At 45.4% G+C, this 72089-nt stretch overlaps 2 protein-coding genes across 3 annotated transcripts; one reads left to right on the plus strand and one right to left on the minus strand.

Annotated features, from left to right (window-relative positions):
- Positions 1-3701: 3701 nt before the first annotated feature.
- On the minus strand, positions 3702-38156 carry LOC139835571 (uncharacterized). Its single transcript, XM_071825434.1, has 5 exons — positions 37937-38156; positions 35227-35459; positions 4424-4738; positions 4223-4295; positions 3702-4144 (listed from the first exon to the last, which is right to left on the minus strand). The coding sequence occupies exons 1-5, from the start codon at positions 38154-38156 to the stop codon at positions 3702-3704; spliced, it is 1284 nt and encodes a 427-aa protein (XP_071681535.1).
- Positions 37955-57166, plus strand: LOC127333612 (mediator of RNA polymerase II transcription subunit 14). 2 transcript variants are annotated; one of them, XR_007871410.1, is made up of 9 exons: positions 37955-38453; positions 42104-43183; positions 43429-43526; positions 44128-44302; positions 48472-49138; positions 49383-50329; positions 51178-52184; positions 55451-56639; positions 56744-57166. XR_007871410.1 is itself a non-coding variant. In XM_051360003.1 (8 exons), exons 1-8 carry the CDS (start codon positions 38217-38219, stop codon positions 56244-56246), a joined length of 5007 nt encoding a protein of 1668 aa, XP_051215963.1. In that variant the 5' UTR covers positions 37955-38216; the 3' UTR covers positions 56247-57166. The 2 variants fall into 2 exon arrangements, 1 of the variants encoding a protein (XP_051215963.1); XM_051360003.1 differs by having other exon boundaries at positions 55451-57166.
- Positions 57167-72089: the final 14923 nt, after the last annotated feature.

Here is a 72089-nt window from a genome sequence, read left to right on the forward strand (position 1 = left end):
CAACCGCGACGCAATCGCCGGATCGCCAAGTGGGCGCCGAGCTCGGCGTCCACAACATCACCTACGAGTCACGCCACGCCATCAAATCTCAAGCACTCGCCGACTTCCTCGCCGATCGGGAAGAGGCCCGGCAGCCAAGCTCCCCGCGGACCTCAAACATTGGACGTTGCACTTCGACGGTTCTAAAAACCTCGAAGGAGCAGGCGCGGGAGTCGTCCTCACATCACCAAAGGGCGACACGGTGAAGTACGTCCTGCAACTCAGATTCGAGCCATGCACCAACAACATGGCCGAGTACGAGGCGCTCACGCACGGCATGCGAGTCGCAAAAGAGATGGGCGCAACACGGCTGCGCTGCCTCGGCGATTCCGACCTAGTCGCCAGCCAAACTTCCGGCACTGCGACGCCACAGACGCCAACATGATCGCATACAAACGCGCCGTCGACCAAGCCGGCGCTAGCTTCGCCGGTCACGTCGTCGAGTGGGTTGACAGGCGCAAGAACGAAGAAGCCGACGCGCTAGCCAGAATCGGGTCCAAGCGACTTCAACCTCCTCCGGGCGTCGTCCTGGACATCCTCGCCCACCCCTCGGTGCGCGCACCGCGCGAGCTGGACATTGCCGAGCCACCTGCTCCCGACTCCGCCTTAGTCGCACTCGCCGTCGACAGCACCGATTGGACCGAGCCATACATAAGCTACCTCGAGAGCCGAGCACCGCCGATGGATGAAACCAAAGCACGCGCCATCGTGCGCAGATGCAAGTCCTTCACCATCGTCAACAATGAGCTATACAAGCGCGGTGTCTCGGGAGTGTTCCAACGATGCGTCACCACGGCGGAAGGGCGCAACATTCTCACGCGACATCCACGCAGGGATCGCGGCCACCACGCAGGCGCGCGGTCAATCGTCGCCAAGGCCTTTCGTCACGGCTTCTACCGCCAACAGCCCACGAAGACGCAATCGCCCTTGTCCGTTCATGCGCCGGGTGCCAAAAGCATGCAAGCGCCGCACATGCCAGGATCGGCATTGAAGACCATCCCCCTCACCTGGCCCTTCGCCGTATGGGGCATGGACATGGTGGGAAAATTCAAAACGGCCCCGGCGGATATACTCACCTCCTGGTAGCGGTGGACAAGTTCACCAAATGGGTAGAAGCAAAGCCCATAAAGAAGTGCGACGGGAAGACGGCCACAAAGTTCCTACGCGAGCTCATCTATCGGTACGGCTACCCTCACGGTATCATAACCGACAACGGCACCAACTTCGCCAAAGGGGAGATGGCTGACTTTTGCGAAGAAAAGGGCATCCGACTCGATCTCGCCTCGCCGCCCACCCCGAGTCGAACGGCCAAGCAGAAAGGGCAAACCAGAGCATCCCGCACGGACTCAAACCACGCCCGGTCGTGCCCCTAGAGCGCGCAGCCGGCTGCTGGGCGAGGAGCTCTCTTCGATACTATGGGGCATCCGCACAACGCCTAACAGTCAACCGGCTTCACGCCTTTCTTCCTGGTATATGGCGCCGAAGCCGTCATGCCCACGGACATCGCCTACGACTCACCTCGGGTCGCCAATTACGCCGAAGAAGACAACGAGCGAGCTCGCCAAGATGACATCGATCTCCTCGACGAGGCCGGAGACCTCGCACTCTCCGTAACCGCCATTTACCAAGCGGGACCTCCGTCGCTACCACAGCCGCCGCGTTCGGAGTCGCTCCTTCCAAGTCGGCGATCTGGTACTCCGGCTAATCCAGGACAAGAAAGGGATGCACAAGCTGTCCCCGCCCGGGAAGGACCATTCGCCGTCAGCCGCGTACTCGGCAACGACTCCTACTACCTCATCGACGTCCGCAAGGACGACAAAGGCGAGCCGCTCACTAAAGAGGTGGAGCGCCTGGAACATCAACCTCCTCCGGCGGTTCTATACCTAAGGGAAAAATGTAATCCGAAAATTCAGAGGGTAATAAAAATCGCCGACCATTTTTTGATCTCAAGCTCCGACTACCTCTCCCTCACCCGCCAAATATCGTCATCTCTCATCCCGGGACATACCGGCTTAGTCGCCGCGACAAGCGACTAGGAACCGAGAGACCTCCGGTCGCCGCTGCCGGAAGAGAGAAGTCCACGATCGGCCAAGTAGCCGGGCTAACACGGGATGGCGGCGTGACCGAGGCGCAACACCAGGCCCGGTCACCCACCATCTCTCACGCCATCGGGTGAAAACGGCGACGGAACCCACAAAGAGGGCCGCACGCTCGGCCAGCCCCACGGGCCTCGGCGACCGCCTTGTGCTACGTTATAAAGCACACCAATGCCCTCCTCTACCTTAGGTTGGCGAATTGCGTGGCTAAGTACTTCGACTAGGGACCCCGCAAAACGGACCCGCGGCTCGCCAAGGAAAATACGCCCGCAATGATCCCCTTTGGAGTCGCCTAGCGATCGCTCACCGAGCCACGACGAGTGGCGCGCTACATCCGAACAGCGCAAACTACACCACACCACTACTCCACCCATGAGGCTGCTATTCGTACTATAATGACTACGTCATCGCGATCGGGGACGCCCAGCTCGAAAGGAAAACAGTCAAGTCGATAGCCTTCATTGGGGTCGCAAGGCGACCGACCCGAAGGCCATGGATAGTCGGAACCAACTCCAATGCATCGCCGTCTCAAATAATGCAAAAGCAACCACCGAATCACATTTAAGCAAAAGTCATCATTCTATTTACAACTAACACCCGCTCGCGAAAATCTAACTACTTCTTACACAGGTACTCAGAAACTACGAGGACGACCCGGAGCCCCCTCTACGACAGGCTCGACGCCGTCATCGCCGTGACGAAATTTCGGCGTGTACACCACGACCGGATATGTAGACAGCGAGCCGGCGGCGGCATGGAAGAGGCGCTCCGCGGGGTAGTCCACCGGGCCCGGCTCCTTCTCCGCGTCACCAGGAGCCGCTTGGCTGGGGATATGAGTCTCCAAGTCCGCGGTCGCCAGTACTCGGTCGGCGAAGGGGCGCACCGCATCCATCAGCCGCAGCACTTCGGCAACATCGAACTCCCCAGTCTCCGAGGGGAAGCCAGCGGTGACCTCCTCCACGTCGAACCCTTCGTAGTAATGCGCCAAGCACCATGCTCGTAGCCATGGTAATGCCAACGCGGCAGAAGAGCGACGAAGCCAGCCAACAACAGCCGGAATGTTGGACACGGCCTTGAAGACGGATGGCGTGTCCCGCGGAATCACCTCCCGCGGGCTCAGTGCGGAGCGCGGCAAGTATCTCCCCGCGCAGCGATGATACGCGCGGTCGCGGTCGGCGACAGCATTCCCGTGGAGTCGCCGTCTCCACGAAGTCGCACGTACCTGCAGTCAACAACACAAGGAAAAGGGAAAAATGAGAACTTCCCCTTCAACGCCGACTCGCCACGCTCGGGGACTGGCCCCCGAGGCCGACTCGCCACGCTCGGGGACTGGCCCCCGAGGCCGACTCGCCACGCTCGGGGACTGGCCCCCGAGGCCGACTCGCCACGCTCGGGGACTGGCCCCCGAGACCGACTCGCCACGCTCAGGGACCGACCTCGAGGCCGACTCGCCACGCTCGGGGACCGGCCCCGAGGCCGACTCGCCACGCTCGTGGACTGGCCCCCGAGGCCAACTCGCCACGCTCGGGGACTGACCCCCGAGGCCGACTCGCCGTGTTCAGATGCTCAAACCCCCGGCAAATAAAACAAGCAGTGCGACAACAAGAACTTACCAAGAATCTGCCGCGACATCTCCCTGACGAAAGCCTCGAAGTTGGTCTTCTCGGCCTGCACCGCCAGGACGATGCCCTCGGACGCCTCCTTCTCCGCAGCAAGTTCTTTGGCGTGCTGCTGCTTCAAGGCCGCCACCTCCTCCCGCAGAGACGCGGCAGCCCCACGTGCAGAGTCCCGCGCATCAGTCGCGGCCTCCAGCTTCACCTTGTATTCGGTGATGACGTCCTCCAGCTCCCGGCCCTTCTGCTCCAGGACCTTCGTCAATTCCGCCACCTCCGCTTTCGCCCTTTTCCGGGCCTCTTCGGCCTGCTGCGCCCGGAACTCGGCTTCACGGTAGAAGGACTCCTTGACGAACCCTTCCCGAGCCTCGGCAAGAGCCTTTGCCTGCGCCTCTGCTACAAGAAAAGGAAACGGTGAGAACGAACGCCCGGGCCAGTGACACTGAATGAGGACGGCGAGCGGGCATGACTTACTGCCCAGGGCAATCAGCTTCCGGTTCTTCTGCGCCGCCTCCTCCACAAGCGCGGTCAGCCGCTTAATCTCCGCCTACGGAAACCAAACAAAAATGCCAAGGTCAAACAAACAAAAAGCAACAGAGACTCGACTCGCCCTTTCAGACCAAGTCGACCCTCGGGGACTGGGGGTGACTAGGCCACGTGTTCAGCGACACTTACCACATGCGCCTCGCCAAGCGCCGTGTGGAGCTCAGTGAAGGTCAATGAAGACGGCGGCGGATGACGCGACTCGGTCGCCCCGTCCGCTCGCATCACCGCCTCAGTCGACGGAACCTCGCCCGTCCGCGTGTCGGTGTCACTGGGCGGGGCGCGGTCCCTGGCGGCCTTGGACCGGCGCTCTTTCAGTGGCTCCGACAGGCCGCCCTCCTCGACGATGTCCTCTTCAACTTCGGGTGCCTTCTGCCCCTCGGTCGATCCAATGTCGCCGACTCCTCCTCCACCACAGGCGGAGCAACGTCCGGACCCGTCGCCGCACTCGCCATGCCCCCGCGAGCCATGCTGGGTAGAGGAAAAACGTTGGCGGTGGGCTCGACGTGGCTAGTGCTCTCCTTCTCCGCTTGACTCCCGGCGGCGGGCTCTTCTGGAGCCGACCCCGCACCCCCAAGGTCGGACGGCGCCGCCTTCCTCTCCGCGGCCTTCTTCTTTGCCTCGGCCGCCCTCGTGGCCGCCACCCTGGCCGCGGGCGGCTTCGCCAAGGTCTTCTTCTTGGACCTACAGAGAGGCGAGGTGAGTCGACAATCAGTCCGCCGCAGAAGGATAAATTCGACAAGAAATACTTACTTCACCGTGGGAATCGCTTTTACGCCCGGACCGGCCCGAGCTCCCGCATCGATCGCGTCCTTCAAGGGACACCGAAGCCTCATGGACCCTTCCAGAGAGTGGGGCGCAGCCGCTTCGATAGCGGCTCGGCCCCTTCCTTGGAGGGCTCCGCCTTGGCCTCCGGACGGGAGGTCGCCTCCTCTTCCGCCGCGCCCTGGGACGAGGACTCGGCACCCCTCTTCGACCCGCGCGGGAGTCTGATGAAGTCCCGCGCCTCCGAGTCCGACTCGGTGCGCTCCTCCTCCTCGTCGACCTCTTCCTCCTCGCCTTCGGTCATCTCCGGTGGTTCCTTTCCGGCGAGAGGAGGGAGGTGGTCCGCGATCTTCTGCCAACGCTGCAATCGAATCAAAGGAACAAGTCAGAAAGGAAGAAGCGCGGCTAAGCCGTGCGAAGTCGCCATGCGAAGCATTACCTGAGGCGCTGGGGTGTCTTCGGTGTAGGGCTGCAAGCCGTCCTCGAAGGAGGTAAAGGTGGCAGTGGTGATCTTAGCGAGCGCCTTCCGGTACTCGCCCTCGTCCCACTCGGTCGCCGTCGACCGGGTGCGGTCGTTTGTCCCCAGTACTCCCACATGGGGTGAGCTCGGCACCGCAGGGGGATCAGCCGCCGGCCGAGCCAACAGTTGTACATATCGACCGCCGTCAAAGCCGTCATCTTTTAGCGCCTGGATCGCTTGGCGCATATCCTTCACCACCTTCTCACCTTTCGCTGCAGCGGCAGCTGGACATTGAGGCGCCGCGGGACGCTCGGCTCGGGACTGTATTGGGGAATGCATACCTCGCCCGGGGGAGTGTACTCCTTGGCGTAGAACCAGAACGACGCCACGGCGATCGCGCCTTCTTGGGGAGCGCCATGTCGATGAAGCTTTCCCCGGACTTCACCTCGGAAGGTGATCCCCCGTTCGGGATGAGTGCTTCGCTGTTCTTGCTGGCTCGAGTCGCCCGCCCGTGGAAGATGGACACCCACAGCGGGAAGTAGGGCGGACAGCCCAAGTAGCATTCGCACAGCGCCACGAACAGAGAAATCTGCCGGACGCCGTGCGGCCCGAGGTCGGAAACCTTGATGCTGTAGAAGGCCAGCAACTGCCGGAGGAAATCGGAGGTGGGGAGAGCGAACCCGCGATCGAGGAAGCTCATGAAGATCACGAACTCCCCGGGCCGTGGGAGGGGCTCCGTCTCGTTCGCCGGCGGAACCCGCCATCGCTCTTGGTTGAACTCCGGGATGACTCCGGAGGCGACGTACGGGAGGAGAGACTCCCGCGTGACCTTCGACTTGCCCCAACCCTTCGCCGCCATGGATGCGTGTGGAGTGTGGAATGAAGATGAGATGAAGAGAAGATGGGGGATGAATGCGGAGGAGTGTTGAACCCTAATCCTAGGGGCGACCCTTTATACCGCCCGCACTCGCTCAGATTGAGGATGAGATCTGTTCGTTGAATTGTCCCGGAATCGCCGCCCCGCAATCAACGGTCGAGATCTGCGCCGTCACCGGCTGAATAGCCGTTAAACTAGCCGTTAGCGGTCACGTCGAGCCCAACGGTCAACAACATGCAAACGGTGTGCGCCTCGGTCAACGTGAAATCTAGCCGTTGGCCTCTCCACGTGTCTCTATGGTGACTACGCGTCGACTGGCAAACGGCGACTGGCTAGAGCCGACTGTCACACGCCGACCGACTGATCAAATTATGGCGACTGAGACTGCCACCGCACCCGCGACGTTATCTTTGGAAGCCCGGCGGCGACTCATCTTGATCCATCACCGCGCCTCTCCAAGACTTGTTCCAGATCCGCGCTTCTTCACCACCGCGCTTGGGGACTACTGATGGGGATATGCCCATAGGGGGTGGGTCGCCAGTCCCAGTCGCCATGAAGATAGAGGCTTGGGTGGATCGCCAGTCGCCTAAGCGACTGGGCCCTAAGGCGACTGGGCCGTGATCCCAAGGAGGAGGTCCACACGGCTGGACAAGAAGATTACTTGCGAGAGGGATAGCGGATCCCGGATTAGTAGCAACTGATATGATTCGGAGTTATCTCCATGTAACCCTAGGCCGGGGGTGCTTATATAAACCCCCGAGCTTAAACCCTAGAGGACACCTTACTCAAGATCCAATCTCCCCCTGTAAGCTCTCGGCGTAGCCGCCGACTGAGCCCCCCCATTGTAATTCTCCACTGAGCAATAAAGATCTAGCAGGACGTAGGCCTTTTACTCTCCGGAGGGGCTGAACCTGGGTAAAACCCTTGCGTCTCTTGCACCTCGACCCGTAGATGGCAATGTTCCCTTCCCCTCGCATCAATGAAGTGCTACCCCCTGTAGCATCTGCCGTGGTTACATCCACGACAATGCATGAAGCTTGCAACTTGTAAGATATAATTTACATGATACATATGCTTTATTACTACCGTTGACAAAATTGTTTCATGTTTTCAAAATCAAAGCTCTAGCACAAATATAGCAATCGATGCTTTTCCTCTATGGAGGACCATTCTTTTACTTTTATGTTGAGTCAGTTCACCTATTTCTCTCCACCTCAAGAAGCAAACACTTGTGTGAACTATGCATTGATTCCTACTGAAGGAGATATGCCCTAGAGGCAATAATAAAGTGGTTATTATTTATATCTTTATGTTTATGATAAATGTTTATATATCATGCTAGAATTGTATTAACCGAAACATTAGTACATGTGTGATATGTAGACAAACAAGAAGTCCCTAGTATGCCTCTTAAACTAGCTTGTTGATTAATGGATGATTAGTTTCATAATCATGAACATTGGATGTTATTAATAACAAGGTTATGTCATTGTGTGAATGATATAATGGACACACCCAATTAAGCGTAGCATAAGATCTCGTCATTAAGTTATTTGCTATAAGCTTTCGATACATAGTTACCTAGTCCTTATGACCATGAGATCATGTAAATCACTTATACCGGAAAGGTACTTTGATTACACCAAACACCACTGCGTAAATGGGTGGCTATAAAGGTGGGATTAAGTATCCGGAAAGTATGAGTTGAGGCATATGGATCAACAGTGGGATTTGTCCATCCCGATGACGGATAGATATACTCTGGGCCCTCTCGGTGGAATGTCGTCTAATGTCTTGCAAGCATATGAATGAGTTCATAAGAGACCACATACCACGGTACGAGTAAAGAGTACTTGTCAGGAGACGAGGTTGAACAAGGTATAGAGTGATACCGAAGATCAAACCTCGGACAAGTAAAATATCGCGAGACAAAGGGAATTGGTAATATATGTGTATGGTTCATTCGATCACTAAAGTCATCGTTGAATATGTGGGAGCCATTATGGATCTCCAGATCCCGCTGTTGGTTATTGGTCGGAGTGAGTACTCAACCATGTCCGCATAGTTCTCGAACCGTAGGGTGACACACTTAAAGTTGGATGTTGAAATGGTAGCACTTGAATTATGGAATGGAGTTCGAATATTTGTTCGGAGTCCCGGATGAGATCCCGGACATCACGAGGAGTTCCGGAATGGTCCGGAGAATAAGATTCATATATAGGATGTCATTTTATGTGAAATAAAATGTCGCGGAAGGTTCTATGGAAGGTTCTAGAAGGTTCTAGAAAAGTCCGGAAGAAACCACCAAGGAAGGTGGAGTCCACAAGGGACTCCACCTCCATGGCCGGCCAGCCCTAGATGGGGTGGAGTCCCAAGTGGACTCCACCATAGGGGCCGGCCACCCCCCACATGGGAGGTGGGAATCCCACCTTTGGGTGGGAGTCCTAGTTGGGCTAGGTTTCCCCCTCCTATGGAAGGTTTTGGTTTCGGGTCTTATTCGAAGACTTGGACACCAACACTTGGGATCCACCTATATAATGAGGGGCCAAGGGAGGGGCCGGCCAACCCCAAGACCATAGCTTGGCCGCCCCCTTGAGTGGCCGGCCACCCCCTCCCAAACCCTAGCTTTGCTCCTCCACTTCATATTGCCCGCGTAGCTTAGCGAAGCTCCGCCGGACTTCTACACCGCCACCGACACCACGCCGTCGTGTTGTCGGATTCAAGAGGAGCTACTACTTCCGCTGCCCGCTGGAACGGGGAGGTGGACGTCGTCTTCATCAACAACCGAACGTGTGACCGAGTACGGAGGTGCTGCCCGTTCGTGGCGCCGGAACCGATCGTGATCAAGATCTTCTACGCGCTTTTGCAAGCGGCAAGTGATCGTCTACCGCAGCAACAAGAGCCTCATCTTGTAGGCTTTGGAATCTCTTCAAGGGTGAGACTCGATACCCCCTCGTTGCTACCGTCTTCTAGATTGCATCTTGGCTTGGATTGCGTGTTCGCCGTAGGAAATTTTTTGTTTTCTATGCAACGTTATCCTACAAAGTGGTATCGAGCCGTGTCTATGCATAGATGGTTGCACGAGTAGAACACAATGGTTTGTGGGCGTTGATGCTCTTGTTATCTTTAGTTTGAGTACTTTGCATCTTTATGGCATAGTGGGATGAAGCGGCTCGGACTAACTTTACATGACCGCGTTCATGAGACTTGTTCCTCGTTCGACATGCAACTTGTATTGCATAAGAGGCTTTGCGGGTGTCTGTCTCTCCTACTATAGTAAAGATTCAATTTACTCTTCTATTGAAAACATTAGTATCAACGTTGTGGTTCATGTTCGTAGGTAGATTAGATCTCTCTCGAAAACCCTAAACCACGTAAAATATGCAAACCAAATTAGAGACGTCTAACTTGTTTTTGCAGGGTTTGGTGATGTGATATGGCCATAATGTGATGATGAATATGTATGAGATGATCATTATTGTATTGTGGCAACCGGCGGGAGCCTTATGGTTGTCTTTAAATTTCATGTTGAGTAGTATTTCAAAGTAGTTGTAATAGTTGCTACATGGAGGACAATCATGAAGACGGCGCCATTGACCTTGACGCTACGCCGACGATGATGGAGATCATGCCCGAAGATGATGGAGATCATATCCGTGCTTTGGATATGAAGATCAAAGGCGCAAGAACAAAAGGGCCATATCATATCACATATGAACTGCATGTGATGTTAATCCTTTTTATGCATCTTATTTTGCTTAGATCGCGACGGTAGCATTATAAGATGATCCCTCACTAAAATATCAAGATAATAAAGTGTTCATCCTTAGTAGCACCGTTGCCAAGTCTTGTCGTTTCGAAGCACCTCGTGATGATCGGGTGTGATAGATTCAATAAGTACATATAACGGGTGCAAGACAGTTTTGCACATGCGGATACTAAGGTGGCCTTGACGAGCCTAGCATGTACAGACATGGTCTCGGAACACGTGATACCGAAAGGTAGAGCATGAATCATATGGTTGATATGATGAACACTTTGAGTGTTCGCCATTGAAATCACACCTTTTCTCGTGATGATCGGGTTTAGGTACGGTGGATTTGGTTCGTGTGATCACTAAGACAATGCGAGGGATATTGTTTTGAGTGGGAGTTCACTTAGGTTTTTAATTATGTTGAATTAAAATTTGAACTCAATTTGTCATAAACTTAGTCTAAACTATTGCAAATATATGTTGTAGAGATGGCGTCCCCAATCAATTTTAATCAGTTCCTAGAGAAAGAGAAACTTAAGAGCAACGGTAGCAACTTCACCGACTGGTTCCGTCATGTGAGGATCTTCCTCTCTGGCGGAAATCTGCAATTTGTGCTTGATGCACCGCTAGGTGACCCTCCTGCAGAAAATGAATCCGATGAAGTAAAAGCTGTTTACGCGACTCGGAAAACTCGGTACTCTCAAGTTCAGTGTGCCATCCTGTGCAGTCTGGAATCCGATCTTCAAAAACGTTTTGAGCACCATGATCCTCATGAGTTGATGAATGAGCTGAAAGCTATATTCGAGACTCATGCGGCAGTGGAATGCTATGAAGCATCGAAACATTTCTTCAGCTGTATGATGGAAGAAGGCAGCTCCGTTAGTGAGTGTCAACACCCGGATTTTTAAGTCCAGATGCCTATTATGCCATTCATCGCAATCCCAGGAATATTGTTTTTGCGAGACATAATAGATTAATATCACAACACATCATTTATTACAACTCATAATTGTCTTACAACACGGGATCACATGATCCAGTCTCATTACAATAGTAGATGATCTATTGATCAATTACAAAACACATAGCGGAAGCGAAGTAGCGTAGTAGTAGTCCATCTATTCCACAGGCAACTGTTGACGTCAGGAGTGATCCTAGTTGTCGTAGACGTCCTGCTGTCCTTCTTCCGGGTTCTGGTACTCCTCTTCATAGTCTGGCCATTTGAATAGCCAGGGACAAAGCCATGAGTACTTTAAAGTACTCGCAAACTAATACTAAGATAAACACTATCAACCATAGAAGGGGATGCTAAGCTCTAGTTTCATTTGCAGAAAGCCAGTTTTATTTCATAAACACTTTAATAATCAAAAACCTTCATTTGCTCAACTAACTCAAGTGGGAACATTAGTGTCATTCCCACAACTCAGTTGTGATTCAAAGTCAAGTTCACCATTCACCTTTCAAGTTCAAAACTCAAGTCACCCTTCACATGTCACATTTTGAAAATGGTCTGATGATGGAAACAGTATGGCCTTTCCAACCGTCCATAACCGAGGACGCGGCTATTCGAATAGATCTACACTCTGCAGAGGTCGTACACTTGTGCCACAACATTTGCAATAATCCGTCAGGGTTAACTGGCCCTGATTTACCACACTCCGTGTGCGGACTACCAACCATAACCTTTCACTTACATATCCTAGTATAGGCATCTCTCCCCATGAGCTTGGCCTCCCGGTGAAAACCAACTGTTAACCCGGGAACTGCACAGGGCTTGGGCCGGACATTCACCTCATATTCACGTCATATCACATCATTCCACTTTGGTAGAGGCAGCCTCCAGCATAACCCCGATGACGCTTGTTTAGAGGGAACCCATACTAAGATACATAAACTTCTAGTTAAGCCCTACCCATATCAGGTATTGTGGGGGTACTTGCAAAATTGGAATGGTATCGCATCCAACTCAATCATCAGTTTTTGGTAAAATTCACCAAGTCATTCACCAGTCACATTCACCTTCAAAATCTTTCAATAGAATGACTCATCATTCCAAGGTTTTCAAAGTCATTTCAAATCACAAGTTCCCATCTAGAGTAGCCACTTTTGATATTGAGCACTAGCAACTAATCATGAGGGGTGCTAACTAGCTTATAGCCTTCTAGGCTAAGTTTGATACTCTTGTAGTATTCTATCTCTAGACCAAAGTTAACTATAAAAGCAAGTTATAAATAATCAAAAACAAAAGCTTGTAAGAGTAAAACTGGGAAATAGGATCATTAAGCATAAAGTAACAAGTAATGGTGCCTTGCTCTTGTGGAGCTTTGCACTTGGGTAGTCTTGCAAGAATATTTGCGGGCCATAATATGGTTTGCAAGGATGTTAGCTTGCATTGGTAAAAGCATGCAAGAATACTAGCTTGCCTTGAGTGGTGTACTGATCAAAATGGTCTTCTTCTCCTTCTTCTTGGTAGAAAACCTCCTCCTCTTGATAGTCCCCGGTACTAGCGTCTAAAATACGAATACGAGGATACAATCACCAAACAATTCATTGGCTATTCCAAACATCACATATATTCACACAACTATTCTATGCACACAATTAATACGATTTGGTGCATTGGTGGTATTGCTTTGAGGAAGAATAATTTCCTCTCATTTTATATGTAAAAGATAGTTTCCATATAGTTCTCGAGGAATAATTTCCTCTCATTGAATTTTTTTTAAGATTTAATTTCTCAAACCATCACACATGAATTTAGGTTGACCCAAGTCAACCATTCATCATCATTATTTGAGAAAATGATTTAAATGAGGTAGGGATACCTCATACCATTTAATAAGGCCTATTATGATTTAAAATCTCCAAGTATTTCATGTGAGAGTATTTGACCAGGGGTTCAAACTTCATATGAAAGTACTTGGGACAAGATTTAAATGAAGTGAAACACCTCATATAATTTACACAAGTAAACTAGTATCACTCATTACTATTAAGTGGTTAAAGGTGTTGTTTTCTTATTTAGGAAAAATAATTTCCTCTCATACTACATAAGGTGTTACTTTTAATTACTTAGAGAAATAACTTCTTCTCATTGTCTCATTAAGATTTAATTTCTCTTATGAATAATATATGACCTAGGTTGACCCAAGTCAACCTCTTCATACTTATCATTTGAGAAAATGATTTAAATGAGGTGAACACCTCATACCATTTAATACCAACATAGTAAAGATTTAATATCATCAAATAATTCACTATGAGAGTTAATAGACCATGGTCTCTACCTCATGTAGAATTAATTGAGACAAAGATTTAAATGAGACCAAAGCATCTCATATGATTCAATGAGTAGTTTTGAACAATTCAAAACTACTATGAAAGGTTTAATATTTTCAAACAAGAACCTATGGGTCATTAATACATGTGTCATCAGCTCTCATTGAATCACTTGGATTAATGATTTAAATGAGGTGCTATACCTCATACAATTTAAATACTATTTTTGAAAAAGTTTAAATGAGCTAGAAATGGCCAGATAGCCATTATTTGAATCTAGCCCATGATCATATGAAACAACTATAGTATTTTATTACATAGTAAATTAGACCACATCAAATGTGATTTTTGAGAGGTGGAACCACCTCAAAATAGTTTATGGTTGATTTTTAATAATTATTTGAAGTTTGAAAAGTTACTGATTTGTTATTTTTACTATTCAAAAACTATAACAGATATTGGTTCGAATCCAGTGGGGTTGGATGGGGCCTTTCATGAGCTTTCTAAAGATATAAAATTTGTTGAAATTGGCTCAGTAGAATTGGATCTATTGAATTTTGAAGCTAGCTTCAGATTGTAAAATAAATGGAAAAGAATTAAACTATTTTGAATTTAAACGGGGGCGGGAAATTTAATGGGCCGGCCCAGCTGTGCTGGCGAGGCGAGCGGGCCGCCTGACAGTGGGGTCCACTGTCAGGGCGTTTTAAAACGCCGAAGCGGTACGCCGCGCTGTGGGCCGTCGGATTAAAGGAGATCGGACGGCAGCGGTTCATCCTCGTCGGAGACGAGCTCCGGCGGGAGCAAACCCTACCGGCGGCCAGGAGGGTCCAGGGAGGGGCCTTACCGTGGTCCAGCGGGGTCAGCGAGGCGGGCTATTGGCGTTGGAGACGACGGCGGTGCCGATGGTGGTCGCAGCAGCTCCAATGGTGGCCGCAATCGATGGCGCCGTTGCTGGGGTACGGCGGGGCACCGGCGAGCAATTGGGGCTAGCTAGGGCACAATGTGAGGAGGGAGATGGTCGAGGAGCGTCAGAGGAGGTAGGGGAGGTGACTGGTGTGGAGTTTGGAGGCGGGAGCGTCGGCTTTTATAGAGGCGAGGCAAGGCCGAGGCGGAGCGGGCAGGTTGAGGGTGGCGTCGCCGTTCCAGGGCGTTGAAGGGGCAAGGAATGGGCGAGGTGTGTTCCTGGGGTCACGGTGATCACGACGCGCATCCAGGCGAGGCAGGGGAAGGAATGGTCGCGTCGTTATCGTCATCGGACGCCAGGGTACTGCGGCGGATGGTCGTCGTCCATGACGACGGCTACAGGGCGTGCGCGTCCAAGCGGCGTTGTCCGTGAGGTAGCTGACGTCGAGGTGAGGCTGTAGGTGAAAGGAGAGGTCGAGGGGAGCACTGAGTCGACGGGGCGAAGCGGTGTCCTGGCGCGCTCCGGGGCGTCACCATGCGCGTCCTGTCGCGCATGGGCGTTTTCTGGGCGCGTCGGTTCACGTCAGTTCCTGGTCAATGCCGATGTCTTCTCGGTCAGCGGCGTGCATGAGCAGCATCAGGAGGGTCAGGGGAGAGCAGATGACATGGTGGAGTGAGATGGATGTGAGAGGAGGAAGGGATGGCATGGGGTGTGACATGAGGACCGGCATGGTGGCGTTCTGGTCAAAACTGGTCCAAGGCAAGTGGTGGCAATGCTTGACACTGGTCCTGAGGGGTGGGGTGAAGTGCCAGGGCAGCAGAGAGGGGCAGAGATGGACTTGGTCCAAGGTAAAATCCAGTATGGGCTTCAATTTCTACACTGCCTGCAAGGTGTTTGTGGTAATGCCCGAAAGAGAAAAGTTTTCGAAATTTTGAAATTCCTTTGGTGGATCTCAAACATATATTCATAGAAGTGGAAAGGTGGTGGTGGTGGTCAATTTGGTGAAGAATTGCAAAATGGCAAAAGTGAGATGATCTTCTCTTTATTTCAAGGTCTCCTCTTGTCTCCTCTATTCTGGTCAACCTGGTCAACATGAGATATGGTGGTCAACATGGAAGTTGTTGACCTTGACATGGTCTTGGATGACATGGAGAGAGTTGACTAAGTTTGGTTTGGGAAAGGTCAAAACCAGGGGTGCAAAGTGGTGAAGAAAATATAAAAGTGACATATGACCATTATCATATGTGAATTGAATTTGAGATTTCCTTTGATTGGATTCTTGTTTCTTTGATGCAATTGTGTTTGTTTATCCTATATAAGAGTTTTACAAGCAAGAGATCAAGCAAAGGTGGCCTTGGTTGAAGATTTGCAAATTTGGCTCTATGTGTATTTGAGTGAAAATGGGATTTTCTCACCAATTGATTTCTCTCCATTTACTTTGACTTTGGTTGACTCTAATGTGATTCTTATGAGTTTAGAAACATTTCCAAACCATTGAATCCATTCAAAAAGGTCTTGATCCAAGATTTGCAAAATTGGCCATAACACATAAGAGGTGATGTGTTAAGTTTTATTATTTTTGAAAAGGGTTCACCTTGCTTCACTTGGACATGGGTTAGGGTCAATTTGGTGTTATATTAGGTTGAGAGATGGTTTCACACCATTTGGTCAAGGTAGAAAAGCATAGGTCAAGATTTGGTGAAATGGCTATGTGTCTCATATGCCTCTATGCATATGTTGCATTGATTTTTGATTTGAGTGTTCTTGGCCCAAAGGGGGTGTTGAGGGTTGAAATGGTATATGGAAGTGATCCATCCATTCACAACAAGTCCTAGGGTCAAACTTCTCAAATTCACAAATTTGCATTTTTCTCACATATGCCTCTATGGCATTTTTAGTTTCTTTTTAAATTCTTTTGGAAAACACTTGGAATTGGTTTGGTAGGTACTAGGTAAGGTGTATGAAGGTTTTCCAAACCTCTAAGCAAAGTAGAAATGCTTAGGGTAAAGTTTTATAAAAATAGCCATAGGCACCTATACCTCTTTCTTATTTAATTCTCTTTTTATTTCATTTTAACTAGGGTGGTGAGAAGAGGGGTGAGGTTTAGGGTTTTGTGGGGTTCTCAAAGGTTCACCACCATTTAGCATAATTAATAAAGATAGGGTTCAAGGTTTACCTATTAGGGCTATATGTCCCCCTAGGTCTTTTATTTTATTTTGGGTTTCTCAAAAATAGATCCAATTGATTTAAGGAGAAGCTTAGGGTTTAAGGTTTTTCTTATTTGAATTATTTTTCTTGTATTTTATCTGATTGGTGATCTTCACTTGATCACTTTGGGGTTTTAGGGTTTAGCACATAAGCATAATAACACTCATCATGGCAAAACACAAGATTTAAACAAGGTCTATATGTATCAATCTTATTTTAATAAAAGTTTTTGTTGGTTCCAAAATTTGGAACTAGGGAAAATTCAATTTGTTTGTTTTGAAATTTTTGGGTTGTTACAAACCCTTCCCCCTTAAACAAATCTCGTCCCGAGATTTTAAGAAAAGTTAGGTTCCTAAGAGAGATTGAGCATTTTAAACACAGGAGGACATACTTGGCATTGTATGCAGGGTGCTTCTGAGCTTCGATGGCGATCATGTGGTAGAAACGTCCGTTGTTGTTGTTCGGTTCCTTCTTCCGGCAAAGCGGCGCTGTTGTTGAGCAGGTCTTTGCGGTATTGGCGGCAATCCTGGCAAGCTTCTTGGGGCACTCCTTGGAGAAGTGACCCACAACTCCACATTCATAGCGATTGACGGTGGATTTGTCTTTGGGGTTGACGGGGTAGCATTGCTTCCAGTCCTTGGGGCGGTATTGGGGTTGTTGTTGTTTCCATTGTTGTTCTTGTTGTTGGGGCGGTTGTTGTTGTTGTTGTTGTTCCCTCCGTGCTTCGGGGTCCTCCGTTGTTGTTGGTGTAGTTGGGGCGATAATTACGGGCGGGGGCTTGTTGTATCTTGGGGTGAATCCTCCAGAGGAGTTATTTCGATACTTACGGTTATGGTGGGGTCCACTCGGTTCATCATTCTGCGTTTCTTTGTTCTCACCGGCTTTGATGCGGCTTTCCTTCCATCTGTATGGCTGAGTCTACCAGGGCTTCTAAGTCGTGAACGGAATGTTCACTAACACGGTTGCATCTCGTCGTGCGATCCGTTCAGAAATCTTTCCTTTCGCTTCTCATTGGTGTCGGTCTCATCCGGGCGTACCTTGACAGAGTAAGAAACACTGTCGCGGTATTCCACCACGGACATTCTTCCTTGCTTGAGTTCACGGAACTCGTCTCTCATCTTTTTGATCGGTCCTTGGGGCACATGGTATTTGCTAAACTTAATCTTGAAGTCTTCCCGGGTCATCATCATCCTGCATTCATGGCACGGGTCTTTGGTCCACCAAGCTACGGCTGGTCTGCTAAGTAGTGCGTGGCGAACAGCACTTTCTCTGCGGCTTCAACTTGGGCAACTTCGAGGTTATTTTCCATGGTTTGGAGCCAGTCATCAGCATCGAGGGGCTCTTCAGTCTTGTTGAATACCGGAGGGTTGGTGTTCTGGAAGTTCTTTAGCTTTGATCCTGGGTGATCATGATGGCCTTGATTGTTCTGAGCTATCTGTTGCAGTGCCGCAAGGTTGGCTTGGCGTTCGGCTCTTTCGACTTCTCGATCTGCCATCATTGTCTGCAGCGATTGCATCATCGCGTCGTTGGTGCGATTGGGAGGGGCCATCTGAACATGGATGTCGATGATAAGATAAGAGGGAATTTTCTATGGTTTGTTTTGTTAAGTTTAAAAGTTCATAAAATTGAAAACTTGAGTAGTGTTGCGGGGGTAAAAACCAACAACACTTTTTCATTCATACCAAGCATCATACATTACAAATCTAACACACCGTTGGTTTGAAGAACCATTCATCGCTCTACGATACAAGGGGGATCCTGATACAACTCACACCTACTTAAGTGCTTGGGTGATACTACTCTTCAGGGGGGGTTTCTTCGTCTTCACGGGTGAGGTGCTTGGCGAGAGGCGAGGGCGTTGTCCAAATCCCTGCGGGTTTTGTACTGCCTGAAGTCCTGAGGGGCTTCATAGGGGTTCATCTTTGGTTGTGGTGGGGGCATGGTCATCGGTCTTCCCATGGAGTCATGTCTTGGGTAGTAGATGAAGCGAGTGTTCTTGATCTTGTCCTCATTTTGTCCACACAGACGGGAAATTGCTTCTTGCATAGCTTTGTCTAGTCCTTCCTTCCAAGTGTTTCCCGTTACGAGAAAACCATATGGTTTCCCATCTTTGGGGCATCAAGCTTCCTTCGTAGATCGGTAGAGACGTCCCACCGAGGTGGTTCTCCCTGGCGAGCCTTGAGGGGTATTCCGAAGAACTCGGGATACGGATGTCCCAGATAGTCCACCAGTTGCTTCAATTCCTTTTCGAAACTTTTGTCGTCTCCGGATCCAAGCTTATAGGACTCCCATTGGTACTTCATCTGTGAGCAAAGAGGAGGAGTAAATTTAAAGAAGTATTCAAGTGTGCAAAATTTTAGATAGTGCTACAAAGAAAGTAGAGTATGAATTTCTCATTTTGAAAAAGATTTCAAGGATAAGAGTGAGAATAAGTTTTTCACAATTATTCACTTCTTTGGTTTTTGAAGCTAAGTTTTGCAGACGTCCATTCTAACTAGGGTCTCCTAAGGTCAAACAATGGCTCTGATACCAACTTGTCAACACCCGGATTTTTAAGTCCAGATGCCTATTATGCCATTCATCGCAATCCCAGGAATATTGTTTTTGCGAGACATAATAGATTAATATCACAACACATCATTTATTACAACTCATAATTGTCTTACAACACGGGATCACATGATCCAGTCTCATTACAATAGTAGATGATCTATTGATCAATTACAAAACACATAGCGGAAGCGAAGTAGCGTAGTAGTAGTCCATCTATTCCACAGGCAACTGTTGACGTCAGGAGTGATCCTAGTTGTCGTAGACGTCCTGCTGTCCTTCTTAGGGTTCTGGTACTCCTCTTCATAGTCTGGCCATTTGAATAGCCAGGGACAAAGCCATGAGTACTTTAAAGTACTCGCAAACTAATACTAAGATAAACACTATCAACCATAGAAGGGGATGCTAAGCTCTAGTTTCATTTGCAGAAAGCCAGTTTTATTTCATAAACACTTTAATAATCACAAACCTTCATTTGCTCAACTAACTCAAGTGGGAACATTAGTGTCATTCCCACAACTCAGTTGTGATTCAAAGTCAAGTTCACCATTCACCTTTCAAGTTCAAAACTCAAGTCACCCTTCACATGTCACATTTTGAAAATGGTCTGATGATGGAAACAGTATGGCCTTTCCAACCGTCCATAACCGAGGACGCGGCTATTCGAATAGATCTACACTCTGCAGAGGTCGTACACTTGTGCCACAACATTTGCAATAATCCGTCAGGGTTAACTGGCCCTGATTTACCACACTCCGTGTGCGGACTACCAACCATAACCTTTCACTTACATATCCTAGTATAGGCATCTCTCCCCATGAGCTTGGCCTCCCGGTGAAAACCAACTGTTAACCCGGGAACTGCACAGGGCTTGGGCCGGACATTCACCTCATATTCACGTCATATCACATCATTCCACTTTGGTAGAGGCAGCCTCCAGCATAACCCCGATGACGCTTGTTTAGAGGGAACCCATACTAAGATACATAAACTTCTAGTTAAGCCCTACCCATATCAGGTATTGTGGGGGTACTTGCAAAATTGGAATGGTATCGCATCCAACTCAATCATCGCTTTTGGTAAAATTCACCAAGTCATTCACCGAGTCACATTCACCTTCAAAATCTTTCAATAGAATGACTCATCATTCCAAGGTTTTCAAAGTCATTTCAAATCACAAGTTCCCATCTAGAGTAGCCACTTTTGATATTGAGCACTAGCAACTAATCATGAGGGGTGCTAACTAGCTTATAGCCTTCTAGGCTAAGTTTGATACTCTTGTAGTATTCTATCTCTAGACCAAAGTTAACTATAAAAGCAAGTTATAAATAATCAAAAACAAAAGCTTGTAAGAGTAAAACTGGGAAATAGGATCATTAAGCATAAAGTAAAAAGTAATGGTGCCTTGCTCTTGTGGAGCTTTGCACTTGGGTAGTCTTGCAAGAATATTTGCGGGCCATAATATGGTTTGCAAGGATGTTAGCTTGCATTGGTAAAAGCATGCAAGAATACTAGCTTGCCTTGAGTGGTGTACTGATCAAAATGGTCTTCTTCTCCTTCTTCTTGGTAGAAAACCTCCTCCTCTTGATAGTCCCCGGTACTAGCGTCTAAAATACGAATACGAGGATACAATCACCAAACAATTCATTGGCTATTCCAAACATCACATATATTCACACAACTATTCTATGCACACAATTAATACGATTTGGTGCATTGGTGGTATTGCTTTGAGGAAGAATAATTTCCTCTCATTTTATATGTAAAAGATAGTTTCCATATAGTTCTCGAGGAATAATTTCCTCTCATTGAATTTTTTTTAAGATTTAATTTCTCAAACCATCACACATGAATTTAGGTTGACCCAAGTCAACCATTCATCATCATTATTTGAGAAAATGATTTAAATGAGGTAGGGATACCTCATACCATTTAATAAGGCCTATTATGATTTAAAATCTCCAAGTATTTCATGTGAGAGTATTTGACCAGGGGTTCAAACTTCATATGAAAGTACTTGGGACAAGATTTAAATGAAGTGAAACACCTCATATAATTTACACAAGTAAACTAGTATCACTCATTACTATTAAGTGGTTAAAGGTGTTGTTTTCTTATTTAGGAAAAATAATTTCCTCTCATACTACATAAGGTGTTACTTTTAATTACTTAGAGAAATAACTTCTTCTCATTGTCTCATTAAGATTTAATTTCTCTTATGAATAATATATGACCTAGGTTGACCCAAGTCAACCTCTTCATACTTATCATTTGAGAAAATGATTTAAATGAGGTGAACACCTCATACCATTTAATACCAACATAGTAAAGATTTAATATCATCAAATAATTCACTATGAGAGTTAATAGACCATGGTCTCTACCTCATGTAGAATTAATTGAGACAAAGATTTAAATGAGACCAAAGCATCTCATATGATTCAATGAGTAGTTTTGAACAATTCAAAACTACTATGAAAGGTTTAATATTTTCAAACAAGAACCTATGGGTCATTAATACATGTGTCATCAGCTCTCATTGAATCACTTGGATTAATGATTTAAATGAGGTGCTATACCTCATACAATTTAAATACTATTTTTGAAAAAGTTTAAATGAGCTAGAAATGGCCAGATAGCCATTATTTGAATCTAGCCCATGATCATATGAAACAACTATAGTATTTTATTACATAGTAAATTAGACCACATCAAATGTGATTTTTGAGAGGTGGAACCACCTCAAAATAGTTTATGGTTGATTTTTAATAATTATTTGAAGTTTGAAAAGTTACTGATTTGTTATTTTTACTATTCAAAAACTATAACAGATATTGGTTCGAATCCAGTGGGGTTGGATGGGGCCTTTCATGAGCTTTCTAAAGATATAAAATTTGTTGAAATTGGCTCAGTAGAATTGGATCTATTGAATTTTGAAGCTAGCTTCAGATTGTAAAATAAATGGAAAAGAATTAAACTATTTTGAATTTAAACGGGGGCGGGAAATTTAATGGGCCGGCCCAGCTGTGCTGGCGAGGCGAGCGGGCCGCCTGACAGTGGGGTCCACTGTCAGGGCGTTTTAAAACGCCGAAGCGGTACGCCGCGCTGTGGGCCGTCGGATTAAAGGAGATCGGACGGCAGCGGTTCATCCTCGTCGGAGACGAGCTCCGGCGGGAGCAAACCCTACCGGCGGCCAGGAGGGTCCAGGGAGGGGCCTTACCGTGGTCCAGCGGGGTCAGCGAGGCGGGCTATTGGCGTTGGAGACGACGGCGGTGCCGATGGTGGTCGCAGCAGCTCCAATGGTGGCCGCAATCGATGGCGCCGTTGCTGGGGTACGGCGGGGCACCGGCGAGCAATTGGGGCTAGCTAGGGCACAATGTGAGGAGGGAGATGGTCGAGGAGCGTCAGAGGAGGTAGGGGAGGTGACTGGTGTGGAGTTTGGAGGCGGGAGCGTCGGCTTTTATAGAGGCGAGGCAAGGCCGAGGCGGAGCGGGCAGGTTGAGGGTGGCGTCGCCGTTCCAGGGCGTTGAAGGGGCAAGGAATGGGCGAGGTGTGTTCCTGGGGTCACGGTGATCACGACGCGCATCCAGGCGAGGCAGGGGAAGGAATGGTCGCGTCGTTATCGTCATCGGACGCCAGGGTACTGCGGCGGATGGTCGTCGTCCATGACGACGGCTACAGGGCGTGCGCGTCCAAGCGGCGTTGTCCGTGAGGTAGCTGACGTCGAGGTGAGGCTGTAGGTGAAAGGAGAGGTCGAGGGGAGCACTGAGTCGACGGGGCGAAGCGGTGTCCTGGCGCGCTCCGGGGCGTCACCATGCGCGTCCTGTCGCGCATGGGCGTTTTCTGGGCGCGTCGGTTCACGTCAGTTCCTGGTCAATGCCGATGTCTTCTCGGTCAGCGGCGTGCATGAGCAGCATCAGGAGGGTCAGGGGAGAGCAGATGACATGGTGGAGTGAGATGGATGTGAGAGGAGGAAGGGATGGCATGGGGTGTGACATGAGGACCGGCATGGTGGCGTTCTGGTCAAAACTGGTCCAAGGCAAGTGGTGGCAATGCTTGACACTGGTCCTGAGGGGTGGGGTGAAGTGCCAGGGCAGCAGAGAGGGGCAGAGATGGACTTGGTCCAAGGTAAAATCCAGTATGGGCTTCAATTTCTACACTGCCTGCAAGGTGTTTGTGGTAATGCCCGAAAGAGAAAAGTTTTCGAAATTTTGAAATTCCTTTGGTGGATCTCAAACATATATTCATAGAAGTGGAAAGGTGGTGGTGGTGGTCAATTTGGTGAAGAATTGCAAAATGGCAAAAGTGAGATGATCTTCTCTTTATTTCAAGGTCTCCTCTTGTCTCCTCTATTCTGGTCAACCTGGTCAACATGAGATATGGTGGTCAACATGGAAGTTGTTGACCTTGACATGGTCTTGGATGACATGGAGAGAGTTGACTAAGTTTGGTTTGGGAAAGGTCAAAACCAGGGGTGCAAAGTGGTGAAGAAAATATAAAAGTGACATATGACCATTATCATATGTGAATTGAATTTGAGATTTCCTTTGATTGGATTCTTGTTTCTTTGATGCAATTGTGTTTGTTTATCCTATATAAGAGTTTTACAAGCAAGAGATCAAGCAAAGGTGGCCTTGGTTGAAGATTTGCAAATTTGGCTCTATGTGTATTTGAGTGAAAATGGGATTTTCTCACCAATTGATTTCTCTCCATTTACTTTGACTTTGGTTGACTCTAATGTGATTCTTATGAGTTTAGAAACATTTCCAAACCATTGAATCCATTCAAAAAGGTCTTGATCCAAGATTTGCAAAATTGGCCATAACACATAAGAGGTGATGTGTTAAGTTTTATTATTTTTGAAAAGGGTTCACCTTGCTTCACTTGGACATGGGTTAGGGTCAATTTGGTGTTATATTAGGTTGAGAGATGGTTTCACACCATTTGGTCAAGGTAGAAAAGCATAGGTCAAGATTTGGTGAAATGGCTATGTGTCTCATATGCCTCTATGCATATGTTGCATTGATTTTTGATTTGAGTGTTCTTGGCCCAAAGGGGGTGTTGAGGGTTGAAATGGTATATGGAAGTGATCCATCCATTCACAACAAGTCCTAGGGTCAAACTTCTCAAATTCACAAATTTGCATTTTTCTCACATATGCCTCTATGGCATTTTTAGTTTCTTTTTAAATTCTTTTGGAAAACACTTGGAATTGGTTTGGTAGGTACTAGGTAAGGTGTATGAAGGTTTTCCAAACCTCTAAGCAAAGTAGAAATGCTTAGGGTAAAGTTTTATAAAAATAGCCATAGGCACCTATACCTCTTTCTTATTTAATTCTCTTTTTATTTCATTTTAACTAGGGTGGTGAGAAGAGGGGTGAGGTTTAGGGTTTTGTGGGGTTCTCAAAGGTTCACCACCATTTAGCATAATTAATAAAGATAGGGTTCAAGGTTTACCTATTAGGGCTATATGTCCCCCTAGGTCTTTTATTTTATTTTGGGTTTCTCAAAAATAGATCCAATTGATTTAAGGAGAAGCTTAGGGTTTAAGGTTTTTCTTATTTGAATTATTTTTCTTGTATTTTATCTGATTGGTGATCTTCACTTGATCACTTTGGGGTTTTAGGGTTTAGCACATAAGCATAATAACACTCATCATGGCAAAACACAAGATTTAAACAAGGTCTATATGTATCAATCTTATTTTAATAAAAGTTTTTGTTGGTTCCAAAATTTGGAACTAGGGAAAATTCAATTTGTTTGTTTTGAAATTTTTGGGTTGTTACAGTGAGCACATGCTCGCCATGACCGGGCATGCGAAGAAACTCAGTGACTTGGGAATAGTGATTCCTAACAGACTGGGGATTAATCGTGTCCTTCAATCACTGCCACCAAGTTACAAGAACTTTGTGATGAACTACAATATGCAGAACAAGAACAAGGAGTTACCTGAACTTTTTGGCATGCTAAAAGCTGCTGAGATTGAGATCAAGAAAGAGCATCAAGTGTTGATGGTCAACAAGACCACCAGTTTCAAGAAACAGGGCAAGTCTAAGGGAAAATTCAAGAAGGGTGGCAAGAAAGCTGCCACGCCTCCTATGAAACCTAAGAACGGCCCTAAGCCCGATCTTTGAGTGCTATTACCGCAAGGAGAAGGGACAACTTTGGAAGCGTAATTGCTCCAAGTATCTCGGCTGATCTGAAGAGCGGCCTTGTCAAGAAGAAGAAAGAAGGTATATTTGATATACATGTTATAGATGTTCATTTCACCGGTTCTCGTTCTAGTACACGGGTATTTGATCTTGGTTCGGTTGCTCATATTTGTAACTCGAAAGCAGGAACTAAAGAATAAACGACAAGCTTGAAAGATGAAGTAACGATGCGCGTTGGAAACGGATCCAAGGTCAATGTGATCGCGGTCGGCACACTTCCTCTACATCTACCTTCGGGATTAGTTTTAAGCCTAAATAATTGCTATTATGTACTGCGTTGAGCATGAACATTATATCCTGGATCTTGTTTAATGCAAGACGGTTATTCATTCAAGTCTGAGAATAATGGTTGTTCTATTTTTATGAATAATATCTTTTATGGTCGAGCACCACAAAAGAATGGCTTATTTCTATTAGATCTCGATAGTAGTGATACGCATATACATAACATTGATGCTAAGCGAATTAAACTTAATGATAATTCTACTTATATGTGGCACTGTCGTCTTGGTCATATTGGAGTGAAACGCATGAAGAAACTCAATCCTGATGGATTACTTGAATCACTTGACTTTGAGTCACTTGATAGATGCGAAGCATGTCTAATGGGTAAAATGACAAAGACTCCATTTTCTGGTATGATGGAGCGAGCTCTTGACTTATTGGAAATCATACATACGAGATGTATGTGGACCAATGAGCGTAGCATCGCGCGGTGGTTATCGTTATGTTCTAACCTTCACGAGATGATCTGAGTAGATATGGGTATATCTATTTCATGAAACATAAATCCGAAACTTTCGAGAAGTTTAAGGAATTTCAAAGTGAAGTAGAAAATCAACGTAACAAGAAGATCAAATTTCTACGATCTGATCGTGGAGGTGAATATCTGAGTTATGAGTTTGGCATGCATTTAAAGAAATGCGGAATACTTTCACAATTGACACCGCCGGGAACACCTCAACGAAACGGTGTGTCCGAACGTCGTAATCGAACTCTCTTAGATATGGTTCGTAGTATGATGTCTCTTACAGATTTGCCGTTATCATTTTGGAGTTATGCATTAGAGACAGCCGCATTCACTTTAAATAGAGCACCATCAAAATCCGTAGAAACGACACCGTATGAATTATGGTTTAATAAGAAACCTAAGTCACGTTCTGAAAGTTTGGGGTTGCGAAGCCTATGTAAAGAAGTTACAACCGGACAAGCTAGAACCCAAAGCGGAGAAATGCGTCTTCATAGGATACCCTAAGGAAACTATAGGGTACACTTTCTATCACAAATCCGAAGGCAAAATCTTTGTTGCTAAGAACGGAACCTTTCTTGAGAAAGAATTTCTCACTAAAGAAGTGATTTGGAAGAAAAGTAGAACTCGATGAGATTGATGAATCTATACTCGTTGATCGAGTAGCGCGATCTGGAAGTTGTACATGTACCGCCTACACCGCAACGAGAGGAAGCTAATGATAATGATCATGAAACTTCGAACGAGGAAACTACCGAACCTCGCAGATCGACAAGGGAACGTGCCACTCCCCGATTGGTATGATCCTTGTCTAAATGTCATGATTGTAGATAACAATGATGAGGACCTGCGACGTATGAAGAAGCGATGATGAGCCCGTATTCCAACAAATGGCAAGAAGCCATGAAATCCGAAATGGGATCCATGTATGATAACAAAGTATGGACTTTGGTAGACTTACTCGATAGCCGAAAGGCTGTCGAGAATAAATGGATCTTCAAGAGAAAAACAGATGCGATGGTAATATTCTGTCTATAAAGCTCGACTTGTCGCAAAGGGTTTCCGACAAATTCAAGGAGTTGACTACGATGAGACTTTCTCACTGTAGCGAAGCTAAAATCTGTGAGGATTTTGTTAGCAATAGCTGCATTTTTCGATTATGAGATTTGGCGAGATGGATGTCAAAACGGCGTTCCTTAATGGAGACATTGAGGAAGAGTTGTATATGGTACAACCCAAAGGTTTTGTCGATCCTAAAAATGCGACAAAGTATGCAAACTTCAGCGTTCAATTTATGGACCGAAGCAAGCATCAAGAAGTTGGAACCGACGCTTTGATAAGGTGATCAAAGACTTCGGGTTTATACAAAGTGTCATGGAGAGGCCTGTATTTACAAGAAAGTGAGTGGGAGCTCTGTAGCATTCACGATATTATATGTAGATGACATATTATTGATCGGGAATGATATAGAACTATTAAGCGGTGTTAAGGGTTATTTGAATAATAGTTTTTCAATGAAAGACCTTGGTGAAGCATCATATATATTAGGCATCAAGATTTATAGAGATAGATCAAGACGCCTAATAGGGCTATCCACAGTACATATCTGGACAAGATTCTAAAGAAGTTTAGAATGGACGAAAGTAAGAAAGGGTTCTTACCAATGTTACCAGGCAAGGTATTGAGTAAAACTCAAGGACCGGCTACGGCGAGAAGAAAGAGAAAGGATGTGTAACATCCCCTATGCCTCGGCGATGGGATCTATCATGTATGCCATGCTATGTACTAGACCGGATATAGCACATGCTTTGTTAGTTTGACTAGCGAGATATCAAAGTGATCCGGGGAATGGAACACTGGACAGGTCAAGAATATCCTGAAGTACTTGAAAAGAACTAAGGATATGTTTCTTTGTTATGGAGGTGACCAAGAGCTCGTTGTAAACGGTTACACCGATGCAAGTTGGAACACTGATCCCGATGACTCTAAGTCACAATCTGGGTACGTGTTTATATTGAATGGTCTTTGCGATGGGTGGGCAAGCTCGAAGCGGTGCACGGTGGCGAAGTCTTCAACGAGAATCGAGTACATAGCGGCTTCGGAGGCTTCATCGAAGCGGTATGGATGAAGAGGTTCATTGTAGAGCTCGGTGTGGTTCCTAGTGCATTGGACCCATTAATCATTTACCTTGTGATAACATGGGTGCCATCGCCAATGCACAAGAGCCAAGGTCACACAAGAGGTGAAGCATATCAAGCTGCGTTACCACTCGATTCGCGAGTACATCAAAGATGGAGAAGTAAAGATTTGCAAAGTACACACGATCTGAATGTAGCAGATCCGTTGACTAAAGCTCTCCCTAGGGCAAAGCATGACCAACACCGTAATGCCATGGGTGTTAGGTATATTACAATGTAATCTAGATTATTGACTCTAGTGCAAGTGGGAGATCAAGGAGATATGCCCTAGAGGCAATAATAAAGTGGTTATTATTTATATCTTTATGTTTATGATAAATGTTTATATATCATGCTAGAATTGTATTAACCGAAACATTAGTACATGTGTGATATGTAGACAAACAAGAAGTCCCTAGTATGCCTCTTAAACTAGCTTGTTGATTAATGGATGATTAGTTTCATAATCATGAACATTGGATGTTATTAATAACAAGGTTATGTCATTGTGTGAATGATATAATGGACACACCCAATTAAGCGTAGCATAAGATCTCGTCATTAAGTTATTTGCTATAAGCTTTCGATACATAGTTACCTAGTCCTTATGACCATGAGATCATGTAAATCACTTATACCGGAAAGGTACTTTGATTACACCAAACACCACCGCGTAAATGGGTGGCTATAAAGGTGGGATTAAGTATCCAGGAAAGTATGAGTTGAGGCATATGGATCAACGGTGGGATTTGTCCATCCCGATGACGGATAGATATACTCTGGGCCCTCTCGGTGGAATGTCGTCTAATGTCTTGCAAGCATATGAATGAGTTCATAAGAGACCACATACCACGGTACGAGTAAAGAGTACTTGTCAGGAGACGAGGTTGAACAAGGTATAGAGTGATACCGAAGATCAAACCTCGGACAAGTAAAATATCGCGAGACAAAGGGAATTGGTAATATATGTGTATGGTTCATTCGATCACTAAAGTCATCGTTGAATATGTGGGAGCCATTATGGATCTCCAGATCCCGCTGTTGGTTATTGGTCGGAGTGAGTACTCAACCATGTCCGCATAGTTCTCGAACCGTAGGGTGACACACTTAAAGTTGGATGTTGAAATGGTAGCACTTGAATTATGGAATGGAGTTCGAATATTTGTTCGGAGTCCCGGATGAGATCCCGGACATCACGAGGAGTTCCGAATGGTCCGAGAATAAGATTCATATATAGGATGTCATTTTATGTGAAATAAAATGTCGCGGAAGGTTCTATGGAAGGTTCTAGAAGGTTCTAGAAAAGTCCGGAAGAAACCACCAAGGAAGGTGGAGTCCACAAGGGACTCCACCTCCATGGCCGGCCAGCCCTAGATGGGGTGGAGTCCCAAGTGGACTCCACCATAGGGGGCCGGCCACCCCCCACATGGGAGGTGGGAATCCCACCTTTGGGTGGGAGTCCTAGTTGGGCTAGGTTTCCCCCTCCTATGGAAGGTTTTGGTTTCGGGTCTTATTCGAAGACTTGGACACCAACACTTGGGATCCACCTATATAATGAGGGGCCAAGGGAGGGGGCCGGCCAACCCCAAGACCATAGCTTGGCCGCCCCCCTTGAGTGGCCGGCCACCCCCTCCCAAACCCTAGCTTTGCTCCTCCACTTCATATTGCCCGCGTAGCTTAGCGAAGCTCCGCTGGACTTCTACACCGCCACCGACACCACGCCGTCGTGCTGTCGGATTCAAGAGGAGCTACTACTTCCGCTGCCCGCTGGAACGGGGAGGTGGACGTCGTCTTCATCAACAACCGAACGTGTGACCGAGTACGGAGGTGCTGCCCGTTCGTGGCGCCGGAACCGATCGTGATCAAGATCTTCTACGCGCTTTTGCAAGCGGCAAGTGATCGTCTACCGCAGCAACAAGAGCCTCATCTTGTAGGCTTTGGAATCTCTTCAAGGGTGAGACTCGATACCCCCTCGTTGCTACCGTCTTCTAGATTGCATCTTGGCTTGGATTGCGTGTTCGCCGTAGGAAAATTTTTGTTTTCTATGCAACGTTATCCTACACCTACATACTTGCATATTGCACTTATTATATTACTCTATGTTGACAATTATCTATGAGATATACATGTTACAAGTTGAAAGCAACCGCTGAAACTTAATCTTCCTTTATGTTGCTTCAATGCCTTTACTTTGAATTATTGCCTTATGAGTTAACTCTTATGCAAGACTTATTGATGCTTGTCTTGAAGTACTATTCATGAAAAGTCTTTGCTTTATGATTCACTTGTTTACTCATGTCATTTACATTGTTTTGATCGCTGCATTCACTACATATGCTTTACAAATAGTATGATCAAGGTTATGATGGCATGTCACTCCAGAAATTATCTTTGTTATCGTTTTACCTGCTCGGGACGAGCAGAACTAAGCTTGGGGATGCTGATACGTCTCCGACGTATCGATAATTTCTTATGTTCTATGCCACATTATTGATGATATCTACATGTTTTATGCACACTTTATGTCATATTCGTGCATTTCCTGGAACTAACCTATTAACAAGATGCCGAAGAGCCAGTTGCTGTTTTCTGCTGTTTTTGGTTTCAGAAATCCTAGTAAAGAAATATTCTCGGAATTGGACGAAATCAACGCCCAGGGTCCTATTTTGCCACGAAGCTTCCAGAAGACCGAAGAGGAGACGAAGTGGGGCCACGAGGTGGCCAGACTACAGGGCGGCGCGGCCCAAGCCCTGGCCGCGCCGGCCTGTAGTGTGGGCCCCTCGTGCCGCCTCTTGACCTGCCCTTCCGCCTACTTAAAGCCTCCGTCGCGAAACCCCCAGTACCGAGAGCCACGATACGGAAAACCTTCCAGAGACACCGCCGCCGCCAATCCCATCTAGGGGGATTCAGGAGATCGCCTCCGGCACCCTGCCGGAGAGGGGAATCATCTCCCGGAGGACTCTACGCCGCCATGGTCGCCTCCGGAGTGATGAGTGAGTAGTTCACCCCTGGACTATGGGTCCATAGCAGTAGCTAGATGGTTGTCTTCTCCCCATTGTGCTTAATTGTCGGATCTTGTGAGCTGCCTAACATGATCAAGATCATCTATCTGTAATTCTATATGTTGCGTTTGTTGGGATCCGATGAATAGAGAATACTATGTTATGTTGATTATCAAAGTTATGTCTATGTGTTGTTTATGATCTTGCATGCTCTCCGTTACTAGTAGATGCTCTGGCCAAGTAGATGCTTGTAACTCCAAGAGGGAGTATTTATGCTCGATAGTGGGTTCATGTCTCCGTGAATGCGGGAGTGACAGAAACCTCTAAGATTATGGATGTCTTTGTTGCCACTAGGGATAAAACATTGGTGCTATGTTCGAGGATGTAGTTACCGATTATATTACGCGCAATACTTAATGCAATTGTCTGTTGTTAGCAACTTAATACGGAGGGTTCGGATGATAACCTGAAGGTGGACTTTTTAGGCATAGATGCATGCTGGATAGCGGTCTATGTACTTTGTCGTAATGCCCAATTAAATCTCACAATACTCATCATAATATGTATGTGCATGGTCATGCCCTCTTTATTTGTCAATTGCCCAACTGTAATTTGTTCACCCAACATGCTGTTTATCTTATGGGAGAGACACCTCTAGTGAACTGTGGACCCCGGTCCAATTCTCTATACTGAAATACAATCTACTGCAATATTGTTCTCTTGTTTTACGCAAACAATCATCTTCCACACTATACATCTAATCCTTTGTTACAGCAAGCCGGTGAGATTGACAACCTCACTGTTTCGTTGGGGCAAAGTACTTTGGTTGTGTTGTGCAGGTTCCACGTTGGCGCCGGAATCTCTGGTGTTGCGCCGCACTACATCCCGCCGCCATCAACCTTCAACGTGCTTCTTGACTCCTACTGGTTCGATTAAACCTTGGTTTCTTACTGAGGGAAACTTGCCGCTGTGCGCATCACACCTTTCTCTTGGGGTTCCAACGGACGTGTCAACTGCACGCATCAATCTTCTCCTTCGATTCTCCAAAGCACAAGGGATTTGGGTGGTTGAGGGAGGAGATCTGATGATTTTGGTGTTCTTGGTGGCTCAACAATGATGGAGAAAGACTTTAGGGTTTGAGCAACATTCCAAGGTAGGGGAAGGGTCCTATTTATACCCCACCCACTTTTCTGCCCGTTGGAACGTTATCGCCGGCAGTGCCGGCCCTGAGACGGCGGCAGTGTCGGCCACCACAAGAACCAGCTGGTCGACACGCAGACCGGCAGTGCCGGGGTTGAACCGCCGGCAGTGCCGGGGTGCATCCACCGGCAGTGCCGGGTGCAACCACCGGCAGTGCCGACCCAACATCACCGGCAGTGCCAGCCAAGGAATTTCTTCAGCTTCTCTTTTCTTCCTTTTTGAGTGGGTCGAGATTTATCAGATGATATCTTTTCTATACCTGTAACTCACTTAGCACACAGTTAGATTGTCACCGGTGTTGTTGACAAACACACAAAACCTTTGAGATCATGAAATGCACTTTCAGTACCTCCCAACCCTATCTTAGATCTACACTAAGGCTGCTGCTGGTGTGTGTAGAGTTTTTGGTTCGATCTACTTGTTTTGCTTACTTGTTGCTTTGATCTGTAAGACCTAAAGTAGTTTACCTTAGTTTGTTGCTTCGATCTGAACTTTTAGTGTTTTTTGCTAAGTTTATGTTGTGATATGTAAGGTCTTGCTTTAATCTATAATAGTAGAGTAGATTTGCTTAGGTCTTGCTGATCTGTAAGAGTATAATTGTTTTGCTTAGTTCTTGCTTCGATCTGTAAGTGCGTACAGTGTGTTCCTAAGATTTCTAGTGTCTGTTATTTCATCGAACACCTGTGTATACGTTTTTCTAAGCCAAGTCGTCCATATATAAGTGCGGTAGTTGATACGAGGATTGGTTCTACGATATTTATAACTTCTCCTTGTAACAACTATGCACTTGTACATGGCAGCAAATACATAAGATTATTACTATCTTATGGTTAATATTTGTGCCCACAACGTGTTTGGATATTAAATGAAGCTTGTCACCATGCTTGTTTGCTTACTATTGTTGCATTATGTTGTCATGAGAACTTCTATGTGTGAAAAAATGTAGCGTGCTTACCATTGTTTTTGAACTCCTGCTACTTTGATTGTATATGTATAGGACGCGAAGTCCTCTGTAAAAGGCATATGCGGAGTTCTCGGAAACAACCTCCATATGTAAAAAAAAACAAAACTGAGCTCGTCACGTCTTACCTATGGAGTCGTTGCAGAAACACCCCATATGCATTTCAAACGAAACAAAGGATATCTTTGGTGCACATGAGCACTAGTGATCTCTTCATTAAAAAATTGAAATAATATTTCTAAGTTTTAAAAAATTCTGAAAGAAATCATGATGTAGCAAGATTTACAATTGGAAACAACGTGTAGTTTGGGCTAAATAAAATAAAATAAAAGTGTAGATCTGAACATACTGATTCCAAATCTCTAAAAAAGATAAACTTTATTATTTTTATGTACCTCAAAATATAAAACATTTTAAATTGAGATTTTGTACTTAGTGAAATATAACCCGTTGCCTACTTTTAGAATTCTGTTTCATAATTTTCCAAAATCTGTAAATATGAATTCGTGAATTTTCTAATATATCATGAGCACTGGGCTCGGGAGACAAAATCACTTTCGGCGACCTTTATTCTATACCTAATAATAAAGAAAATAAGGTTTCTTGTTGGTCCGTCTTTTATTGCCCCTAATTTTCGTGTAATTTACACCACCTGCCACCGGCAAGTCAAGAAAACGCTTCGTACCTCGCCTTCCAAAAAACAGAACGTATACGGAAAGACATAGCACTCGTCGGGAAGAAATACTCCTCTTTCTGGGTCGGTTGGTACACGTGTTGGAAAGAAAAAGGATGGAGGATTCGAGGTGTACTCCGTTTAATTTGTACCAGGTCCTGAACTTGATAAAAAAAAAGGAAAAACAATCCGTCTATTCGTGCGTTCCCATCGCGTGCCTGTTAGCTAGGGATCTATTCGTGTTGGAAACCAATCCGTTCTACGGAGTATAGAGCATCCTATATAACAACCACGACTAGATCGACCCGCCCCACGAAAACTTCACAGTATGGTCCAACCAACCGACGTCCTCTCCACTGCACGCACGTCCTCCTGAACCGCCGCTGCCGCCATGAAGCGTTGGTTGGTCACTACGGCACCGAGCTGCTCCGCGGCGGCATCGACCAAGACGGGTACAGGACGACGACGCCAAACCAGATGGCCTCTGTGCTGCTCAGTCTGCGGGGCGCAACCTCATCGGTGTCGCCCAGACGGGTTCCGGCAATAATACTGTCGTGCAATAATACTGTCGTGCGTGACCTGCATGCCAACTATCGTCAACGAGGCGGAAGAAAGTCACAAGTTCTGTTGCTTCGATCTGTGCGCAAAAGTTATGGTGGTTGTTGTGCAGATCACGTCGGTGCCCGTTACAGTCGTTTCTTATCACGGCGGCGCGGCACCTAGCGTTGGAGGCCGGATTTCATGCAGACGAGGGTTGGGTCAACTGCCAGTCTGCCACGGCCGCGCAAAGCCTCCTGTGCTCGAGATTTTTTTTGGAAACAAGATGCTCTAGCTTTCGATGATGCAAGTCCGGGACCTCCTATCCTGCCGAGATTGATTCGTGGTACGCTTTGCCACTCTTTCCATGTGTCTCCCGTGGCAGCGGCCGTTTTTATAGCAAAATCAGAACTCCAACGCAAGGATATGGAGCTCTAGAGATGAGCAGCCATGGAGGAGAGATATATATAGTGGAAAGAAAGGACATGCATCAGGATAATGGTAGTGGAGAAGTACTTTGTAATTAGCAGGTTCCACAGCTGCATGGAGCACAAAAGTTTGACGTCCGGTCATGTAACATAGATGAAAGTCGCAAACCACCAGGGTGAACGAGACGATCAGTTCGAGACCAGCCCTCCATCACGTTGGCGTCCTTCGCCGGACGGCTGGGCTGAGGCCGCCGGGATGGGCGCGCAGCGCTCACCGAGCGCGACGCCGTCGAGGACCTCCCGAGGCGCGTCGAGCAGCTCGAGTCCGCTTGTGCTCGCAGTCTCCTGCGTCAGCCACGCCGGGGACGAGAAGTTTCTTTGCTGCATATTGTCGTGTGCAGCTGTGTCACCATTTATTTTGGAGTTCAGTGATCCTGACAAGTGAATTCCATGCCACATATATCAGTCGCAGTTACCAGCCAATATGACCTTTGTACCGTTCCCCGCGTAACTGTATGACGCTATTGGTATAGAAACATTAGAAAGTGTTTGCTAATATAGTTATTGCATGTATATATTGCTCGTCACTATTTAGACCATAAAAAGCACTATCTGTTTCTTACTCTTGCTTGGTTACTCGGTTGGCAGGCTTTCAAGAAGAAGCATATGTAGTCACTTCAAGAAGATGTGAGTTGTTCGCATCTACATGTTACTGGTTTACTTACTGCAATCATACTAAATGATGGATCTGGAAATCATCTTATTTTTCTATATACTGGATAGTAATTTAAAAAAATTCCTCATCATAATACTTTGTTGTAAAACATTGAAAGATGTCGGTTGATCTTTCAATGTGTGGCAGATATTTGTTGTTGTTCGTAGAGGATCATGTCCTGGAGGCCAAGGCCAAACCGATTCTAAAACAGATTCAATCCACTGCCGATGGTGTTGCCCACAACGAAGATGTGATCAAAAACCATCCAACGAACAAACCTTTGATGTAGTGTGAGCAACAAAGCTTTCACTGCCACACAAGTTATTTTTTACTATTAACCATTGAATTATGATGCTTAATATGTACACCGAATGACATGGGTGATTTTTTTTAGTTAAAAGCATAAAACTATTTGATATTGTTTTTTTCTGCAGCGCGACTTGACAAAAGCGAGGAGATATGGTGATGCGTGGTAGGGTAAGACTATGCGCATTTGAACATGGAGGTACTTAACAGAAGCGAGGCGATGCCTAACATCCGAGCAAGGGAGGAGACAGTCTAGAAGGATGGTGCTTGCTTGGCTACCAATTGCTACGCGTGATCCCTTGACCCATTTCCACAAAATTAGCTTCTTGAACATTCTGATCAGTATGATGGACATGACAGAGGATAAGAAGGTCTCGAGGTTTTTGTGGGAAATTCTTTTGACCGATGGCTATATACTGATTTCTTTGTAGTAAAGTCCTCTTATAATAATATACTTACACCATTCGTATAGATACATTCAAACTTTCATTGTGCCTGCAGTGTAAAATAGATTCACAATTTATTATTTTTCTATCCCGTTGCAACGCACGGGCACGTTTCCTAGTCTATACCTAATAATAAATGAGCTAAGGTTTCTGCCAAAATTTTCGTCCAACTTTTTTTTGGACCGTTTTACCCTCCCACCAAAATACATATTACAGCGAGATGCCACCGTACCGGTTCGTGGTTCGTCGTATTTTCTTCTCACACGCCAGCAAACGCTGCCATGCGACCACGATTTTTTCTCAAATCAGGCCCATAAGAGAAATTCACAAGCGACTAGAACGAATCCATCCAGAAAACATACAATCGAATAGTCCCACATCGTTTCCTTACAACGAGTGCCACCGGTTTATATACATTGGAATTTGCCTGAAATATCAGCAAGGTGAATCAAGTACCACACCATTGATTGGTCTGAAATCTGCTGGGGACGGAGCTCCACGAGGCACAGGACGACGGTGGCGCGTAGGTAGGGCTTGGCAGTCGAGGACGTTCTTCTGCTCGTAGAGGCGACTGCCGGAGCTAGAGCGGAGGCGCGGCCTGGTGCAGACGCGGCGCGCTCGTGAGTTGAGGAGCGACGAGAACGAGAAGGGGAAGCTCGGGACAGCCTTTGGCGCAGGAGGCCGACGGCGGCGGCTCGCCGACGCTGGAGCTCGCACCCGCGGCGCGAGCATGAGACTGCCCTGGCGGGGAAGCAGGGAGGGCGATAGCGAGAGAGGCGCTGCGGGGCGACTCGAGGAGGCGGAGTGGGGCACTCGGGCGCGGGGAGCGGCTCGGGCGTCTCCTGGCCTCTGGGGAGAAGAGAAGCGAGCGAGAGGCAGGGGTGAGGTGAGGATAAGAGGTGGAGGGGGTTTTCCGGAAAAGTGGCCGGCGGCGGGGGTGGGAAAGGAAGAATGTCAGGGAGTCTCTAGGGTTTCTCCACCGGTTGGGCCGTGGGCTTGGTGGGCTCAATGTCTGGAAGTTGGGCCACTTGGCCTGGCTGGATGGTTTTCCTTTTTTTTATATACAAAACAATTTTCTGTTTTTATTTCCTGGTTGTTTTAAAGCCATTTCAAAAATAGTTTTAGGAACAAAAAAAATAGAAAATATACACCTTGAAAAGACCACGTTTTAGAAGATTTACGAGAAAAAGATGGGATTCAATGGTCTGTTGTTACCGTTCATCTTTCTACTTTTGATTTTTAACTTTTAACTTTTAAGATACTAATTTATTATTTATGTATTTGTTTGGCCGTAGCGAAGCACGGGTTTTGTCCTAGTTAGCTCGAAAAAGAAAAAGAAAAACCGTGACAAAGGACGACCTTACCACCGTCGAGCGTCCAGTCGTCCACACCCCAGCTCGCCCATCTCATTCCTTTCCGCCGGCCGCCGCCGCCGCCGCCTCACGTTCCCAGCCCGCCCGCCCGCCCGCCCGCCCGCCCGCTTCCATAAACTTCCCGTTCAATCCAGGCAGAACCCTCCCCGCTGAAGCTTCCGGATCCCCAATCGGAGGCCGGCCGCTGGTGCCTCTAACTCCGCCTCGGCCCTCCTTATCTGCGAATCCGGAAACCCTACCAGGAGAGCAGCTGCGGTGGCCATGGCGATACGCAGTCACCTGGCGGGCCATGTTCGCGCATTCTAGAAGCGCGCGCAAAACCCTACACTCTTCACTCTCGGGTGGTGAGAGATGGCGGGGGAGCTGGGTCAGCAGACCGTGGAGCTGGGGACGGTGGTGCGGCAGGCGGCGGAGGAGTCTTACCTGGCGCTGCGGGACCTCGTGGAGAAGTCGCGGTCACCGGACACCGAGGGGGAGGGCGGGCAGCAGAGGTCGGATACGGAGAAGAAGATCGAGCTGCTCAAATTCATCGACCGTACCCGCCAGCGCATGCTCCGCCTCCATGTCCTCGCCAAGTGGTGCCAACAGGTCAATTTTCCGCGCCCATGATGTATAAGTAGTCTTTAACTCCATCACTTAAACAGTAATGCAATCTATGTCCTGAACTATAAGTGTTCGTTTTAGGATCAGACCTTGATTGTTCTAGCCTTTCATAGTGTTGGCTGCCTTAGTTGAGTGGGGTGAAGGAAAAACCGTTTTGCGATTTTGTTGAGTTATGGAAACCAGTGTTTACTGTAATAGGAAATCATTGTTTAGCACTTTGTTGGCACCATAAGTGTTTTAAGTATTCTTGTCTAAATTCCATATTATTTGTGATCTCTGAGATGACAATGATTGCATCGAAGAAAGTTTACATCAAAAACTTGTTTCAACCTCCTAGTTTATCTGCTCAAATTTGTTGACTAGATACCAGGAAAGTGCAAGTTCGCAAATAGTAGAACGTCGCGGTGTTATTTACATCCTCTATCCCTCTACTGCCTTAAGATTGGTGCCATTTATATTAGAACACTTGCAACTTCCTTCATGTGGTTCCTCTCATTTTATCCCCTGTTTATTCTCATTGGACATGGAAAATCATGAAAACACGCTCTCTGTTCTGATTTATCACCACAAGACATGACCAAGACATCATTGGGAACCATATTATGTACCCCCCTCCGTCTCATGAAACATGTCGAAAGTTTGTCAAAATTTAGATGTATCTGATACTATTTAGTGTCTAGATGCATCCAAATTTAGACATATCTCCGACATGTTTCATGAGACGGAGGGAGTACCGATTTTGTGCCAAAATGCATGAAGAAATGTATCAGACCAAAAACACAAGAAAATCTGTTTTCTCCCTCGCTCAAACTCTCATCAAACTGAGCTAGCACAAAGAAAATGGGAAACAGATCGCTCTGTGTCCTTTTGAAGATATAACATGGGTTCAAATGAGTATTGAGTGGTAGCCAACCAGTGTTTCATGAAGAAAAATGTTCTCTCTCTCACGAAGCTGAGCTAACTCAAAGAAGGAAAGGAAATGGATCTGACGCTAGAGCAAATGAATCTGGAGCCATCAGACGCCCCCTCTGCGATGACATTGGGCCACCTCAGCTTCAGCTCGTGGCTGTCTCACACCGTGCACCGGATGTGGCAAGGACATGGGTTGGACAGACCACAACTGGTGGCACTGGTTGAGGGGCTCTGGACATCGATGGTAGGCGGCTTTTAGTGTGTGGATGGCGGCGCAGAGGATGTGCTGCTCGTTTGAGCGAAGAGAGACAGACAATGGGCGAAGGATAGTTACTGAAGTGTACAAGTGGAAGGTAATTTGATGCAAAGTGGCCTAGTACGGATCTCAGAGCAAATGACGGTACAGATGTAAGGCTGAGATGTACTGCTGTTTGTGAAAAATGTGCTTTGCTATATCCCATTGAGTTCATGCTTCAAAGGTCCTTGCCAATGTAAATGTTTTTTTTTTTTCATTTTCTCATAATTGCATGTCCATACTCCAAGTCCCCAATACCTCAGAATTCAGCAATTGGAACTATTTTCTTTATTTAAGTAATGGTTTCGTGGATGTGTCTGTTATCCAGGAGCAACCCATGTCAATATTTGAATTTGGGTACTGCAAAATTGTGATGGAAACAAGAACCGACACCACAAATATCAAAATATTGTTTAAGAGGTTTATCTTGTTTTGAATGTGGATATGGTGTACCCTCTGTTTAGCCTTTTGTAGGATATATGATAGCTTCCTTGCTAGCGGGTCCCCTCTCATGGAAACCTTGCGAAACATGCTGAGAAAAATTCAGCAACCCTTGTTAAATTGCCATTCAAAGTTCTATTGGTCTTGCTTGTGAATACATGTGTGTCTACCGTGGTCCTACGGACTCAGGATTAAACTGGATGCTACACAAGGATTTTGCTAAAAGTTGAACGAAAATGAAATATAGGTTAGACCAAATGCCACGGCTGGCCCACACTTTTAATGCCGGTTAGACCATGCAACAGAAACAATAGATAACCCATGAAAACCCAATCTATCAGACATACACCTGAACCTGCAAAATGCTATGAAAATGTCCTTAGCCTTTAGCTAAATCCATGAAGGTGAATCCTCCCTTTCCATTGAGACACTTTCAGAACAAAACAATTCTCCTTAAATTTGATCGATGGAACTATTTGTCAGTTATGTTTGGTTGTCATTGACTACCTTGACATAATTGAGGGGCCTAGATTCTTTGATTTTCATTTTGGTCAGTCTATAGGTTTAGTTTGAAGGTAGTGAAGTATTGGAAAAAGTATATTTTTGGCCCTCCTGTTCTGAAAGTATCTGTTTGGTCCCTCAACTCTAATACCCAAGAACAATCTTCGCACCTCAAATATCAAACCCGTCTAGATGTGGTCCCCCCCCCCCCCCCCCCCCCTTGCTCCAAGTGGCAACACATCCAGCACAGAAAATTTAGAACAATCAGGAAAAGTGGGGAAATCCCCACAAGCAGATAAATATAAATTAGCGAAAAACTTAAATATTCCAACAATTTTACTAAAAGCCTATAGAGTTTGAGAAATTTCATAATACTATAAATATTCTGGAAAAACCATTGAATTTGGTAAGGTTACCAAAAGCTTCCATTCCATTTATTTGGGTTTTCCATCTTTGAATTTTTTTTAACTTTGGTGTTTTTCAGACATTACTGTTATATTCTGTTTACTCCCTTTTTTATTTTTTTCTCAATTTTCTTTTAAATCTTTACTGTGTTTTTGGGCATGTTCGGCTGTTGCCCAAATTCTCACTACCAAATATTTGGTAGCCTCTGGTATCTTGGCTAACTTGGTTGGTTACTGAAATTTTGGTTTAGTATGAAAACTTGCCCACCTCGTCACATTCCCTTCACAGTTTTTCTTTCTTTCTATTTTTCTTCCATTTATTTTAATTATTTTTAGTCATTTTTGTGCTGACTGGGCTGCCACGTGCGTGAAACTGTCGTCATCTTAAGAACTCCTTTCGATGGAGCAACGAACCAAATTAGAAGGTTTTGACACTGGTGGACCATGTATTTCTGGTATCGGAGTTGAGGCCCGAACATAGAATTTGGTATTAGTTGACTATCTTATTTCCTGAAGTGTTTTACCCTGTACGTGCAAATATTGGAAAATTCATGAACTAATTAGCATTGCGAATCACTAAATCAGGCTGTTACCTTAAACAAAGTTGATACTTTAAAGCCTGAGCTTCTGTACCTTATGATCTACCTCTCCGTCCCATAATATAAGATGTTATTACAACCAGTATATTATGGGAGTAGGATATTGCTGTTTGGTTTGTGTGTTGCTGTAGACTGAAGTTTTTTTTTTTTCATTTCGTTTTTATTTTGATTATCTTATTTCTTGCCTCGCAAAATAAATAAATTCTAGGTGAGTTTATCTAGAGATTCTACGTATGGAGAAGTCCTGCTGAAGAAATGTGTACCAACGTTGCAATGAAAGTGACATGTGAACTTTAAAGTATTTTATCCTTCCGTATTTGGTCTGACAGGCTATAATCTACCTTTGTTCCTTTAACTACTCAACAAAGAATGTACTACAAAACTAAGTTTTTCCCTTTATTAAAAAATAATTTCCATGCCATCAAAATATGTATCTCCGGAAGTTTGTGATCTAGAAGATTGATTGCTTTTGATCTTTTGCAGGTCCCCTTAGTTCTTTACTGCCAGCAACTTGCGTCAACCCTCTCCAGCCATGAAACATGCTTCACCCAAACAGGCGACTCACTATTCTTTATGCATGAAGGATTGCAGCAGGCCCGTGCTCCCATTTTCGATGTTTCATCTGCTATAGAAGTCATACATACAGGGAGCTATAGGAGAGTGCCAAAATGTGTGGAGGAAATAGGTACTCAGAATACACTTTTTCAAGATGAGCGAAAGCCGACATTGAAGAAATTAAGCACCCTTGTGCGGGCTAAATTACTTGAAACCATGGTTCCTAAAGAAATATCCGAGGTTTCGGTGACTGATGGAATAGCCAATGTTCAGGTAGATGGTGAATTTAAAGTCCTCCTTACTTTAGGTTACCGTGGGCACTTCTCGCTGTGGAGGATATTGCACATGGAGTTACTTGTTGGTGAGAAGACCGGGCCTATTAAGCTTGAAGAGACAAGGAGGTATGTTTTGGGTGATGACATTGAACGAAGAATGGCTGTGGCTGACAATCCCTTCACAGTTTTGTATTCAATTCTCCACGAGCTGTGCATCTCTTTTGTTATGGATACTGTAATTAGACAGACTAATGTTCTACGACAAGGTAGATGGAAAGAAGCAATAAAATCTGAACTTATCTCGGATAGTCATACTAGTGCAGGACAAGGTGGGAATAATGCTCCAGTGCAGCTAGGTCAAGATGGAGAGCTTGATTCGAGTGGTTTTAGGATACCTGGTTTGAAAGTAAATTATTGGCTGGATGAAAGAAACAGTGGTTCAGCAGAATCTGATTCGTCTCCATTCATTAAAGTTGAGGCACTGCAAGATATGCAGATAAAGTGTCAGCACAGTTCATTTGTATTGGACCCACTTACGGATAAAGAAGCTGATCTTTCTCTTGACCTGAGTTGCATTGATGTTGAGGCACTTATTTTCAAAGCAATTGCTTGCAATAGGCACACACGTCTTCTGGAAATTCAAAGGGAGTTGAAAAAAAATATTCAGATTTCTCGATCACCAACTGATGTTGTTCTGAAACGGGAAGAAGTTCACATGAACATCCTGCAAAAGGTACTAATATAAAAAACTATGTCAAGAACATTCTAGTGGATTCATAAGTTTTACACTCGCCAAAGCAGGGTTCATAATTTTTTTCATACCAATCAATTATTGAAAATGCAACTTTACTTTGCTTGAGGTAGTCTTGTACATGATCGCTTGTGAACTTGTTTTGCTTGTGGACATCTTTTTTGTTTGCCTGCTTCCCTGCTTAGTTCTGATTTTTGGTCCTTTGTCTCTGTTCATAAATTGCACAGAGAATGGATAGAAGGGACTTCGAGAATTGTTGCACAAATGAAGTGCTTCAGGTTAGGGCATATGGACAATCCTATATTCACCTCGGAATAAATATCAGGTCTGTTGTTATTTACCTTTTGCATGGTTGATGCTTTATCCTTACTTTTCTTGTCTACATTATCCAGATGGTACTTAGCGTAATAAGTACCTTTTCTCTTACAGAATATTTGTTCCATGGTCATGGTACTTAATAACATGCAATCATAAACTCTCTGTCAATGTAGGTGTTACAGCGACTTCTCACAGCCTTTAACGCGTGTCCATCTTTCCTTTAGGAGTAGTATTTTAGTAGAATTCACAAATTTGTATTATTATGGAAGGGTTGTTTATGAAAAATGTAATGACATCATTTCCATGTGGCCTACCTGTAAACAAATTTATGACTTCTAGTAAGGAATGAGAGTCGTACCGACTATTTCCTCCCTTGAATAGGCTTCAACGAGTCTGCTATTGGAAATGTAAAAAATAGTACCCCCACTTTAGGGGATGTTTGGGGCGGGGGAACTAAATCATAGAATATGTATGTGTAAGACCCCTGCCCCACAACATTATGAAGCATACAGAATGGTAAAATAATCCCTCTGTAGCTAATATCTATATTTGTTCCAGGTCAGTCCCCTTTACTTCCTAAATTTATGATTTATTTCTTTTTTACATAGGAGTGGTGGTTTCCTCCTGCAATCACCAAAAAATATATTGCCACCTTCTGCAATATTAGAATCTGAAGAAGCTCTAAACAAAGGCAGCATAACACCCCCTGAGGTTTTTGTGAGCTTAAAGACCAGAAGCATCCTCCACTTATTTGCTGCGACTGGAAGGTTTTTGGGCCTAAAGGTTATCAACTTGGTCAAGTGGCTGCTTTATCTTCTGTTGTGGTGTAATCAGCTCTTGAACTTATTTCTTGCAAAGATCTTGTTGAATACTGGAAAATGTAGAGCTTCAGATATTATAACTTAAAACAGCAATAAATCATAACATAAACCAAAACCTTACTGGGTAGAACAATTATGTTCTTGGTAATTAAAATAATCAAATAAAGAATTCCCATGCAATTAATTGATCATACTTGGTCTTGCATTAACATTTTTAGTGTTCAAGGGCTGGTATTTTGTTGGTTTGACAGGTTTGTCAAAATATTTTCTGGATTATGATCCATACAAAAACATAGTGAATGATACTGATATCCACATCTGAATCGGCATATTCAACTAGAATTCATATTTCATGTCTTTTGTAGTAAATATGTGTGAGAAACTGGACCAATTAGGGCATCTCCAACGGGCCGACGCATTTCAGACGTCCAAATTGTCCCGTTGTGTCCATTTGCGACGGCCCGCGGACGCCATGCAGCCTAGGACGACCGTTTGCGTCGGGGGTGTCCCCAGCGGTGCGGACACATTTTTTTAGCGGCGACAGCGTCAAGGTCGTTAATGGCGGTTAAACGTCCCGTCGAGGCCTGCCTCCGGCGATTACCGGTTCCCGCGCGACGACGGTCATTCCCGCGCTTGCCCAACACATTGGCGCGTTTCGCGCGCGCGGGAAACGACCTGCGCGGCAACGCCATTTCCCGCCCCGCCATGGCTATATATGATGGACACCGGCGGGGGTGACGGGTACACCTCAAGCTAAACCCTAGCATCCATCCATGGCCGAGCACAACCTTAGCTGGGATCAGGTTGTTCAGATGTGCCGCCAAGCCCACCCAGACGAGGACGAGGAGCTAGTCGCCGACGCGTTTCAGGCCGAGCAGCTGGACCTGGAGGCGGAGGCGGAAGAGCGCGCGCAAGGGCGTCAGCACCTCGTGGCGGCCAGGGCGGAAATCGCTGACGCCAGGGCTGAGCTCGCGGAGGCGCGGGCGGCCCCTCCGGCGGCCCCACCCGCAGACGCCTTCATCCACGACATCGCCGCCGCTGACGCCGACGACGTACCTAGCCGCTTCGAGTGCGCCGGCGACCAACAGGTTCTGCTCGCGTCCTTCGAGACCCTAGCTGGGGATGCCCTGCGCCGTCAGGCTTGGGCAGCGGAGGAGGAAGCCCATAGCTATGCGGTCGCCATGGCTCGTGGGTACATGTGCTCCGACCTGGATTCGCTCGGGCGGAGGGGCCCTTCTCCCGCGCGGGTCGAGCAGGAGAACCGGGAGCTGGCGGACGCCATCGCCGCCAGGGATGAAGCGGTGGCGGCGGCAGCTAGGGACAAGGCCCACTACCACGCTCAGATGGCGGCGGAGGTGGAGGCGGCCTAGGCGGCGGCGGCCTCCTCTCTGGCCAAGAGTCATGTGGGACTCCTCTCTGGCCGAGGTCCTCGAACGCCGCAGGCGGCAGGACGAGGTTTCCGATCGCCGGCGTGCGCGGCGCAAGGAGTGCGTGAAGCGCCCGCGCTTCGACGACGGCGCCGGCCCCTCCGGCGGCCAGTAGTAGGCAGCGCGACTGCGAGTAACCCCGGCTGTGGCAGGCCGCGCGCCGGCGAGTAGGTATGGCCGTTGTAGTTTTAGGTTAACTTGACTAATCATCTATGTAAAGATGGTCCTTTTGGCCAATCAATAGTAATGAAGGAATATTTTGGTTACCTAGTCACTGCCTACCGAGCCCGGATGCAACCAAGCGTCCGCGGAGTCGCAAACCTGGCGCATATTTGGGCCAGGTTTGCATCGCCGCGGACGGCCCGGTCACTTTGTGTCGCCCCGCTGGAGCAGGGCCCAGACGCATTTTCGGTCTCCGCGGATGGCCCGGTCACTTTGTGTCGCCCCGCTAGAGCAGGGCCCAGACGCATTTTCGGTCGCCGCGGACGGTTCGGTCACTTTGTGTCGCCCCCCTGGAGCAGGGCCCGCCCCGTTGGAGATGCCCTTATCTAAAATCTTGTACACATTGAATGTTTTTCATGTTAGCAATTTTATCCTAGTAAATATACTGCTGAAGTAACAGTAGCTCGTACTTGGTAATTGGTGCGAAACCGATTGGAATAATTTGAACGGTCAGAATGTAAATAAAAGAAGTAACTGTGAAATAATTTAACATCAGTTGCAGCTGGCACCAAGTTTTAATACAAGTGGGGTCACAATTATATAGCAACTTCAACCAGGTTTGATAGAACCAACCAGTTCACTGACTTGGGCCCACTGTCAGTCGCCAATGAAACACCACATGCGGTCTTAATTAGTGACATGATTAAGGCTAGTCCTCACCCTCCTCCCTGCATCCGCCTGTCGCCCTCTATTGCTCATAGTCTAGTGATACCAGATCTACTTACGGCTACCCTGGGGTCATGGCAGCTGAAGAGCATGAACACAATTTGCTGGGTGACCAGGCGCCGAACAAAAGAACAAGTCCAGGGTCTATATCCTCCCACTTGTTCATCCGTGACTTCTTCCGCTTCTCGCCATCTCAGATGAACTGAAGACACTAGGGTGCCAGCCTCTCTCGCTCAGGTCTACACAGGGCTGGTTCAGGCAATAATGGTAGTGTTGGGTCCTGGTGACTCTGGCTCATAAGGACCCACCTGCCACAGTTTTGGCCAGTGCCACTCAAAAGCTTTCTGAGGACCTGAATTGCCGTTTTCTTCTCCAAGAGTGCTGGGGCACTGGTGTAATTGTTTTTTTCTGCGAGCCATTCTTGAACTAGATGGTTCTACACCATCCTGGTGGCCACTTATTCCTTTGTTAGATTTCTTTTTTCCTGTTGAAGAACCACGTACATCCATGTCGGCAGTGTGCTGACACCACCATAAGGGTGATCTTCGGTACCCTTGGCCTCCCTTTCTGGCATGTCCAGGAGCCTTACTGTTGATTTGGAGATCAATTAAACCTGACATCACACCTATTTCTTGATTCTGTAACACCTGAGCTAAAAAAGATTGGCTTGAACCCATCTAGGGAAAGCTGCAGTGCTGCTCTGCTGATGCTTTCGCCATCTGCAGGAGGGAAACATCACTGCATCTCCATTTTATCTGCCTCCAAGCTGAGTCCGGCTGTGCCTTGTCCCCGACGAGTCTGGCTCTGGCCGCTTCACCATACTATGTTTCTTGGTGATTTTTTTTTTGCTCATGAAGTACTGATGCTGGGGAGTCACCCATCAATGTACACAAATGTCTGTAACCAAAATATTTTTATTTTGAACTCATTGTCAAAATGTTTATGATTCAAAAACATGGTCCAAGCTGCAACTGAGGTTAATATATCTGGGTCCTAATTGCAATGTCAGTTGAACTCTCTTGTCGAAAGTGTTTATTATTCCAAAACTTGGTGCAAGCTGTAACTGAGGTTGATATACCTAGGTTCTAAATGCAACGTGACTTAAATTAAGATCGAAATGTTATGTTTATGAGCCATTTTTGCTAAGTTTCATGCACAAGTGAACATGTAGCATATATAGAGAGTATGTCTTTTTGGTAGTACCACCGTTATTCTAGTAATATATGTCCTTGGACTATGAATTTGATTTTTATTTACTATCACCTACTGGACCATAGGGAAAAGCCTCAGCTTTGTATTTGGCAGGGCCCCATACATTTTAGAACTTTTCGCCTTTTGTGTAATAATATACTCATAGCGAAACCTCGTTATAACATGGTGAGTTATGTTTTCGCTCTTGGGTGCATATGCTCCCTTTATTTTGAAATTCATTTTTGATACATTTTGAAATGTTGAAAAATTCCAAACAAAAAATTCACGTGTACATCTTCACATGCTACGTGCGCACAAATTCTTTCCATGAAAAATTGACTTGTTTGGGATGCGTAAAAAAGACAATTTGGTGCTAAAAAATAAGGCTTTTTGTGAGACATGGTTTGTCTTTTTTGCACCAACCACATTTTTTTTTGCGAGACTGTACGAACACACATAGATTGTTGAGATGTACATGCGAATTTTTTTGTTGGAATTTTTGGACAATTAGAAATATGTTTTTAGGTGGAGGGAGCATATGCACCCGGGAGCCGAATTGAATTTCTCTTACTTATCTTATAACCTACTGTATATACTAAATCCATTTTTCTAATGGTTATTCCAGGTTTACTCTCAGTATCAGATTACTCTGAAGATACCGAAATCTATACTGTATGGTTCAGATTTTATGGTTATGGGAATTCCTTGGCGTGCAAATGCCTATTATCTTCTGATGCAACTTGATAACAGCCTCATGCCGGTTTTTTATTTGCTTGAGGTGCATGCTGATGGAGAAGACAGGTCTAATGCTGATGCAACTAGTGATGCTAAAGAAGCTGTAAGGTTTAACAGAATTGACATTGGGCAGATGAAAATAGGTGAAGATGAATGCAGTGCAAATCTTCTCGATGTAGACAAATTACAGGTGCTACAAAGCATGTTAAACCCCAGAAGCATGGAAGATAGGTCTCCCATACAAAGTGAAATTGACGATTCTCTTCCTCTAAAGCCTTCATTTTCTTCTATTGTTAACACGGTATTAGGATATGAGCGAGGTTCGCCAAGTAAAGAAAATTGTCTGTCTTATAATCCGCCCTCTACTCATTTGAGTTCTCTAAAAGTTGGTTTTCAGGGGGTTAGCGGTAGAGCTTGCCCACCTGAACTGGATGATGGCTTACTACATTCTAACATCGAGGCAGCAAAAGTTAATTCTGGTGTCACTTTGAACAGTTACCTGCTGAGCAATTCGAAGTTTGCACATAGTACACAGACATCTGGTTCAGTACCTGCAGGTGACCAATCATGCTGTCAGCTTGTAAATCTGATCATGACTTAAACTCATTTAGATCTGCAGAAACCATGTTATGTGGATGGAAATAAATATCCTTACCTTGTTTTCTCAAATAGTCAAAACTATACCACTGTGTACTTTAACCCAAGTTAGGATTTGTTGTCTCTAAATATTCAAATATCTTTTATTTTCAGAAAAAGAGGTATAGTTCTTACTGTTTTTATGCTTTCTTTGGAAATTGGCAGGTTTGGAGAATCTTTCCACTTTGCGGTCTGAAGTTGCATTTGGAAAGAGACCTCTTTCGGAGTTCTTGTTGAATATCCCATCATTACAACCAGCAATAATAAGTGGTGGGCCAAGCAAGAGAAGAAAACTGCCAGAAGATGCAAGCAGCATGCAACCTGAAACAACCCTTACCTATGGAACTATACTCACAGAAGGAAATTGGTGTATTACAGAAAATATTTATGCTTCTGTGCTTCTTCAAGTCATAAAGCATTGTTTACTTTGTATCAAATACGCTCAACTGACTACGCAGATGAATTCTCTTAACATTCCATATGTAGAAGAAGTTCGTCTGGCTACACCCTCCTCTAATCTTTGGTTACGCCTGCCTTTCGCTCCAGATGGTTCCTGGAAACACATATGCTTACGTCTGGGTAAAGCTGGAAGCATGTCGTGGGATGTTAGGATCAACGATCCATACTATAGTGCTCTGTGGAAACTTCATGGAGGTAGCACTACTGCAGAATGGGGTTCTCGTGTTCGTATTGCAAACACTTCTGAGATGGATTCACACATCTCTTTTGACGATGATGGGGTTATTTTAACTTACAACTCTGTTGAGGTTGATAGTATACAACGGCTAGTCTCAGAATTACAGCGGCTTTCAAATGCTCGTGTGTTTGCTTGTGGAATGAGGAGATTGGTTCGTGTTAAAGTATATGAGAAGCTAGGTCAGAATCAGTTAGCTACAAAGACGAAGTTATATTCTGCAAAAAAATCTTTCAGGGACAGGTTATCTGACCAGATGACTAAAACTTTCCGTATTGATGCTGTTGGTTTGATGAACTTGTGGTTCAGTTATGGTGCCAATGCCATGCCTATTGTTCACTTTGTTGTTGAATGGGAGGCTGGTAAGGTTGGTTGCACGATACGTGTTTCACCAGATCATCTTTGGCCACACACAAAGGTATGATTTTGAGATACAAGCATACTGCATCAAAGTATATGCAACTGTGCATTACATTACTGCATTTTGGCTTGGTCATGATTACGCTTCATTTTGGGTTACATATTGACTGAAATATGATATTTGAAAATGTATCACCTCATCTAATAGACTGGACATTGATAGTCTCAGTGAGGCTGGCATGGTGGGGACTAGTAATATCTCTCAGCGAGGCTAGTATAATAGGTAGCAGCGATGTCCCTTGTGCGTTATATCCTCTGTTAACTGTATCCGTCTAAATTATTTTTGTACTATACGTATTCTTGATGCACTTATAGTCACTTGTATCCAACCGAGCCACTCAACTTATTAAAAAGTTTCGATACGGTTTATCTTTGGATATGATGCTGTTACTTGTTGGCATGGAAACTGTTGATCAGACAACATCAAGGCAAACTGTTGATAAGAGTGCATGTCTTTATGTTTGTAGTGTTAGCAGTTGACCAGTGCATGTTTTATTTGTAACTGAAGTTGCCAAATACTGGTTCAAGATTTGGTTTCCTTGTCTGTAGTTGGCCAGCATTTGGCTCATGAACAAAATCTCGATGCACCAATGGTTAATTTTAGCTCATTTTGACCAAAACATAACCACAGAACATCATTCTTTGCATGATAACTTTTTGCTAATAAGAGAGCAAAAAACTTTTGTGACCAAGAAAGTACAAATATTTTTGCCAATCTACATGTTGTGCCAGACTTTTTAGTTGCTACTTAGATATTCCAAATTTTCAGCAAGAATCCACATACTTCTGTACAAAGTTTGCTGAGATTTTGTCAATCTTCCATTTAATCACGTTCTAATAATGCAGTTTTTGGAGGACTTTGTGAATTGCAATGAAGTAGATTCATTGTTGGATTGCATCAGGCTGACATCAGGTCCTTTACTTGCCCTTGGTGGTGCAATTCGTCCTGCAAAGATGCCTGCTGTTCCTGCTGTTTGCAGTTCTGCACAAAAGCAAAACGGTGTTCTTTTGGCAAGTGGTTCATCATCAACCACTGTACATACAAACAGTCATGATGCTCAGACTTCCTCTACGCTCTCTGCTGCAGGACGAACTGTGCCTGGATTAGTTCCTAGTTCTTTGATGCCTTTTGATGTTTCTGTTGTTCTCCGCGGACCATACTGGATACGCATTATATATCGCAACAAGTTTTCTATTGACATGCGCTGCTTTGCTGGGGATCAGGTATGGTTGCAGCCAGCAACCCCTCCGAAAGGTGGACCTTCAGTTGGTGGATCTTTACCTTGCCCACAATTTCGGCCCTTTATAATGGAGCATGTTGCTCAGGGTCTAAATACTCTGGAGCCTAGCTTTCTGAATGCTAGACATACTGTTCCTCATTTGAATGCTAGTGCCAATACATTATCTGGAAGTCAACAAGTAGTTACTACTCTGAACCCCTTGAGTGGTGGCACTCCTGGGGTAGTTAAGCTAATACCAAGTGTTGGTAGTCCGGTAGCACCCAGTGTGAGTAGAGGAGGCAACGCCATGCTGCCTTCTTCAGGATTTCCTTCAGGGACTGCTGGAGCTTCTGCACACCTTTCTTCCGGCACAAACCTTCCTGTGCATATGAAAGGAGAATTGAACACTGCTTTTATTGGACTTGGGGATGATGGTGGCTATGGTGGTGGCTGGGTTCCTCATGCTGCTCTTAAAAAGGTGCTGCGAAGCATTCATAAGTACCTTGGAGTGCTATGGTTATTTGCACAATTTCCTGATCTTCTGAAAGATATATTGGGGTCAGTTTTGAAAGACAATGAAGGTGCACTTCTGAATTTGGATCAGGAACAGCCAGCATTGCGCTTCTTCGTGGGGTAAGATACAGTTTATTTAGTACACTATACCTTTTTTACTTCACACAAAGCTAAAATATCCCCAGCTTTTCTGATATTTTAATGGCCTAATATGATCTAATTGGATGACTATATGTGTGTTCATTAGGAACACTATTGCAGATGGAAAGTTCCCTGAGTTATGCAAAATATTCTTATGATTTTGTACATTAATCTTTTCCTATTTGTAGTTCTGTATTATAGATTTTCCTGTTCATATGATGTACAAAAGAAGGGGTAGATGGCAAGCGTTGAATGAAGAGCTTTTAGGTGAGATGAGACAGATTTGGGTGATGACCTTTTTGGAGGGAGAATTAATCCATTCTTCTGAATTCTGCACTCTCCTGTATAATAGAGTTTGGTCCCTGATAAACGTTATATAGTTAAATAGGATGCAGGGAAAACTGAATTTTTATCACTGAACCAGAATAGGAAAAAAAAGGAGTGAATCTGCACTGATGAGTGAGAGGAATTCAGTAGACCGGAGACTAACCGGTAACCATGGGTAACCAGACGAAAAAGAAAACAAAAAAAGAAGCGGAAAGGCCAAAAACTGTGGGATTGACCAACGACCTGTACGCGTGTTGCCACCAGAGAAGGCAAAAATCGGTAGGAACAGTATCAGAACTGCTAGAAAAATCGCTAAGTTGTTTAGCTTTTATATAGTATATTATTACCAGATGTTAAAGAACAAATTTAATCCCTAAGCCATGTGTACACCAGCTGCTGGGTTGGTTCCTCTGTATGAGTGGTGGCACTGTACAGTATTCTCTGTTTGAAATAATCTTGCCTCTAGTTAAGCCAGGTTAGTATTGAGTCAGTGTTCAAGTCTACACAGGTTAATCAGTTTGTTTGCTAATAGGTCTGCGTGGCATAAGTGGTGGTAGCTGAGCTCGTGTCTGCTTGCACGTCAGTAGCATGTTCAATTGATGAATCATAATTGTAGTTTAATTAGCTAGCTGCTAGTTGTAGCTTTAGATCGTAGTCAGTTGTGGCTTCTTGTATATGTACACATGAGGCTGTGCAAGTTTGTATCATGAGTTTGACAAGAAAGAAAAGGGAAAAAAGAGGGCACCATACGTGCCCTTGGCCACAGTTTTTCGTATTGTGTGTGTTCATGATTCTTTGATGTGATCGATCCATGGGTGAAATCCAACATCCTCTGCACATGCCATTTGTTCTTTTGGTTTTCACCATGCTCTCATTGCCCTTATTAGAATGTTGACAATTTTTTTTGAAATTATTAAGTACATATGGAAGGACACAATATTTCTTGGTGTGTTTGGTTGTTTGCATTGGAGCTAGGTATTGGACATTCGGGTGATTTGAGGCCCGAATACCAGGTTTCAGGCTGTTTGGCTGCCTTAGACATTCGAGCTGTGTATCCGGGCTCAATATCTAGGAGGATGTCCGCGAGGCAAAAAACGAGGGCCCAATTTGGAACCTCAACCATGGACATTGCAATGTATTTGGCTGCGCAACGTTTCGTTTGAGCAGCGACAGAGACAATCGTCTCCAACTCGCCAGACTCGTCCCTCCCCCTCAGGATACCAAGTTGTGGCGGTGGCGTAGGCAACTTCGGGCTCCCCCGCTCCTCGTCCAGCTTGGTACTGCACCGGAGGCTGCCGCCCCGCGGTTCTCCCCCTAGAGGTGCTCTCTCATGGCGGATATATCTCTCCCTCTTCCTCTCATCTCATCTCTGTCTACTATGTGCTGGAACGGCCAACTCAATCGAGGTCCAGCACACCTGCATCCCGAGATCCGTCCTATGGCGGAGCTTCATTGCCGTGGGCCGCCGGTCTCCCTCTCCGAACGTCAAACCTTCCGCCCCTCTCCAATGTCATTTTTTTCTGTTTCCAGTTTCCTGTTGAGATTAGGAAAAAAAGGACCGGGCAACCCTCCACACCGATCTACAATTTGATGTCGAGACTAGATTTTTCTTTGCTCTGATTGTGCTTGTGAGTGTGCATTTGAATGTAATTCTGAAAATTATTGTCTAGCTTAGAAATTTATTGCGGCGCTAATGAAATTGATTTACATTGTAGTTCCAAAATGTTTGAAGAGTTAGACTTGGTTTCTTATATAACGGAAAAAAACCAAAAAAAGAGGGGAATGGATTGTGTTGAAAAAAGCTTTGAATTCACTCTTTCCATACATGGATCAAAGTCTCAAACAACTCCAATGCCACACTTTGACCATCCAAACAACATTTTGCATTCAACCTTAATACCGAGTCCTGGTTTCGAATATCTAAACATCCAAACAGAAATATTGGCATTCAATCTCAATATCAATATCCTGTATTTTGGACATTCAACCCAATGCAATGCCAAGCATCTCAATGCAAACATCCAAACGAAGCCACGCCGCAACTTTTTTTATGCTCTTCAAGACTTTGACATCAATTGAATAGACTGCGCAAGTTCTTTAAGACCTGGTTGGGTAAGGGTCCAAGGACCAGAGGTAGGGTATTTATCCATGATCAGAGGTGCTCCTCTTCCATGCCACCAAGCGTCAGAGGACTTGCTAACGAAAGGACTAGGCAACCTTCAGTTATTCTTGCTTGCCCATCCATAACAGCGCCGAAATACAATTGTGCACATCTTAAATAGAGACTGGCCTAACAATCTTGGCTAGCTAAAACTTTTATGTCCCCATGAGATCTTATCCCTAACAATTGTATGTAATTGAATAATCAGTGTAGTGTTACCTTAAATAATGAACCCAAAATGTGAAATAGCAATCTTAAGATCTTACTCAGTCTGGACAGTACCAGCCAACATGCTATTTTAGATTCTGACAGAATAAACTAAGAGCAATGATACAAGTACATGACCTTCTGCTACGTGTTCAATGGTAGATCAAAAGGATACAAGTACATGACCTTCTGCAATGTGTTTAATGGTAGAAAGGGTAGGATTAAGTTTTGGGATATACCAAGGGTTAAGATCTCATTCCTTGGTCTATTTTATATTTGCTTTTATCACATCAGTCAATTTACACCAACACTGTATGTAGATTTCTTAAGGACAACTGTTTCTGATTATGTATAGCTTCATCTTCCCTGCTACAAGTTTAATTGTTGATCAAAAGGATAGGATTAAGTTCTGGGATATACCAAGGGTTAAGATCTCATTCCTTTGGTCTATTTAATATTTGTTTTTATCACATCAGGCAATTTGCACCGACACTGCATGTAGATTTCTTAAGGACTACTGTTTCTTATGTTTAGCCTCATTTTCTTGCAGCGGTTATGTCTTTGCAGTTAGTGTTCATCGAGTTCAACTGCTTCTTCAAGTTCTTAATGTGAAGAGGTTTCATCACCAGCAACAGCAACAGCAAGCTCCTCAGAGCAGTACTCAGGAAGAGCTAACACCATCTGAGATACATGAGATATGCGACTACTTTAGCAGATGTGTTGCCTGTGAACCTTATGATGCTTCTAGGGTTGCTTCTTTTATCATGTTGCTTACTCTGCCCATCCCAGTTATACAAGAATTTCTGAAACTAATTTCATGGAATAAAAGCTTGTCCCAGCCTCATGGGGACATTGGTACTGCACAGAGGGCACGGGCTGAGCTTTGTTTGGAAAAGCACTCAAGATCATTTTCAGGCGATTATACTGAAACTTCTTTACCAACCAAGAGTAATATTCAGCATGACAGAGCCAACAATTCAGTAGATTTCACTGTAACTTTCATACTTGACCATAATCTTACACCACATATGAGCTCATCTGGTGGAGCCGGTTGGTTGCCATATTGTGTTTCTCTGAGATTAAGGTACACCTTTGGGGACAATAGTCATGTTGCATACCTTGCAATGGATGGGAGCCATGGTGGTAGGGCTTGCTGGTCACAACACGAGGATTGGGAGAGGTGTAAGCAGAGTGTTGTTAAAGCAGTGAAGGCAGCGAATGGATCTCCAGCAACTGGAGAGTCAGGCCAAGGAAGGCTGCAAATGGTTGCCGAAATGACCCAAAAGCAACTGCAACTGTCCCTACTGCATTTAAGAGATTGCTCACTTTCTGCTGGCTCGACTTGACCATGAAATGCATATTTTGGATGCTTGTAGTCAGACTAAGGATTTTTGTGAAGGTAGTTGATGTTCACTACTGAAGGGTCCCTCCAATGTTCGACATTACGGTTGCTGACAGTGTATTTTCAGCAGAGGGCTCGTCATGTTCCAACTATTGTTTACTGTTACGCTCTACGGTGCCTCAAAATTCTGTGCAGTTCACCTTTGTAGATAGTATACTGCTGATCACAGCTTATCTTACAACCTCCGAAAAAAAATGCATGAGGAAGACAATACATCTCAGGACCAGAAGCAGTAGCATGAGTGTACAGTTCCTAAGATGACCTCAGACTCAGAGAACTTGCCTGGTCTTTGCTTATGCAGGAACTCAAGACATTGTGATGATTGCTGCACTTTAAGGTTAGGGATGGGGTGTTTTGTTTGGCGACTTCAGACTGACTTTTCTGGTCTTGCTTAGGCAGGAACTCGAGACAATGGTTAAATAATTTTTGTTTGAGATGCAGGGGAGGTGTGATGTAGACTGTGATGGAGCTTGACCAAGTGTTAGGGTAGGACTGCGAGATGTGACAGATGCTATGGCACAGCTGAAGAATGAAAACACTGGAAAGTGTTGGTTTCAGTCTGCACAGTCTGATTTTTGGGTCGTATCTTCCTCTCTTCCATGAAATTGACCCAAGTGAACCATTTAAAAATTTGGAAATTTTAAGGTATCTGTGTAGTTTCATTCCCATAAGGCACTTCGATGGAGCTTCAGTACCAAAAACAAGCTCTTCTTGGTTACATAACTAATAGGTTGCTGTGATGACTGGACACCTATGCCAATGTTGTATGCCAGCATGTGGTAGACTTGTTTTGAAGTTGCAGCTTATGTTGCATGTATTGTTGACAATTGAAAAGGAGTGGAAATAAATTGCCATTTTCTGTCCTCCGATGCATTTCCTGAGGGGCAGGTTCTGCGAACTTGGTCCGTGATGCTAATATTTATCGTAGGACTGCTGCATTTTCAGCTCCCAAACCAATTTCAAAGTTAACCAAAAATGCAAGGTAACCTACTAAGTACATGAAAGGAGCTAGTAAGTATCCCAATCAAAATAATACAGCCTAGGCAGTTGGTTTCTTTGCTAAGATTTACATCTTTCTTAGTATGGTCTCAATCTGGGAAATGGTGGCCTCAATGCAGAAACCACGCGATGCATTTTTATCTTTCTAGAAACATGTACTACCTTTGTCCATAAAAGAAGGTCGCACTTTGTCTAAATTTACATGTATCTAAACACTCTTTACTGCATAGATATATCCGAATTTAGATAAATCTCCTCGCTCTGTTAGGATGTTGATATTGGGGCGTGGCATTGGACATTCGGGCCTTTCCAGGTCCGAATACCCCAAATCTAGGCGTTTGGCTGGTCATGGCATTGGGCCAGTGTATTTGGGCTCGATATCAAGGAGGAGGCCGAACGGCAAAAAAGAGAGGCCTCCAAAGTTGAGGTGTTAGCCTGGAGATTGGGGTGATATTCGGGAGCGGTACCCCTTTGTTCTTCTCGTCCCGAAGCTCGAACAAGCAGTCGCTCGGGCGGAACCCTAGCGACGCTGGTGCCAGCGCAGGTACACCCCACCCCCGGTCTCCCTCCCTCCATCGCTCCGCACGCACGGCGCCGCCGGCCTCCGCCGCACATTCTCATCCCCACGGTTTCCCCCCTCGTTTCCTGACTCAGTCTTGCCCCTCTCATCTTTGCCTCTACCTCCATGTGCAGGAATCGAAGGGGCTTCAGCAGCCGGCGCACGTATCCCCGAGCTCCGGCGACCTTCGTCCGGCGCAGGTGTGTGCCACAGGACCCCGTCCCCCTTCCCTGAGCTAGGATTCGACCTGTGCCTTCTCTGTCTATATTTTCTTTAGTTAATATGCCCCCTTTTATGATTTGTTGTTACTTGTGTGCTAGGATTTGATTGTGATTTGATGATGATATAATACTAACATCAATAGATTGATATCGTGTGCTATTTGCTTGCTGTCTAAAATTGTTACTACTACAAATTGCATGCCGTGCTAATTAATACTGATATGTACATTGTAGTTGCAAAATGTCGGATGAGTTAGCCATGGTTTCTTACATTACTAAAGAAAACAAAAGAAGAAAGAAGAGAAGGATTGTGTTCATGAAACATTTCTTTGAATCCACTCTTCTTGCCTTGTATTATGTTAGTACACAAAGGGTACCGAGGGATTTAGGGAGCTTTACCGACGATGAGCATAGACACTCGCTTAGAAAGTACTTGCTCAAAGATATGTATGATGGGTCCGAAGTTGCATGCTATGATCAGCTCTGTCTAACAAAAAGAAATTTCCATGACTTGTGCACCATGCTGCGTGAGAAGTGTGGCTTGCGTGAGAGCGTGTATGTAGCTGTGGAAGAAAATGTTGCAATGTTCTTGCTTGTAGTTGGACATGGTTTGAAATGAGGTTGTTACGTGGGCAGTACAACAGGTCATTGGGGACTATTAGTGCACACTTTTCTGAGGTTTTAACTGCTATACTATCTCTCCATAAGGAGTTCATTAAGCTGCCAGATCCTTCTTCCACACCTCCGGATGATTACAAATGGAAGTGGATCCCCAATGCACTTGGAGCAATAGATGGATGCCATGTTGATGTTTGTGTTCATGTGGCTGACCAAGGGCGTTATAGAAATAGAAAACAAGACATCACCACTAACATGCTTGGTGTAGTTGACTGGAACATGAAATTTCTGTATGCCATGCCTGCTGGGAGGGTTCAGTTTCTGACTCACGAGTCCTAAAAGATGCAATGAGAACAAGTCGGCAAGATGTATTTGCTGTACCTAATGGTACTACTCTTTAGCTTGCCTCTTTGTTTGTATTTGCTTTGGTTCTTAACTAACTTGTGTGCCTGATTGACCATAGGAAAATATTACTTAGCTGATGCTGGCTACACCAATGGACCTGGCTTCCTTATACCATTCAGATCCACTAGGTACCATTTGAAAGAATAGGCGGCAAGTGCACAACAACCGAAAACAGCCAACGAGCTGTATAACTTGCGGCACTCTCGTGCTAGAAATTTAGTAGAGAGAACATTTGGGTTGTGGAAGAAAAAGTGGGCTATCTTACGGTGTCCATGTTTCTTTCGCATAGAGGACCATGTGTGTTGCAAATGCTAACTAATATTTTGCAAATGAAAGATAGGCATATGCTAACTATGAACAAATATTTTACAGATTCGAATTTTTAATGCTTGTTGTGTGTTGCACAACTATACAAGGGATATGCAGTACATGATGGATGATTTATTACTGGAGGAAGTGGACGCAGAACTAGCAGCTCAGCCAATTGAGGCTGAAGATCATGCTGGTTACATTACAAGTGTTAGAGTTACTACTGCTTGGGGTCGATGTCACAAAGGAGAAAATTGTATCAAGGTTGAAAACTTTTGACAAGCACCATGAGATAGTTAGCAAAATTCTTTCTCAGAGTGGATTTGGTTGGGACTGGGAAAAGAATGTCTTACAACTTGAGAGTGATGAAGTGTGGGAAAGATATGTAGAGGTATGAGACATGTCATAACTAATTCTACTTCTATTGCTTGGGATTTGGTTTCTAACTTCAGATTGTATGTGTTTCCAGGCTAATGAAAAAGCAGCTCCATACAAGAATAAAGTAATCCACAATTGGAATGAGATATGTACCATTTACTCAAAAGACCATGCGACCGGGCTAGGTGCTCGGACATGCGCTGAGTTGAGGTGATACAACCAGCTGTAGAAGCCAATGATACATCTCCTGAAGCAGTTGGTCCATCACCAAAGAGGCCACATACTGGTGAAGAAATTATGTGCATGTTTGGAAGTTTGAAGACATCTTTTGATGATGCCATGAAGTCAACTGAGCCACTACAGCAGCCGCAGGTTATTCCTCCTTCCTTGATGCTTGCTACAATTGAAGCCGTACCTGATATGTCCAGAACTGAACAACTGCGAGCTTATGCGAAGCTAACTGTTAGTGAGCGTTTATTCCATTCACTTCTTGAGCTCCCACTGTGATATGAGGACATCCAGGCAGCCTGGTACACTAGGACAGCCGCTGATACGATGATTAAGTCTAAGGTTGTATCAATATTATATCGTAGTATTATTATTAGGGAATAATGTAGCCAGGTCATGTGGTGGGCCAAATTAGGGTTTTAGTTGTGTCTATTTAACTTGGGCCTGTCCAAGTCGAATTAGGGTTAGGCCCATAAGTGGGCACCCCAGCCCAATAGGGGTTGGCCGGCCACCCTTCCCCTCATATAAGGAGGTGGGGCGGCTAGGGTTAGGGGGAGACCAGTTTGATTCAGATCATGTAGAACCTCGAGTTCAAGTTATCACCGTTCCTATGGGATCGGCGTGCGTGACGGCGTCTTGGACGTTCGTCCGGGTATCCAATAAAGGTGTGAGAGTTCTTGAGTCTGTCAAGGGTGATCATGCGTGCGAGAAGGTCCTCGAACTGTCGAGGGTTATCGAGCTTGGCGTGTCTATTCTGCAAGAGCTTCGGCGTTCTCCGTCGAGTTGCTCGCCGGATTGGCGTTCCCCATCTTCAGGCTACGTGTATTGCACACGTGGTTGGGAGACTTATCGGATCCTATGGATCAAGTTGGGGCCGAATGTGCGCTAGAGGGGGTCATCCCCCCAACATTAGTCTCCGAAGCTGGTATAGTCCGGTGGATCCTATCCGACGGACCATGCTAGGTTCCCATTCCTTAGCGTACTGGTTTAAACCTTCCGGCAACCAGTTCAAAACCTTCCGGCGTTTCTGCCGAACCCATCTCATCGTACCGGTCTTTTCCGGTAGCTTTGTCATTAAAATCTCCTCGGCGAAGTCGAGAATGTCTCGGAAACAGTGCCTGTCAGATACATGCGCACTATTTCTGACGCCACAGCGTCAGGGGTCACTTCCCTTCGGCTTCTGCGCTCGCATTAAATGTGCCGCACCGGATCCTCGCTGCCGTTCCGGATCCGTGTGGCCTCCCTGTGGCATATCATTTTCACGCGTGTATCTCTGCGCCACGTGGCGGCCCACGAGGCGAAGCACCGCGGCCCAGCGGTTGCCGGCCCACGAACGCCTCTCCCTACTTAAGGGTGCGGCGGTTCCACATCTTCTTCTTCCCCGCATTCGCCAAGTTCCAGAGCACTTCGTAGCCCCTGCCCTTTGTGCTCCCTTCGCTGCCGTTCGCCACCGAAGTTTTGCTCTCCGACGAACTCCTTCGAGAAGCTTCGCAGGGCTCCACCCCGTTGAGATTCACCGCAGAACTTCACACCTCCTACTCTGAGCGCCTCTCCACATCTTCTGCCTCAAGCGCTGCAGGGCCGTCTCTTCCTCATCTTCTCCATTCATCGCCATCGCCTGGTAGTTCGCCCAACTCTGGCGGCCGTCGTCTTCATCTTTCTCCGCCGCCCCAGGTTAGCCTTGCGGACTCACTGGCTTTTTCCTTCTTCATTGCATTACTTTCGGGCCGGTAGCATATTTATCCTCTCTTTTCTTTTGCTTTTTTCTCTTACTCGTAGATCTTCGCGAGAAGCTAGGTTCGGGGAAAATTGTTTCTAATTAGATCTTGGAACTTTTAGGCCAACATGTCTTCCGAAGAATATGTATCGGAATCCCACGCTAGCAGTCATCACAGCGAGAGCCCCACCGTTTCTTCCGGAGGGGAAACTCCGGTGGACCGGATCACCGACGAGCTCGAGGCGGAGCTCGCCCAAAGTGAAGCAGGTACCGGTAGCTCCGCTCAAGCTACCGGTAACCAAGGAGAAGCCGACAGCTCAAGCCAGGGCGCCGGCATAGATCTGGACTGCTACACACACGGGGCCTGGATGGGCTTCGACGTGACACAAGCTGAGATCGACTGGCTCTACCGCTCCCGGAGGATTCCGGAAGAGGTCTGGTGCCGCATCCCCGGCAAGGAGCGCCAGCCCGAGCCTCAGCCGGGTGAGTACGTGGTCTTTTCCGCTCATTTTGAGCGCGGACTAGGCCTTCCGGCTTCGGATTTCTTCCGGAGCTTTCTTAACTTCTACGAGCTTCAGCCCCATCACCTTCCGGGCAATTCCATTTTTTACCTTTCTTCCTTCACCACCTTTATGGAGGGATACACCGGTATCACTCCTTCCGTAGATAACTTCTCTTTCTTCTACTATCTTCGGAAGAACTCCATTCAGGATACCAAGCTTCTGGCCCCCAAACCGTTTGTCCGGGGTTGCATTCTCTCGCCCCGCCAAGGGAGTAACTTCTACAAGCTCTCCCGTCTGGAATCTGTCCGGACCTGGCAGAGGTCTTTCTTTTACGTTCGGAACGGCGGCCCGGAAGACTTCATCAACCTTCCGGCATATGTTCCCGGGCCCCCCTCCACGAAGAACTGGCTCCATCACCCCAAGGATGACAAGGAGTCCATACGGGTGTCCAATTTTATTGACACTAACAAGGAGGAGACCAGCCTCTGCGCGGAAGACATTGTCCGGGCCTTCCTCTCGCGCCGGGTGCTGCCTCTCCAGCACCGCGCGCACAAGATCAGCCAGATGTCGGGGCCGATGGAGCCGACACGGATCACAACTCACTGGTTGAGTGCTACTGACTTGGTCCTTAAGGCCAAGCAGATCTGCTAGCACTCGCTGAACTCGAGCGGAAAGTATGGGCTGGTCCCTTACAGCCGCAGTAACTCCCCTCCGCCTCGAGTAAGACCTCGGGATCTCCGGAAGACCTTTTACCGATATAGATATGAATCTCTTGTTCGAACTTAACTGTTTGTATTTTAGAACTTCCGCCGGATCGCCAGGGAGGAGCCGCCCTCTTTCGCCCCCAACCGGCGATTTCAGGACGACTGCGACCCGGATCCATACTTGAAGGGTAAACACAAGATGGGACCGACGCACACCGAGCACCCCGGTAACTTTTCAACCATTGATTCCGGTTCTGATGACGAGGTCACTATCCTTGAGGTACTTTACTCATCCGTTTCCTTTTACATTGTCTCTCTGTAGATCTCCGCTCAGCCCGCGCCAACCCCCAGGTCGTGGAGCGCGCTGTCCCGCTGCAGGCCGAGGTTGGCCAGGAATTCCTGGACAACTTAACGTTTCGGGGGCAAAAGAATAAGGCACCAGCCCCTGAGGCTGGCCCCAGCGAGGCTCCCCCCGCCAAGCGCTCCAAGAAGGATGGCGGCGACAAGCCCTACACCAAGAAGTGGTACCGTAGTCAGATTCCGGTCGCTTCCGGGTAAGCTTCCGATTTTCTTTCTTTCTGTCTTTTGCTTGTGAATCTTCTTGCCTCATTGCCTTTTCTAATTTCATTTTTCCTTTTCTTTCTCAGGCATGCGCTTAGCCTCACCAGGAGCGCCTCTGGCATGAGGCCGAAAGCCTCCGAGGATGCCGCCAGAACCTCTCCTCCTCCTCCTCAAGAAAGTCCGGTACCATCTGGTGCCGGCAAATCTCCAGCCTCCTCTCGGGGAGGCAACACAAGTGTGGGGCGCGCGGCCCCTGAAATTTCTCATCACCGCGCGGAGGAGGATTTATCTTCCCCTCCTGAAGCTGAAGACACCGGCGCCAGCAACATCGGCGCCGGGACCAAAGAAGCGAAGCGGATGGAACCTCCGGTTCCCCCGACCCCCAAGAAGAAGAAGAAGACCACTGCCTCCCCCTCCAAGACCGTGCCGGAACCTTCCGCGCCGGCAGCCTCTCCTCCGGCCGAGGAAACGCCGGAAGCCCCTGCGCTAACCAAGGACACAGTGCCAACTCCTCTGGCAGCTTCCGCCGGCAAACCAGCTGCTGCCAAGCCAACTCATCCGGAAGGCGCCAAGCTCACCGCTCAGCAACTTGCTGTAGTGGTCACATTCGCAACTTCTCCCTCTTTCGGCTCGCAGTCACTAGTACTGCACGCCGGCCGCGCCACCGTTGCGGCCAGTGAGAAGGCCTCAGCTCAGCTGGGCCGGATCACTGAGCTCAACCGCGACGAGGTCAACTTGGGGCCTCTGCTTGACTACACTGAGAAGTGGAATCAAGCGGATTTGTCTCCAGCCACCCGCGGCCTTGGCAAGGACAAGCTCCCGGTGATCGACCCTTCCGGCCCGCGGAGCACGGCGCAGCATCTGAGCCGGCTCAGGCGCGCGGTCAAGGAGTTCGACACCGCATGGCACGATGCCAGCGGCAACGTGGTGGTAAGTTGCACAAACCTCAAAGTTCTTTAAATTCATGCCGGTTTTCAATCTTCCGGTTTATATGTATATCCTCCCAGTCCCCGAGTTTCGGGTTGAGAACGCAGTTCTTAGCGCGAAACTTACAAAAAAACGGCATAGCCAGTCCCCGAGTTTCGGGTTGAGCACGCAGTTCTTAGCGCGAAACTCTCTTAGAAACAAAACGCCGACATAGCCAGTCCCCGAGTTTCGGGTTGAGCACGCAGTTCTTAGCGCGAAACTCTCTTAGAAACAAAATGCCGGCATAGCCAGTCCCCGAGTTTCGGGTTGAGCACGCAGTTCTTAGCGCGAAACTTTGATTGAAATAAAACGCCGGCATAGCCTTACCGGAATCTTTTAACAGGGCACCTTGGACACCCGGAAGCAACTCTTTGAGGAGCTTCTGTGGGAGCACCGGTTCCTTGCCAAGGCCCACAACAAATGCCAAGGTAAATTTTTTCTGCCTCCGGCTCCTTTTGTACCGGTTGCTTTTTTCAATCTATACTCACAAGTTTTTTGCACAGCTGCCCTTCCGGAAGCCTCCTTTGAGGACCTCTCTTCCTAGCTCTCCTCGCTCAAAGGTACCGTTTTCTTTTTCATTTGTCTTGCCTCTCTTGAATCTACTGGATCCTTTTTGTTAATCGTTTCTTCTTTCGGGTTACAGCTGAAAAGGAGCAGCTTGTCCTTGAGCATCGCCAGGCCCTGGACGCACATGAGAACATCTCTGCTGGGCTAAAGGACCAGCTCATGCAAGCTGAACTTCGACATGCGCGGGAGCTCAAGGAGGCCCAGGCTGCTGCTGAGGACAAGCTGGATGAGTCGCTAAGGGACTTGATACGCCTGCAACGTATCTATAATTTCTTATGTTCCATGCTAGTTTTATGACAATACCTACATGTTTTATTCACACTTTATAATGTTTTTATGCATTTTCTGGGACTAACCTATTAACAAGATGCCGAAGTGCCAGTTCATGTTTTCTGCTGTTTTTGGTTTCAAAATTCTACACAGGAAATATTCTCGGAATTGGATCCCACGAAGACAGAAGTCAATATTTTTCCGAGACGGACCCAGAGAGCCAGAGAAGGGCCAGAGGGGGGCCAAGGGGCCCCCATACCATACCATGGCGCGGGCCCACCCCTGGCCGCGCCACCAGGTGGGGAGGGCACCCTGGGGCCCCTCCGAGGCCGCCCTTCCGCCTATATATTCTCCCAGAAGTAAAAACCCTAAGTAACCCGGTCTTCCTCCACGAAAAGTTACGTAGCCGCCGCCATCGCGAAGCCAAGTTCGGGGGACAGAAGTCTCTGTTCCGGCACGCCGCCGGGACGGAGAAGTGCCCCCGGAATCCATCTCCATTGACTCCATCGCCATCTTCATCGCCGTTGTTGTCTCCCATGATGAGGAGGGAGTAGTTCTCCCCCGAGGCTGAGGGCTCTACCGGTAGCTATGTGGTTCATCTCTCTCTCTCCCATGGTGTGATCTTTATGTGATCATGAGCTTTGTAATCTACTTGAATATGTAGATGTTACTCTTGTCTATTATGCACTATAGAGGTTACTTTAACATGAACTCCGGAGTCACTCTCCACGGTGTGATGGTGACAGTGTGCGCATCGTGTGTGATTCCTTTATGACGTTGTGGAGTTTGTTTACTCCGGCTTGAGGTGTGCTTTTGCAGCCCTACACAATGAATGGTGTTTGTTATCCAACAAGAGAGTGTTTGAGAGTAGCATTTATTTATTCAATTATGTGATCATTATTGAGAGAGTCCACTAGTGAAAGTATGATCCCTAGGCCTTGTTTCTAAGCATTGAAACACCGTTTCCAACAAGTTCTACTACATGTTCGCTTGCTGCCATTTTTATTTCAGATTGCAATTACTACTTATAATCATCCATATTACTTGTATTTCACTATCTCTTCGCCGAACTAGTGCACCTATACATCTGACAAGTGTATTAGGTGTGTTGGGGACACAAGAGACTTCTTGTATCTTAATTGCAGGGTTGCTTGAGAGGGATATCTTTGACCTCTACCTCCCTGAGTTCGATAAACCTTGGGTGACTCACTTAAGGGAAACTTGCTGCTGTTCTACGAGCCTCTGCTCTTGGAGGCCCAACACTATCTACAGGAATAGAAGCGTGCGTAGACATCAAGCTATTTTCTGGCGCCGTTGCCGGGGAGGTAAGGTAAAAGGTATTCACATCCTTGGGTGTGGGTGCTCGAAGTTATTTCCTTTAGATTCTGCAATTGCATCTTTTTGTTTCTTGTTTTTATTTTTCACTAGTTAGGCATAATGGAAAACAACAAAAAATTTAGTGAGCTTTTTAATCTTTTTCTTGAGTTAAGACATGAATTGTTTGATGCGAAAATTAAAAAACCTAAGGAACCTTATTTGCATGCTAGTAGCAATGTTATTAGTATGAACACAATTGGGGAAGCTAGTTTTTATGATCTTTTTAGCTTCCCAGCTTTAGGGGAGAAAATTTGCTCTGATAATACTTTATCTCCCATATGCGATAACTCTAATGATGCTTGTGATATTTTAAATCCACCTACTGAAAGTATTCCTTTCAAGATACCTACGAAAATTGTTAAACTTGCTATGAACAATTGCTATTTTGGAGATGGGACTGTCCATCCTAGTGATCATTTACTCTTTATACATGAATTATCCGAGTTGTTTGAGAGTGCAGGTATTTCAAAGGACCAAGTTAAGAGGAAGCTATTCTCTATATCCCTGAAGGGCAGAGCTGCGGAATGGTATAAGATGCTGAAGAATGGTCGATCTATTGGTTGGGAGGAAATTGTACCTCTCTTTTATTCTAAATTTTATCCTCCTCATGAAGTGCATGTTGATAGGAATTACATTTATAACTTTTATCCTCGTGATGGAGAGAGTATTTCCCAATCATGGGGGAGATTGAAGTCACTAATGCTCAAATGTCCTATTCATGAGCTCCCCCGTAATGTTATTATTAATAATTTTTATGCAAGGCTTTCAGGACACCACAAGGACTATCTAGATGCATGTTTGGAGGGATCTTTCACAAACAAGGAGGATGAAGCTAGATGGGATCTTCTTGAAAGAATTCAAAGCAATACTGAAGATTGGGAGAACGACAAAGGTAAAGAATCAGGTATAAACTATGAATATGCATGCATTACGTCTTTCATTGAAACTGCTGGTTTTCAAAAGCTTAGTGATAATTATGGTCTTGATTCTCAAATTATTGTTGATTGTTGTAGAACCTATGCTTCTCATATTAATGTTCCTAAAGAAAATTGGGACGTGTATCATGAACCTTTCAAAGACACTTGCATGGAAAATGAAATTGTTGTTAATGATTGCAATAAACATGCCCAAACTTCTGAAAATACTATTTCTTATAAGCATGTTAATTTTTGTGGAATGCACAGACCTTGTGGAATTAATCAAATCGAAGATGAATATTGTATCCATCATAGGAATGAAAAAACTAGAATGTGGTACAAGGCTCTAAAAGATCTTGGTGAAAAAGTTTGTGACCTCCATCCTTTTATTTGTGAACTTTGCTATGAAGTGGGTCATTTTAATTTTCAATGTTCTGGTCATGATGATAGTATTTTGAATTTAATGAGTACTTCAAGTCTATATTGTGATAACATGATCACTTCTAATCAGCATGATGAACTTACTTTATTTTTGGGGTGTGAAGAGTTATCAAGAATTTTTTTGTTAGATATGAGTGATCTTGATATGAATAGTGTGTTGCATGGATGTTATCTCTATTGTGTTAATAATTGCCATGCCAATAACTACATACAAAGTGTTATAAAGGATGGGACTTTACCAAAATATGACAGGACTAATATGTGTTTTGTTCTTATTAATGAAAGAGAGGCATCCTCCCAAGTTTCTTCTATTGTTTCTAATAATAAACCAGGTTATGTGGAGAAGCTTCCTTTCAAGCCTCTCCCTCCTAAAGGGGAAAAGAAGAAGAAGAAGGGAACGAAAAAGAAGAAGAGGGGGAATAAAAAGAAAGAGGTAACGGCATATCCCCGCGTGTATGAGATAACGATAGGTAACCGTAAGTATGTTGCTCCTAATGATTATTATGATAATGAATCTGAGTACAATGATCTTCCTATGCCCTTTACCTATATCAGTGATCATGATTTGGAAGAGCACACTACTTTTGATACTGAAAATCTCTTTGGTACTGATGATGAAAGTAATGATGTTAGCACTATTCATGTTCCCTCAAAAGATGATATTGAAAGCTCTAAGCTTGGGGATGTTGTGCTTGAAGATCCTATATTTGAGACCTTTACTTTTAGTCAAAATGATGATATTATATCTTCGGGCTTAGATAATCGTTATAGAGATGGCTATGACACAAGTTATAATTATCCTTATGAAACTTGTCATAGTTACGATGGGATTGCCAAAAACCATTCCCTCAGTATGCAACTTGTTTACCATGTTCAAATTCTTGATAATGATCCTGCTCCAATTACTATTAATGAGAAGAGTTTTTCTTATGCCAAAAATAATGATACTTTTATGCATATGAACCATGATAAGAATGTTTTAAGTGATGGTTATATTGTGGATTTCATCAATGATGCTACTGAAAGTTATTATGAGAGAGGGAAACATGGTTATATGCATCTTAATAATATTAAGTTTACCCTCTTTATGTTGAGAATCTTGAAGTTGCGCTTGTGTTGCCTTTCTATGCTTGTTGCTTTGTGCTTTCAGTACTTGTTCCCTTACAAGATTATTTTTCATAGGAAGAGGGTTAGAATTAAAAGTGTTTCATACTTGCTTTTTGATGCTCTCTTTGCTTCAACTCTTATTTCTTGTGTCAGCATCATAAAAATCACTATGCCTAGCTAAAAGGCGTTAAAGAAAAGCGCTTATGGGAGACAACCCATTATTTTATTTCTGAAATTTTGTTTTATACTTGAGTCAAGGTGCTTGTTACTACTGTAGCAATACCTTTGTATCTTTATTTATTGAATTGTTGTGCCAAGTAAAGTCTTTGATAGAAAGTTGATACTAGATTTGGATTTCTGTGCAGAAACAGATTTTTAGCTGTCACAAAATTTGAGCTGTTCTCCCTGTAGAAAAATCGTAAAATCTTGAAAAAATTCATAAGTAATCCTCAGATATGTACGCAACTTTCATTCAACTGGAGCTTGTCCATCTGAGCATGTTAAGTGCCTCGAAAAAATTCGTCTTTACGGACTGTTCTGTTTTGACAGATTCTGCCTTTTAATTTGCATTGCCTCTTTTACTGTGTTTGAGTGGGTTTCTTTGCTCCATTAAATTTCAGTAACCTTGGGTAATGTCCAGAAGTGTTGGGAATGATTGTGTCCTTGCTGAACATGTGATTTTTTGATTATGCACTAACCCTCTAATGAGATTGCTTTGAGTTTGTGTGAAGGAAGTTTTCAATGATGAAGAGAGGAGGATGATATAATATGATCAAGAAGAGTGAAAAGTCTAAGCTTGGGGATGCCCCCGTGGTTCATCCCTGCATATTTCAAGAAGACTCAAGCATCTAAGCTTGGGGATGCCCAAGGCATCCCCTTCTTCATCAATAACTTATCAGGTCACCTCTAGTGAAACTATATTTTAATTCTGTCACATCTTATGTGCTTTACTTGGAGCGTCTGTGTGCTTTTATTTTCATTTTGTTATTTTCATTCTCTGAATAAATCGGATCCTAAACATGCTTGTGTGGGAGAGAGACACGCTCCGCTTTTTCATTTGAACACCGGTATTCTTCGTTTTACTTTTAATGTTCATGGCAAAAGCTGAAAGCCGCTGCACTTATTGCTATTTGGTTGGAAACAGAAAATGCTTCATGTGGTAATTGGTATATTGTCTTGAATAATTTGATACTTGGCAATTGTTTTTAGCTCTCAAGTAGATCATGTTTAAGCTCTTGCATCATGTCTTTTAAACCTATTAGTGGAGAACTACCGTAGAGCTTGTTGAAATTTGGTTTGCATGATTGGTCTCTCTAAGGTCTAGATATTTTCTGGTAAAAGTGTTTGAGCAACAAGGAAGACAGTGTAGAGTCTTATAATGCTTGCAATATGTTCTTATGTAAGTTTTGTTGTACTGGTTTATACTTGTGTTGCTTCAAACAACCTTGCTAGCCAAAGCCTTGTACTGAGAGGGAATGCTTCTCGTGCATCCAAAACCTTGAGCCAAAACCTATGCCATTTTTGTCCACCATAACTACCTACTATGCGGTATTTTTTTGCCATTCAAAGTAAATACTTCATGTGCTACCTTTAAACAATTCAAAACTTTATTATTCCTTATTTGTGTCAATGTTTTATAGCTCATGAGGAAGTATGTGGTGTTTTATCTTTCAATCTTGTTGGGCAGACTTTCACCAATGGACTAGTGGCACATCCGCTTATCCAATAATTTTGCAAAAAGAGCTGGCAACGGGGTTCCCAGCCCCAATTAATTAACTTTCATTAATAATTCTCTTCACATGTCTTGCCCTCATTTATCAGTAAGCAACTTAATTTTGCAAATAGACACTCCTCCATGGTATGTAAAATGTTGGAAGGCACCCGAGGATTCGGTTAGCCATGGCTTGTGAAAGCAAAAGGTTGGGAGGAGTGTCATCCATAAATAAAACTAAAGTACATTTGTAAACAAAAGAGAAGAGGGATGATCTACCTTGCTGGTAGAGATAACGTCGTTCATGGGAGCCGCTCTTTGAAAGTCTGTTTGACAAGGGGATTAGAGTGCCAACTACCATTCATTGACAACAACAAACACCTCTCAAAACTTTATTTTTATGCTCTCTTTATGATTTCAAAACTTGAAAAGCTCTAGCACATGATTTAATCCCTGCTTCCCTCTGCGAAGGGCCTTTCTTTTACTTTATGTTGAGTCAGTTTACCTACTTCCTTCTATCTTAGAAGCAAACACTTGTGTCAACTATGTGCATTGATTCTTACATGCTTGCTTATTGCACTCATCATATTACTTTGTGTTGACAATTATCCATGAGATATACATGTTGAAAGTTGAAAGCAATTGCTGAAACTTAAATCTTCCTTTGTGTTGCTTCAAAACCTTTTATTAAGAATCTATTGCTTTATGAGTTAACTCTTATGCAAGACTTTTCGATGCTTGTCTTGAAAGTACTATTCATGAAAAGTTTTTGCTATATGATTCAGTTGTTTAGTCATTATCTTTTTGTTAGCAAACTATAGACCATTTCTTTGAGTCACTTCATTCATGTAACATCCCAATTTTCAATAAAAAGAAAGTTAGAGAATTCCAGAGAGCAAAATTTCAAACAAACAAAAACTTTTTAAATTGCATATAGTGCCATGCATAGGACTTGTGCATTTGAGTGATATGCCATGATGAGTGTTATTATTTGTTTGTGCTATACTCTAAAACCCTAATGTGATCATATTAAGATCACCAACCAGATAAATCAAAGAGGAAGAAAATCCCTTAAATGAAAAACCCTAAAAACCCTCACATATGCCCTATGGCATTTTTATAAATTTTGACCCTAGACCAATTTGGTCTTCACCATTAGTTGAATAATGTTACTAAACACTTATTACAACTTTTGGAATCAAAGAATCACAATTCAAATGAATTTCAAA

This window comes from Lolium perenne, chromosome 2 (assembly GCF_019359855.2).
Source record: "Lolium perenne isolate Kyuss_39 chromosome 2, Kyuss_2.0, whole genome shotgun sequence".
NCBI classification, from domain to species: domain Eukaryota; kingdom Viridiplantae; phylum Streptophyta; class Magnoliopsida; order Poales; family Poaceae; genus Lolium; species Lolium perenne.

Coding starts and splice junctions, on each gene's coding strand:
- LOC139835571 (XM_071825434.1), bottom strand. CDS start 38,156: ATGGCCCGCCAGGTGACTGCGTATCGCCATGGCCACCGCAGCTGCTCT. Junction 35,460..37,936: donor CGGGCGGGCGGGCTGGGAAC/GTGAGGCGGCGG, acceptor TTCACTTGTCAG/GATCACTGAACTCCAAAATA. Junction 4,296..4,423: donor CGCTTGGCGAGGCGCATGTG/GTAAGTGTCGCT, acceptor TGGTTTCCGTAG/GCGGAGATTAAGCGGCTGAC.
- LOC127333612 (XM_051360003.1), top strand. CDS start 38,217: ATGGCGGGGGAGCTGGGTCAGCAGACCGTGGAGCTGGGGACGGTGGTG. Junction 43,527..44,127: donor CACCTCGGAATAAATATCAG/GTCTGTTGTTAT, acceptor TTTTTTACATAG/GAGTGGTGGTTTCCTCCTGC. Junction 50,330..51,177: donor ATCTTTGGCCACACACAAAG/GTATGATTTTGA, acceptor CTAATAATGCAG/TTTTTGGAGGACTTTGTGAA.